This window comes from Mytilus edulis, chromosome 1 (assembly GCF_963676685.1).
Source record: "Mytilus edulis chromosome 1, xbMytEdul2.2, whole genome shotgun sequence".
NCBI lineage: Eukaryota > Metazoa > Mollusca > Bivalvia > Mytilida > Mytilidae > Mytilus > Mytilus edulis.
The window spans coordinates 94,747,199-94,805,099 of NC_092344.1; the positions used below are offsets into that span (position 1 = coordinate 94,747,199).

The 57,901-nt window shown below is 31.7% G+C and overlaps 1 protein-coding gene across 1 annotated transcript; it reads left to right on the forward strand.

Moving 5' to 3' along the window:
• Nucleotides 1-2,427: 2,427 nt before the first annotated feature.
• On the forward strand, nucleotides 2,428-47,199 carry LOC139495619 (protocadherin Fat 4-like). Its single transcript, XM_071283909.1, has 22 exons — nucleotides 2,428-2,625; nucleotides 5,524-5,595; nucleotides 6,639-6,812; nucleotides 9,936-10,011; nucleotides 12,266-12,450; nucleotides 19,805-19,975; nucleotides 21,360-21,475; nucleotides 22,371-22,536; nucleotides 23,774-23,907; nucleotides 25,027-25,198; nucleotides 25,787-25,920; nucleotides 30,717-30,867; nucleotides 32,859-32,995; nucleotides 33,599-33,767; nucleotides 35,208-35,366; nucleotides 36,136-36,276; nucleotides 38,025-38,147; nucleotides 40,481-40,663; nucleotides 41,547-41,734; nucleotides 42,141-42,507; nucleotides 45,151-45,510; nucleotides 47,026-47,199. The coding sequence occupies exons 1-22, from the start codon at nucleotides 2,562-2,564 to the stop codon at nucleotides 47,073-47,075; spliced, it is 3,492 nt and encodes a 1,163-aa protein (XP_071140010.1). The 5' UTR covers nucleotides 2,428-2,561; the 3' UTR covers nucleotides 47,076-47,199.
• The last annotated feature ends 10,702 nt before the right edge of the window (nucleotides 47,200-57,901 follow it).

Genomic DNA, 57,901 nt, shown 5'->3' on the forward strand with positions numbered 1-57,901 from the left:
AGTGAATTAGAAAGAGGCCAGTTGACACTGGTCAAATATTTTCCCAACATCTTCTCATTCTAGTGATAGGTAAATTGTTTTTCATCCAGTTGCATATATATTTTACCTGGTTAATAATTCTATCTCGTCATATGGAAGCGTATAAGGGACATCCTTTGTTATTTTATTTTCAAATTGTCGACTTGTTTTCTTTGAATTATGAACTCTAATCTTGGAATTATGAACTTTAATTTTAGAATTATCAAATTTAAACTTTGGAATAATCAATTTTAATCTTTGAATTACCAATTTTAATCTTGGGATTGTCAACTTTATTCTAGGAAGTTCCAACTATTATCTTTGAATTATCCATTTTAATCTTGGAAATGCCTAATATTTTACTTCTAGTCTAAAAGTTTATTGTGTTTTTAAATATATACTAAATCGACATAATTATTTTCGTTGATTTTATTTTTGATTTTTTTTGTAAAATATTAAAGAAAAAAGACGTTTTTCTAAAGTCTTGTATAGCTCTTATATGTATGTATAATTTGAATCAATCAGGGACTTTATATTTACATAATTTATTTAGATACATTAATATAAAGTTTACATTATAATTTACATAAATATAAAGTTTATATGACAATTTATTTACATATATACAGTTCCTGATTCTATGCATTTGTAAATTAGAATATTGTATATAAGTTAAGGTCATTCTAGATATGCAATCATGTTTAAATATAGGTATCAAATACTACTGAATGTCATGTAAAAACGGGTACATTTGTGTAGTCGTAAATATCATACAATTACCAAACCAATTCGAAGTCGCCCTCTCCCCCTCTTTCTTCGTGCTAATGTCAAACTTTAAATATCCATTTGTAATCATGTATGCATTAAATGCATTTATTATATTATATTGCTGAAAAGGCGGATGTGCATCGATATTTACAATAATAATCATCAACAAAGAGTAAAGTGAAGCACATCAAACTGTGCACTGTTTGGCCGAGACGAGAGTCCAGTGAGCAAAAAGTCACTAGATTTCACTAGGTTAATGAAAGTCGCAAAAATCAGTTTCGCTCTAGTGAGAGTCGGAAGATAAAAGTTGGAATTTCAAAGTTAAAAAGTTGATAATTCCAAAAATTGTGTAGTAATTCCGAGATTAAAGTCGGAAATTCCTAGATTAAAGTTGACAATACTAAGATTAGTTTTGATAATACTTAGATTAATGTTGATAATTTCAAGATTAAAGTTGATAATTACGAGATTAAATTTGAAAATTCAAAGATAAAAGTTTATAATAGCAAGATTGAAGTCAACAATTCGAAAGTAAAATTAAATAAATGATTGCCCTAATACGCTTCCGTACGAACATGAATATGACTTTCTTTTGTACAAATGCAAACAAATTTTTAGTGAGATTTGAAAACAATTGTCAACAACATTCTTCCAATACTAAAAGAGGAGGGAATAGACTACGTACTCATTCCGTTTTTAGTTCGAATATAAGACCACGAAAGTTTGTAAAATATTGAAACTAATTTAGTTGCGACATGGCACAACTTCCGTAACGTTGGAGACCATTAGGTTTTTAAAATTTGAAAAGGAAAGAGATAGTTTATAATGATACTTACATGTAACAGCGATGACGTTTAGATAATTGTTTAACAAAGTCTTCAAATTTGAATCAGATATTATGAATTTTGATAAATGTCCAAAATTTGTGTTTTTATTTTTCGATCTGTATCGAAAGAGATAATATGCTCAAATCTGCTATCTCATTTAAAATCAAAAACATCTGAGTTTTTATATTATAAAAAGACCTGATAGTTTTATTATTCTGCATTGAATGGATTTTGTATTTTATAGTAAAAAAACGTTATATGTAAACTGTTTATATGTTTGTATAATAGATGAGATGTCGATACCATATTTGATTGAATTGAATAGCAAAATGTTTTTTTGTCATTCGGCGAAAGCAATTGCTCGAATAATCAACATTCATAGTGAAAAGGTTTTAAAATAAGTACAGTTATAGTATTATGTGTTAAGTATATTCAAACGCATGAGATGGCCTTGTCTTTAATAAATCAATAATTCTGAGACGAAAATTATTTATACCAGGTAATGGTAAGATTAAACGCCATTAATAAAATGGGAAAAACATATTTATAAGTAATCCATGTTTTTAAAATTTCTATTAATTTAATTTCATGTAATTCATTCTATTACTTAGTTGTTCTTAAAAAAATGGTGTAACTTCGATTTTCATTTAAGTTAAAAAGCTTCAATTTCTAGTTATGAAGTAATCGTAAGGCAGACCAATTTAAATATCTAACGGTGATTGACATTTAACAAACAAACAAAATAAAGATTAATCGATTTGATTGGTACACGGTTTCTCTATATATTTTCTAATTTTGTGAGTTTCAACATTGCAAATTTCCTTTTTTATTTAATTGTACACTCCGATATGAAAGCAAGTGGTCGCTAGAATTGGTCGCCAGCTTGACTTGTCTCTGGAATTAGTTGAAGTCTGTCTGGTTTTTATACACGACTTAAGTGTATGCAACATGACCGGCAAAGTAAATGTTATATCATGTTTGATTTTGATATTTATATGTAAACAAGCCTACGGTAAGAATAAGTTATTTGTTACTTTTAGTAGATAAAATATTCAAATAATTCATTATTTTAAAAACAACCACTTTTCAAAAGCTAATAATTAAGTGAGAAAAACTTCAACATAAAACTAATGTTGTTAAAATATATTCATTTACAATTGATCAAGGATATTTCTGTATATATATAAAACATTTATATTACAAAAAAAGAAAAGACAAATCATATATAAGTTTTTATAGATCTATTTTATAGGAGAAATAACAAGTTAATATGAAATATATAGACCATTATCATTTTTAATCAGAAGCAAATGGTTTCTGGTTATCATCTGGGTTGGGTATCCTCGGTACATCTTGTGGTTCTCAGCATCATCTGATCCTGATCTGAAAAAAGGGATACAGCAGTCAACATTGTGTTATACAACCAATCATTATAGAAACAAACAAATTTGTCAACAAAGATGAACAAACAGGCATAAAGACAAAGCACATAAGCAAACACGAGAGACAAGAATACAAAAATGTTCCATAAAACAATAACACAATGCATTATATAGTACTGAGCCACGTCACACCAGCGATGTAAAAAATGTAATGAGCCACACTGAAAACGTGTAGTCAAACATGAAAACAACACTTTATAATTAGCGTCACTGATGTAGACGAAACGCGCGTCTAGCGTATTAAATTGTAAGCCTGTTACCACCTTTGGTAACTATTTACATTGTTGGTAATTGGGTTTGAGCGTTCCTGTTGGAGGTAGATCCAGTGGAGCACATCGGTCACATGAAATATAGTTAGACAGCCAACCAAGTAAAAAGTTGAAGAGTATTGAAGACCAAATATGGCAAAATGTTGTGCCAAATACAGTTGTCTATGCTTCACAAAAACGGACATGAGAAATGTAGCAAAATCCATCGAAGGTCAACTTTGCTGGAAGGAGTTGAAACCTTTGTTTCTTTATAATTTCTTTATTTACAAACATAATAAAGGCTATGTTGCACATCGTTTTCGACGCAAAAAGACACTAATCAAGTTTTAAAGGGGCATTAGCTGCCTAATTGATGTTCACCGATTTGACTCAAATTCTCATATTCAAATTATAGCGTACTTAAATTTACATCCAAATTAAAAGAAAGTCTAAGATAAACAATTAAAAAAAGCAAGGACTCGATATTCATGTAGCAGCATTTCATGTGTATTTTAAAATATACTCCATCTATATAGCCATTGAAATGACTAAGAAGACTGCCGAGTAATATAACCCTTCGTAAACATAAATATACAAATAAACAAATATTAATTAATGCCTGTACCAAGTCAGAAATATGACAGTTGTTGTCCAGTCGTTTGATGTGTTTTGTCATATCATCTTGCAATTTAAATAGGTACTTTCCGAGTTAAGTATTTTTGTGATTTTACTTTTTACGTGTAATTGGATTTTTTTTTTATGCCTGTTTAATTTCACAATATAGGTTAGAACATACGTAAATCAACGTTTTTACCTTTAAAGGATGACTTTTGTGGATCGAATCAGTAAACCTAATGTTTCACATTGGTAACACTTTCAACTTTGACATTCATTTCCTTTTAATATGTGAACACACCTAAAAACAAATGCGTTATCTATCGGAGGAGTCAAATTAAAGATCACATAGATTAAATGAGAGTTAATCATTGACTTGCAGGTGAATAACACATCTGCGATTTTTTTAAGCTTATATTGATCAATTTTTGCTAAACTGACTTCTTAACGAAATATAATTCAAAGTTCTGCTTTTAGTACTAATTGAAGTATAAAGAACTCTCTTTTGAATTTGGGTCTAAACCGTAGCTTATGTCCCTTTGACTGAAAAGATATTTTACACCAGTAACGTTTTTCAAAAGCATGTCTTTTGGCCAATATATTGGCTCACATATACAATTAATGCAAAGATCTCAAAATGAGTCAATTTTAGCAGTTTTTCTCTGTTGTGTCGTAGTTCTCTTATATTTGATACGTTTCCCTCAGTTTTAGTTTGTAACCCGGATTTGATTTTTTCTCTATCGATTTATGAATTTTGAACAGCGGTATACTACTGTTGCCTTTATTTAGCAGTGCTATACTGAATATATAATGAAGAAATTTAAAGCTTTCATGGAAAACGTCTTAAAAAATAAAAGATCTGACAGAATGATGCATATCTTAAGGATTTTAGATTTACGATACAGTTCAAAGGGCACAAAGGGTACCTTACCTACTTTTTTCTTTAGGTTAGTCTACCAAGCTGTTATTTATTAACTGAAAAGGTTCCATATTTTGACAAAATTCTTTTGGTTCCTATCATATAAATTGAATTCTATAATCCTAAGGATTTGTACTGGTTAATATTTTATTTTTAGATGCACGATTATTTTTATTAGTTGCTATTGGCTTTGAACTAGCTATCAGTAACTGCGAATACTCTGAGATCTGTAATTAGTGGGTTTTGGGGTGGATGTATAAGTACCTTGCCACGCTATTTCTATTGTATTTCTATGTGCAACCATCTGGTGAGTTTAGCCTTTTTCAAATGATTTTAAAGATTGTTTTTATGTTGTACTGTTACACCACAGTACAATGTTAGGGGAGGGTTGGCGACTTCAAACTAGTTTAACCCCGCCCCATCCTGTATGTGATTTCTTTTTCGTTTATCAATTTGGACATAAATTGGGCCGTTTTGGACATAAATGAGACCGTCATTTTCTCGTTGTGTTACATCTGACAATTCGGGTCTTTTATAACTATGCGATATTGGTTTTATTCATTGTTTAAGGCCGTATAGTAACCTATAGTTGTTAATATCGGTGTCACTGGTCTCTTGTGGAGAGTTGCCGCATTAGCAATCATACCACATCTTCTTATTTTTATACCAGATACTTATACTTTCAGCGGCGGCTTGTCAAAATATCGAAACCACAGGAACTATAACAGGAAATTTTGATAAAAGAGATACAGGAACAGGTAACATGAATGTACACTTTGTATTTTAGTATAATTTAGAGTCATTAGAAGTTTCCGATGCTCTAATCTCATTGTTCATTCCAAAAGATTCAAATTTTGACAATAAACAAAAACGTTATGGAATTGCATGTACTCCAAACTGAGCGTGACTGGTAACGTCGACAGGAATAGCGTTCCATGCTGTGTCAACCAACACTCAGTCAAACACCAAAAAAGAAATAACAGGATACAAAACACGACATAAAAAATTAACGACTGAGCAACATGAATTCTACCGAAATTCGGGGATGGTTTCATGTTCTCCGGAAGGGTAGACAGATTCTGCTTCAAACGTGTTGTCCGTCGTGTTGCTCTTGTAAGAAAAAATATTGTTTGTTAATGTACATCGGATTTGGTTGATTTTTTTTTTAAGCTTTCAGAATTCAAGTTTGAGAAAATACAGGTTAATAAAATACCGATTTATTTCAATAGAATCTATAGCAGCTGCAGAAACTTTATACATTTTATCATTCGAGACAAAGAACGTGTTGTTATTTTGAATATTAGGGATGAATAATATGTAAAATGCATGTACATACATCATGTGTATAAATCTACATTATCATGTATATGTCTACAACACGTAAAAGTATATAGTGTTTTCTTTGCCATTATTTCAACCAGTAAATTTAAACTCCATCTCATTACAGATTTAAAAAATCTATAACCGACTGAGTGTATAAATAAATTTTGGAAAAAAACCCAACTTTTAGTAATCATTTAAAACTGACAGAAACATGCATTAAATCCAATTAAACTATTTTGACTAAGCTTGGGTAAAATAATACAAGAAATACGTAGCAAAAGAAAATTGTTTTACGGATACAGAACATCAAATTAATCACATGTTTTTATGAGGCAACTATCCACCAAAGAATAAATATGTAAATATAGCTTAGAATAACCGATTGACAAAGGATAAATATACCTGTATCACAAAATTATAAACACAGTGGACACTAAATTCAAGTCCTCTTAAACTAATATTTGTTTCTTATTTGTAGGTGTGGCAGTTTTGATGGATCATACTGACTTTGATTTTCATTGCTGTGGTTTTGTCAACAGATGGACATTTGACGCCGATGTAGTTGGTAGTGTCGATGCCATGGTTTGGCGGCCAGACCCAAACGCGGGAAATACGTACACATTAGTTGGTTTTGATACAATAACTTCAAGTAGTAAGTTTTTAAATAATGTTTTATACTGCAATCAGCTATTTTACTATACAGATAAAGCTATGCGTATAAATGTCAATGACCTCAACTAACCTATTAGCCCCGCCTACTTACCGGAACTACTGTATATCATCAACAATGTCACGTCACAACCATGACAACGTTTAGTAACAATTGTCAAACTTTTATAAATTTAAACTTGTTATGTCTTCAAATTAGTTATTTGCATGCCATGTTTATTAAATGTTATTAATTAAGTTTATTTTCTCTTTCTTATTCCTTAAAATGTCCATTTCTTACCGCTTACAGGGAAATACCCAAAATGGTACCCCAAGAGGGAAATTCAAAACACTTTTTTTTAACAATAAATTTGTCACATTTTTGTTTTATGTTGGGTTTTTTTTCTAAAGTTTATAAGATGTCTTATAAAGTATATGAGATATCTTATAAACAATTTTTGTATAAGATATCTTATATAGTTTATAAGATATCTTATATAGTTTATAAGATATCTTATATAGTTTATAAGATATCTCATATAGTTTATAAGATATCTTATATAGTTTATGAAATATCTTATAAAAACAATTATATAAGATATCTGATAAACTATATAAGATATCTCATAAACTATATAATATATCTTATAAACTATATAAGATATCTTATAAACTTTAGGAGATATCTTATAAACTTTATGAGATATCTTATAAACTAAATAAGATATTTCCTATAATATATTAGATATCTCCTATAATATATAAGATATCTTATAAAATTTCATTTTTATGAGGTATGTTATATATTATATGAGATATCTTATATATTATATAAGATATCTTTAATGTTATATAAGATATCTCCTAAAATTTATAAGATATCTCCTAAAATTTATAAGATATCTTATAAACTTTATAAGATATCTTCTAAAGAGTATAAGATATCTTATAAAGTATATGAGATATCTTATATAACATTAAAGATATCTTATATAATATATATCTCATATAGTTTATAAGATATCTTATATAGTTTATAAGATATCTCATATAGTTTATAAGATATTTTATATAGTTTATGAGATATCTTATAAAGACAATTATATAAGTTATCTGATAAATTATATGAGATATCTTATAAACTATATAAGATATCTTATAAACTATATAAGATATCTTATAAACTATATGAGCTATCTTATAAACTATATAAGATATCTTATAAACTATATAAGATATCTTATAAACTATATAAGATATCTTATAAACTATATAAGATATCTTATAAAGTTTATGAGATATCTTGAAGTAAGAATAAATAGCAAAACGGCTTGCCATATAATAGATATACATCAAATCTAACGATGCCAAATATAGAACCCACCCTATGACTAAATATATGAGTGCATGAACACTTATGTCAGGACACACCTTGCTCGTTTTTTTTTTGGAGACGAATCAGTAACAAGGAGAAAGATTCCAATCAAAATATCATTTATTAAAAACGACAATCAAAATTATTTACAATAACAGGGGAGATAATCTTACAAAGGGTCACATTTAAATGCCCCTGATTTAACTCCCCTGATAAAAAGCCAGCCTACAAAAAGAGGTGGTGTACAAAAAAGGCCACTTACAAAAGGTGGCTTATCATAAAAAGGTCACTTACAAAAAGTAACATATCATAAAAACCCATGAACAACATAATGGCAAAATCATAAAAATCATAACGAAAATAAATCACAAAACCGACATCATATTTAAAGCTCTTTAAATGTACAAGGTGGCAAGTTATTGGGGTTGGGGTTTGGGTCAACAATTGTCCAGAGAAAATTTACGATCTTTCTTGTCGCAGATAAATTTTTTCGACAGAATATATCTGTTATTTGATTGGTTGGTTAAAATACAGATGAAATAATTATGCCATTTACACTCAGTTCAAATTGACTGTTTAATTCAAACAAAATATGTCCACATAGACATAAATGAATTTATAAAATAAATTAGATTTATTATTGTCGATGCAGTCAGAGTGTGATATTTTATATTATAAATTTATCAACGCAGGAAATGTTAAGTCTATACTCAGTCTGATTAAATAAACCAAATAAGTAATTTTCTGAAACATGACACTTGTATTCCTTATATTTTTCTAAAATAAATTATAATTATCTGTGTTGTAATATTCAGTTCTCTACCGATCAAAGCAAAAAGTAAAATCACAAAAATACTGAACTTAGAGGAAAAATCCAATAGGAAAGTCCATAATCACATGCATATGGCATAATCAAATAACAAAACACATCAAAAACGAATTGACAAGAACTGTCATATTCCTGACTTGGTACAGGCATTTTCAAATATAGAAAATGGTGGATTAAACTTGGTTTTATAGCGCTAACCCTCTCACTTTGATGACAGTCTCATCAAATTCCGTTATATTTACAATGATGCGTGAACTAAACAGACATAATAAATAAAATAGTCAAAATATGGGTACAGCAGTCATCATTGTAACAATTTTAAAAGGAACAATTTAACAGAACACAAAAACATCTATCTACAAACACATTCATTGATTCGCGTGTCTGACGTCAGAAAATTTTATACGTCACAGATATTTGTCGTTCAATGTATATATACAAACAATTTTAAAATTTCTCATAGGCAATGTTAGCATACAGGGTTAAAAAATCAAAAGTATGTAAGAATTAATTTCAGAGATAGACCTAGATTTAAAATCGTCCAAATTTATATAGAATATATAAGAATCCACAAAATAGTTCATTCCACTACGCGATTGAATAATTTTGACGTTTGTGGTTCAACGTATTTTGTATTTTTTAAGGCAGCAACCATTTGATTTTCGGGGGGGGGGGCTATAGATTTTATCCCGGATAAATTATTTTTTTCGAAAACTATCAATTTTTTTGGCAACAAGTCGAAAACAACTTTTTTCTTTCAATTTTCAGCATTACATATAGTGGCAGCTGAGGGTGAAACAAACAAGTTTTTTTTCTTTTCTCCAAAAACTGGAAACAAACTTTTTTTTCCAAAAAAAAACAGGTTTCGGAACTGTTGTTTCATGTAGACTCATTTGTGTCAATGAATTGCTATCTTTTCGTAGATCCTTCAAATCAAGAATGGAAAGATATTGCAAATGGAAATAGAATTCGAGTTGACAATGGCGATCTTATAGGGTTGTAAGTTTGTTTTTAAATGTTTGTCTCTTCTCTAGACAAGGTCAATTACCAGGTTATACTGGACTCATAAAATTATATCAAGAAACTTAAATATATACGACTATTCTTTGCGTTTTATAATGAAAATATCTTTGAAGGGAGTCATATGTCTGTTCCTATACATTCTTGACATTCAAACATTCCCTTTTTTATAGTTCCTGACTAAAACAGACCAACCGCGGGGGTCATATGTCTGTTTTTATACATTTCTTGACTTTCAAACATTCCTTTTTTTATAGTTCTTGACTAAAAATTTAGAATAGCTATTCGGACGCATACAATTCATAATGTTTGTTATTTGCTATAAAAAATTCTACTTCACATACATATACAACTGGTGCCGTTAGTTTTCTCGTTTCTACTTCACATACAAATACAACTGGTGACGTTAGTTTTCTCGATTCTACTTCACAAACATATACAACTGGTGCCGTTAGTTTTCTCGATTCTACTTCACATACAAATACAACTGGTGCCGTTAGTTTTCTCGATTCTACTTCACATACATATACAACTGGTGTCGTTAGTTTTCTCGTTTCTACTTCACATACATATACAACGGTGCCGTTAGTTTTCTCGATTCTACTTCACATACTTATACAACTGGTGCCGTTAGTTTTCTCGATTCTACTTCACATACATATACAACTGGTGCCGTAGTTTTCTCGATTCTACTTCACATACATATACAACTGGTGCCGTTAGTTTTCTCGATTCTACTTCACATACATATACAACTGGTGCCGTTAGTTTTCTCGATTCTACTTCACATACATATACAACTGGTGCCGTTAGTTTTCTCGATTCTACTTCACATACATATACAACTGGTGCCGTTAGTTTTCTCGATTCTACTTCACTACTTCACATATATATACAACTGGTGCCGTTAGGTTTCTCGATTCTACTTCACATACATATACAACTGGTGCCGTTAGTTTTCTCGATTCTACTTCACATACATATACAACTGGTGCCGTTAGTTTTCTCGATTCTACTTCACATACAAATACAACTGGTGCCGTTAGTTTTCTCGATTCTACTTCACATACATATACAACTGGTGCCGTTAGTTTTCTCGATTCTACTTCACATACATATACAACTGGTGCCGTTAGTTTTCTCGATTCTACTTCACATACATATACAACTGGTGCCGTTAGTTTTCTCGTTTGAATTGTTTTACATTTGTCATTTCGGGGCGTTTTAAAACTTAGTATGCGGTATGGGCTTTGTGACCTATAGTTGTTAATGTCTGTGTCATTTAGTCTTCTGTGGAGAGTTGTCTCATTGGAAATCATACCATATCTTCTTCTTTATATCTTCACAGACAGCAGGATTAAAATTGTGAACGTCAAACACGCGTCTCGTCTACAAGAGACTTACATGTTGTATCAGTGGTCGTCTCAAACAAAAACGTTGCAAATAAAAACAAATAAAAGAATTACTGATTACTCATCGTATTTTTTCCTTCAAACAACCCTTAACAATTTGACCTGACTTAAAATAAACCTACAAAAAAGAATGAAATCTAAAAGGATCATTTTCACTTGTTTTTGTTATTGTGTCTTTTGTTTGATTGTTTAAGAAAAGTCATTTTGATATTTTACAGTGTCTTTCTATGTTGTGAATATGCACTATTGTTTTAGGTTGGGTAAAGGTTGGCGCCTATTAAAAAGTTTAATCCGGCTGCATTTGTTTGCACCTGTCCTAGATAAGGAGCCAGATGATCAGTGGTTGTCGTTCGTTTATGTGGTTCATAAATGTTTCTCTTATTTTAAATAGATTAGACCGTTGGTTTTCCATGTTTGAATGGTTTTACACAAGTCAATTTTGGGGCCCTTTATAGCTTGCTATTTGGTGTTAGCAAAATCTCCGTGTTAAATGGTTTACCTTAAAATACGTTATGATTTGGTTGGAGAATTGTCTCATTGGTACTCACACCACATCTTCTTATATATAAAGGCTAATAAACAGGAATATAAATGTATCAAATGGTAAAGCAATTCAATTGTTTTGAATAAAGGCTTTATCAAAAACCTTTTAATTGTTCTGACAATTTTAAATCAATTTGAAAGACAAAAATCCGGTATCACATGCTTATCTTACTGTTATTTTTTTTTATATGTCAAGTTCATAATACTTCTGATGAATACGATGTTTCTGTGTCTTAGTGTATGTGTGTTTCTGACAAACAATTATTTCTATCATTTAGACATACGACCAGCAGTTCGTTCATTATACCATGTTATCTAGAGAACCAAGGAAATGGAAATGATGGCAGTAAAAAGAAAACATTGACCTCTGTTGTATCATCAATGTCATCCCCAAGTCCATATGACTGGTCTCCTGCAATTGAGACTAATTCAGCTTGTGCCATTCAAGCGACGATTACACAAGGTAAGTGTAACCACAGTCGTATCCTATTTTTTTGTTTCATTGATAATGATACATTTTAGTTTTCTGTATAAATCTTTAAAGGATTCACTAGAATACGAAACAACTTTTTTTTAACGACATTTGTATTCACCAAATATGCTTGTTACATTGCAACTTCAAGAAACCAAGCTTTTCTTGATGCATCTTGTTATATTCCACTGATTACACTGGTTAATATTCAGCTGCTTGTATATATGTATTACACATTTCTGGAAATACAATTGTACAACATTTGTATGCATTATGTTTTAATCTATTCAATCGTCTATACTTCTTTTTAGTGACTTCAGTAATGGATTAAATTTCATTGTTCTTTTTTCATTATATTTTTTTATGTATTCTTGAATAAAAATTTGATAAATATTTACATTTGTGAATTTCTGATTAGAAATTTTATATCCGAAGACTAATTGATTAAGGTTGATCATAAGTAAATGGTTTTTTTTTAGAACAGAACTTTCTTATTATTTGCCAAAATATAGATTTTAATATGCTTTTTTTCAAAAATAGAATAAAAAGTATGCATCATCGTGCTATTTTTCAAGCTATAAGTCGTTGAAAATTGCCTAAATTTGGTTGATTTGTTCATGAAAAAACACATAAGAGTGCATACACAAAATCTATGATATAGATTTTTGAAATAAATTGTGAAAAGATAGGTTTCATAATATGTTTTAAGAAAATAAAAAGAAAACATGGTGTCATCGAACTTGTTTTCTTGTCACAAGTAAAAATTAAAAAAATTCCCTATTAGCCTAGTATTAATTTTGTACTAAAAGAGTTGTCTCCCCTGAAATGGCTCATTTGAGAAAATGATCTAAAAAACCAAAAAGGTTGATATTTGTTAAAATATTTTGAATAATACAATAAATTAACAAGTTTTCTTTATATAAATAAACTGTCTAACCATTACATTGCAATCTGTTTCTTAATTTGCTGATTTGAGCAAATAACTAGACCGATTTTGTACTGTGATTGTACAATCCAAGATGGCGGTATACCATAATTCTACTTTAAAAGATACTCTAAAGTTTAAATTCGATTTTATCATTAATTAGAAATTTTTAATTCATGTTTACATTAATGTTTCATGTTCTGTCCGACTCGGCTTCTGTTAAAATCATTATTTATTTAGGTGGACGATACTTATTTTATTACTAGATTTATGATGTCTGTGGTAGAGACGGCAATGTTTTCTTAACCGTCTCATGAACTTGGTGCACGTGTTAATTTTTCAATCTTTGTCAGGTTTATTCAGTCAGTTGCATTAATAAGTTAGTAGCAGTATAGCAGTGCAAAATTCAAATCAAAATTGTTTGGTTATTTCACAACTTTTCACAACTTCCTTATTAAAATGCCGCCAGTTCGTAAAAAGCGTGTTTCCAGTAAGAAAAGTAAGAAAAGTGACACACTAGTTGTACAGAATTCCAGTAATACAGAATTGACATTTGACGAAGTTAAAGAAAAACTAAGGAAGCAAGGCATCAGGGCTCCATCAACTTTCACCAAAGAGCAGTTATTGGAACTATTAAGTGAGAATTCAGGACAGGATAATACAGTTATGCCCGAAATTCCAGCATTAACTCAACTTACCACCAGTTTAAACAACATGGAGCAAACTGTTCAAAATCAAGGAACTTTAATTCAGTCGCTTTTAGTTCGAGAATCAAATATCATTAGTCATCCTGCAGCCGTTAGTGATATAAATAATGGAGTACATCATGATACAGGATCTTATCACACTGCCAAGGTTTCCTCAGGCATGTTTCCGCATGTTCAACCAGTGGCACCGAACGTTCGGAAGCAGATATTAGAAGGCAAGTACATTAATCTGGCTACTCTACTTAACAATCAAGAAAACGTACAAGATTATAAAACTGTTGATGAATCTGACGGGTCCGTTCTGTTAATCAAACATCGCGATCCCCGCCTTCAAAGAAACTTGTCTATTCAAGAATTTCTAGAGCTTTTAATATTTACAAAAATATTATTTGTGAAAAGCAAGACCGACGGATCGAATTCGATATGTATATTCAAGATGTCATTGATATCTCTGCAAGATACAAAGGTCCCGTTTTCTACGAGTATCACAAGGCTTTCGCAGATAAGGTAGCTGCTATCAAACTGACCCACGGTAAAGTTGTAGATTGGGCCATCAGAGACGAAAAACTTTATTCATCCATCTCTAGTGGACAAATTATTAAGGAATGTGAAACATGCGGTATGCTTGGGCATCTCACACCCGTTTGTCAAACGTTACCAAGCTTTGGTCAATCGAACAATCGATCCTAACCAACTAATAATCAAACTCATTTTCAGAAAGTACAAGTTGGGAGTAACGATCGTGGTGATTCCAATACAGATATATGAGGACGCCGTGTTCTTTTCTTTCGTGGTCGGGAAGTGTGTAACAATTTCTTATCAGGAAAATGTTTCAAGGGGACAAAATGTTCATTCGCCCATGTCAATACTAGATCATCTAGTGGTTCTATTCCGAACAGTAGGCCGTCACAAGAACAAACGCAGGCTAAGAATTGACTAGTGTCTACGCCTATTGATATCGATCAACTTGAAGTTGAACTTACACATTATCCGGATAAAAATTTTGTTTTTAATTTAATTAATGGACTTCGATATGGTTTTGACACAGGCATTAACGTACTACCAAGTAAATCTTTGGAATGTAAGAATTTATTGTCCACCAAGAAATTTCCCGATGATGTTACGAAACTGGTAGATAACGAACTTCGTAAAGGATACCTTATTGAACCATTTACAAAACCTCCGTTTGATACTTATAGAATCAGTCCGATAGGTATTGTTGAAGGAAAATATTCAAAAAAGAAACGATTAATTCTAGACCTTTCGGCTTCTAACAACAATGATGAGCATCACAGCATCAATGATTTAATAAATAAGGAAGACTATTCATTAACCTATGTAAGAATTGACGACGCTATAAATATAATTAAGTCATTAGGAATTAAAAGTCAATTATGTAAGTGTGACGTAACCGATTCATTCAAATTAATACCTGTACATAATTCTTTATGGCGATTTTATGGATTAAAATGGAATGACATGTACTATTTTTATACTCGTTCAGCATTTGGTTGCCGTTCAAGTCCCAAGATATTTGATACATTATCAGTTGCAATATGTTGGATCTTACAAAATAATTACGGTTTGCGGCACGTGTTACATTTGTTAGACGATTTTCTCCTGATTAACAATCCTTACGTAGATGCTACAAGGAATATGACCACAATGTTATATGTATTTAATAGTTTAAAGATTCCTCTCAAGGCTCATAAAACAGTTGGTCCATCTACTTCATTAGAATATCTCGGCATAATTCTCGATTCAATGCATATGCTTGCTAAATTACCAGATGAGAAGCTTGTTCGAATTAAGGATATTTTATACAGCTATCTTAATAGACGTTCATGTACTTTGCTTGAAATGTTAAGTTTATTGGGTCATCTCAATTATGCATTGGCTAGAGGTATAGGGGGAGGGTTGAGATCTCACAAACATGTTTAACCCCGCCGCTTTTTTGCGCCTGTCCCAAGTCAGGAGCCTCTGGCCTTTGTTAGTCTTGTATTATTTTAATTTTAGTTTCTTGTGTACAATTTGGAAATTAGTATGGCATTCATTATCACTTAACTAGTATATATTTGTTTAGGGGCCAGCTGAAGGACGCCTCCGGTTGAGGGAATTTCTCGCTTCATTGAAGACCTGTTGGTGACCTTTTGCTGTTGTTTTTTTCTATGGTCGGGTTGTTGTCTCTTTGGCACATTCCCCATTTCCATTCTCAATTTTATGTAAAGTAATTATACCAGGGAGATCGTTTGTGTCGTACTTATTGACATTAGCACACTCCGTTAAAGAACTTTCTCATCACGTTACAATAACAAAGGGATGTAGAGATGACATGGCAATGTGGTTTAAATTCCTTAAAGTCAGTGGAATGGTATATCATTTTTTATCAGAGATAACGTTATTAATGCATCTGATTTTCATTTATTTACGGATGCTTCATCAACAATCGGATACGGAGGTTATTTTAGGAAAAGGTGGTTTCAAGGCATTTGGTCCGACGATTTCATTCGGCCCGATGAGGAGTCTTTCTCAAAGGCTTACTTAGAATTGTATCCGATTGTTATATCTGCTATTTAATGGGGGCATGAATGGTCTACTAAACGCATTCTTTTTCATTGTGATAATATGTCTAGTGTGTACATTATTAATAAGGGTCGTTCAAAGTGTAACGTTATTATGAATCTTGTACGCCGTTTAACTTGGTGTGCAGCTAAATTTAATTTTGTTGTACATGCTGTACATGTACCAGGGAAAGAAAATAACATAGCAGATGCTCTTTCTCGTTACCAGATGAAGCGGTTTCGACAATTGGCTCCGGACGCTTCGCCAAATCCATGCACCTGCCTTCCTCATTCCGAAATTCTGTGGAGTTAGATCAAGCAGATGACAGAATAAAAGTATCAATGTGAATACCCGCAATGTTTATTCAACAGGATATAAATGTTTTATTCAATTTTGTGGCGATCATATCACTGGATTCAACTCATGGAGCTTCAATATGTCTAAAATTTCGGAAGATTTATTGGTCTATTTCGTGGCACATTGCCAATCAGTGTTAAAACTGAAATATTCAACAATGAAATTATATCTCGCTGGAGTTCGTTTTCATAGAGTTAATTTTGAAAATGTGAATCCCCTTTGTGATAAATTTGGTCATACATATCAACGCTTGCAAAATGTGTTAAATGGAGTTAAAAAAATCTGAGAGTAAGCCATTACGACAAAAGTTCCCAATAACGTTTAAAATTTTACAGGAAATAGTAACTTGTTTGCAATGTGGATTTTTCAATCATCATTATATGGATTTAACATTTCAAACAGCGTGTGTTCTGGCATTTTATGGTTTCCTGAGATGCAATGAGTTTACATGTAGAACTGTGTTTGATCCAGATTCAAATTTATGCGTTTCTGAAATAAATTTCGTTTCAGAATGCGAAGTAACTGTAAATTTAAAAGGTACAAAGACAGATATATTCCGACAAGGTATTATAATTTCCTTGTTCAAGATAGAGGGCGTCGTTTGTCCGTATAAATTGCTATCTCAGCTGACGAATGTAAGACTAAACCTAAACGCAAAGCACAATGATTCGTTTTTCGTTGAAGAAACCGAAAAACCACTTTCCCGGAACTATTTTATAAGCAAGCTGAAAACAATACTCATAGCATTATGGTATAGTGAAAAGGATTATAGCGGACATTCTTTTCGATCAGGTGCAGCCACAAGTGCTAGTTCTCAAGGTATTGAGGACAGCATGATACAAACACTGGGACGTTGAAAATCAAATTGTTTTAAACGTTTAAAACATTAGAACTTCTAAATTGGATATTAAATCCGCGCTGGAAAAGATTAAATAACAAGATACAATGCAGAAAAACGTTTTTATTACAATCGGTTATACTTTGTAACTTGTCCTCCATCCTAGCCTTGTGTCTTTTCTTCTCACGTTGATCTCAATATTGTGCTTAAGGAATTTTATATTGACATTAAATTTTTCTCTAGATCAACTTGAATTTTAACAAGACACAAGGCTTCATCAGGCACAACATCTTCAAATTTTGGGGTTACTCAATATGAAACTTGGGCAGGCGACATAACGTTACATATTTCGTTTTGGGCTATGATATTTTATTTTTTGCCGAATATAATATCGTTTCCCCAAAAATTTCTGAGTAGTTAGGGTGCCTACGTACCTTAACGAGGAATAGTCTCATCTTGATTGCTCAACAGCTCTATTTCACGTCGGTCTATGCCCACAAAGATTTACTCTTATACGGTACCACGTGGAAAATCAAGTAAGGCTATACCGCTCGGGAACGGCTTGCTAAAGTACTCTGAGACAAGTAGACTGGTAGTCGTACACACACGTGTATGCAAATACCCCTATGGTGACGCATTTCTGTCAAAAATATGTGGCTAGCTCAGGCACAGTATTTTAACGGCAAATTATCCTTAATTATCTGAGAACACACTATCATTTTATGTACATACTGTGTGTTTTGTGTCAACTGCAGGTAGCATGTAATTTGTTTTGTTCTTGATTTACAATATGACAGAACTGAGTGAATTACATGATACTAGAGAAAAAATATCCTTAAGCATTCACACAGTGTGCCGCACACACTGCTCGGATAGTTAAGTATAATGTTGGCGTCAGTTAGTTTACATTCATCGCTTTTATTCACTAACGCCCAAGAAGTTTTCTGTAACATGACGTGTTGCCCTTAAGCCCAAATATTTGTATAATAAAAATAATTATTTTATCATGTTTTATATTTTTTCAGTACTTCAACAATATCAGACTGGGTATCTTGAAATACTTCCTAATGGACGTAACAGGCTTTATATCAACAATAACTACTTTCGCAATTGTGGTATATTGTCTGTGATCGTTCTTATAAGAGCGGTCATTAAAAGCTATCAATTATCTGCGGTCAAGGTTAATTTATATTTATTTGTATATCTCTAATCATTGTTCACGCTTGTAATTCTCTTATCAAGTGGTTTGTTAAGGTCAACGCATTGAGGTTTTATTAGTTAATTGGCTTTGGTCTACCGTGTCGGTATTACCTTTGGATCATACGCTTGACGTGTATTTATTATGTTTGAAACATGTTGTATAAACTCAGAAATACTTTTCCAAAAAGATTTCTAAAGATCGTCAAGAAATAAAAAAGTGATTATAATCTTCTTCGTCGTTCCATACATTATATAAACCTTCATTCTTCTGTTTCCATTTGAACAATATGAAACATGAAACTTGACATATAGTTGGTTAATACTAAGGTTCTCATTGATTTGAAAATACGCATTCATTTGCTAACACACCAATTGATGGTTCAATTTTATCTTTACAAATTGACTTACATAATATGTTTGTTGAAAAGTTTGAAGCCTCAATGTAATTACCTTTCACGATCAGCTTCTGTCTAGAAATATATACAATACTTTTAATAGAACTTTCAGACTTTAAAAACTTTTAAAACTTTGTTACTACTTGACCTCGAATAATTTTAATCATTATATATTGCACATAAATTCTAAATGACTTTTCACAAAAATCAGAATCATTTTTTTGTAAAAAGAGTCTTTGTTTATCGACTCTTTAACAAGTTTCATATCATATAGTTGTTATGTTTGTCAGCTTTTCATTATTTAAATAATTATTCTGACTTAAAATGTTGAAATCTTGATATTGTACACATTATACTGCAGGTGAAGTTCCATCATTGACAGGGTTAACCGACGTAATAAAGTATAATGACGAATTGTTTGCAGGCGATCTATTATTCACATTTACAGCTACTGATAGCGACTTGGAAGACGCAAATAGCTTGGTGATAACATTTAACAGTGCTGCAATTTATTTCGGACTCCAAAATACCAGTAAGACTTGCTTGATATATTTATCTATACATAGAGACGTTTTGTTTTTACCCACTTGAAATGAATATTTGGAAAAAATATCTTTAAAAGAGGAAATGAATCATATTCACCTACGGAAAGATCATTTCAAAGTTAAGAATAGAAAAAATTGATTATTACAGACTTAGATTTTTCTTAACATTCAAAAATGTCAATGTCTTAATGATCTTATTTTATTTTCAAATTGAAATAAATCACTAATATTCTTATTTAACTGAGAACTAGGTATCAAAAGAGATCATTCGTTCACATTTTTTGTTTGTAATTTCTTTTTTAATTTCTTTTTGGTACTTCTTTGCATTGAAGACATTTTGAAAGACCATGATTCTGCAATTTCACATAGCACTTTCAAAGTATACACTTGCATGGCTCTTATAAATAACTGCTGTACATGAGATATGCGACGTGTATGTTTGTGTCTCATCTCACTTTAGACGTGCTTTCGCGGTCTTAGATTATATAGGTAACAGAATAATTGTCTGTAGCTCTTTTCGCAAAAATTCTTAGGTGTAAAATTAATTTTACGATAAAAATATTTAGTTGAATTGTTAAGAACATTTTAGACTTACGATAAATTATACACTTAAGATTTTTTGTAATTTGTCTTATTCCTGTGGATAGGACATTTTCACTGACTTTTTTTGGCATGAGGATGAATCACGTATATCAGGAGACGCTTATCCCTTGATAATCCGGCCTGGCTCTTTTTGTTATTTTAAAGTTCACGCAATTCCTCCATATTTATTTATTTTTACATTGATTTCTATTTATTGAATGTATTTTTGAGATTAGAAAAATGGGTAAACTACCTTTGCCTTTAATTTAAAATCGTTTGATAGGTAATTCACATATTTATTTATATGTTATGTAGTTTACTGATGTTCTAACCTCATAAACAAGTTAAAAAGATACATGATCAAATTTCATTTATCCGTTATGAAAATATAAATCAGGGATAAAAACTGAGAGAATCGCATACCCTTGGGAACTGTTGCATCGACAAATCACATACCCTTGGTGACATGTTGCATCGACAGAGTGCATAATTTATTTAACTATTTTAGCATTTCGAAAAATTTGCTAAATTCATAATTGTTAATTTCTAAATAAAAAATCTCCACGTTTTTGTCTATTTTTCGAAATCTACATTCAGTTCACAGTTGGAAAGTTTAAACCATCTCTTTGTTGTGTAAGGATTTTGATTCCTTGTGAATATCTTTTTCTTTTTCAATTTTTCTTGGGAAATAGAATTATGCACTTCATATAATGTGCTGAAGTCAACACATTCTTATTGAAATGCTTGACATGTGCATATTATTTTCTATTTTCCATAATGTATTAATAGATGAAATAAGATTAACAACTGTACCACCTATTGGAAGTTATAGTCTAACCGTTACAGTAACAGATCCGTGTGGCAACCTTAACACTAGTACACCAACAATAACAGTTATTAATAGAGTAAGATATATCATCACTATATATATATATGTCTCACATATAACCACATATATGCTTTGATTGACGTAGTCACAGTCCCTTCCATATTGTGACATTATGCAGTCGAATTTATCACTGACTTTGTATATATGTCAGTGTTTTTGTCGGAAGCTCTTCAACTATTGACTTTTGATTGTCCCTATTGTGTCTTAATCCTCTTTTTTCAATCTATTTCAATACTAGCATAAATCCACTTAGCATATTTTAATTGCATCCGAAAAACTGTCAATGTACGTCTTTATCTTTATCACTTCGTATCATTGGTTCAACAGCTTTCTTGTTAGCATCTATCTTCTATCAAGGAAATCATGAATAGAAACGCAATGTCTGGAATATCGTTTTATGTTGGAGATATATAATCCATGGGCAGAAACGACTGAAATGTTGCTAAATACAAAAGGAATATTACCATTGGACAATTTTGTCGTAAAGTTTTGTTCTCAACCGAACCTTATTGTCATGTTCTAGGTACATTGTTACATAGTCACTAAATTTTACTTATATATTGAGCTGACATCATCTTTATATCGATATGTATAAATAATAGAATAATGCTAGATTTTTCGAGAAGCTGCTTTATGAGGTCTGTCTCGTATAGAAGAGGAACACAGTTTGCTTCCAAAGGAATGGTGGTTGTGTGATGACAATCACGAGTCCTCAAAACTTGAGAAATATGATATCATTCAAACAATAAGCATTTTAACTATGTATTAAGAAGACTTTTTGTACGTATAAATACATTTTTAAACCATCTTATTCTTGGCATTAAAAAAAAAACATTTTATCATAAGTTGCAATCAATTAAAACTGTTATCATAATGCACTTTGCTTTATTTGATTGGACATTATATTTCAGCTTCCTGTAATTAACAACCTGCCAAATAGTGTATCAATAATAGAGGATACAACAGATAATACTCTTATATTTACCATTAATGCAACAGACACCGTTACTGACCCAGTAACATGCTTGACAAATGGAGGAGTTGGTATTCCATTTTCTATACCATCACCTTCAACAGGTAAAACAAAAATTACATATTTTTCTTTAAATATAGCATCTTAAATTTGAACTGAAGGACAAATATTTAAAATATGACTACGTTCGAATATTGATATTAATCCGTCTCTATATATTATCACTTTTTACCACATGTATTTGAGACGACCTGGAGACAACATATTTCTTTATATTTGAATTTAGTGTGATCTTGTGTTTTAAAGGCATGTTCAACCGAATTGTAACACTAAAACTGTTTATGATATTTGCTGTCTCAAATTCAGCTATGTGTTACCTTGATGTGAATTATCATTCCACTAGAAATCAAAAGACAATTTTTTTTTCTATGGAATGAAGTTATATTCGCATGGCTCAACATTTATTAGATTCAGATGTTTTACGGAAGATGTAGATGTATAACAGCTACAGGTCCTATAAACGCTCGTAGTATTTATATACGAACATTAAACAATACCCTTAAAAAATGTTCATGCTATTATCAAAAATGTATTATTTATAAACAAACTAGATTTTCTCAAGCTTTAGATTGGGAAAAGCAGTTTCGGTGAGTAGAATGAAAAGTTACAGATATATTAAAAATATATTTAAGAAAATAGCTCTTTCAATGTGCATTCGGAAAACAAAGTAAAAATTTGAGTCACTACACTCGTTTGTCTGGCTACACAACAAAATCAGTAAATTCACCGTAATTCCTTATAAAAAGAGTTATGTACCCTGATAAAACAAATACTGATGATCGATAAAAATAAACGCATCACATAAATCAGGAATAGAATTGCCACTTTTTTCATTTTAAATTCTTAAAAATTATTTTCTTTTTAATATCAAAGTTTAAAAGTTTTATTAAAAAATAGATCAACATTTGGTGCTATTTACAATCAAACAAAAATGATTTATTTTTCCCCACTTTCTGTTCCCCACACAAAAAATCCAACACTCACGTTCGGTGCTACAAATGTGTCATAAATATTCAAGATAAAACAGTTTTACAATTTAATTACCTGAGAAGGTGAAGCAAGGTTAATTAATTGCATAAAGGAACCGGAACATAGACATTAATAATATGGTCTTTTCGTAATTTGCGGTTGTAATGCTCTTTAATTTCGTAACTTATTTGGCTTTTTCTCATCGTTCTGATTCAAACGCCAAGACTGAGTTTTACGCATTTGAACCGGGTGTCTCTTGTACAAAATAATGTGTCTGGTACCTTTCTTTGATTAATTTAATATCATTTTCAGATTATGGCGTATACTTGGACACCGGAACTATTTTAAGTTATGATTCTAATCCTTCATATACTGTAACTGTAAGATGTAACGATGGGAGTGATGATGTTGATGGCGTACTAACTATCATTATCATCCCAAATCAGGTATGTGTGGTCTAAATGATTTCCATTAGTCCTTGTACACATCAGATATGAAATTAAGAAGATGTGGTACGATTGCAAATGAGACAAATTACTACAAGAGATCCAATGACACAGATTATAACAACTATACCGGGTGGCCTTTAATGAGGAAAATCCATACCGCATAGTTAGCTGTAAAAAGCTCCGATATTTCAACCAGACTCAAGCTAGTGAACAAAAAGCCAGCGAACAATAAGATGCATCAAGCTAGCGAACAATAAGGTAACCTGATCATGCCTAAAAACTGAAGACTTGCAAAACACCAAACGAATTTATTAATATGAAGACAAATAAATAAATATGATGACAAATAAATAAATATGATGACAAATACTTTCCAGTAGGAAGATGAAATGTAATACCATTTTAACACAGACAAAATTTAATTATCTATTCGTGTATTAAATACAACTTTTTTTAAAGCCGGGTATCTAAAAAACTTTTTAGCTAAGTAACCCTTTCTCCTTTCTCTCTGATAAGGGATGGGTTATTGTCTGTATAATAATAATTACAATTGATAACAACAGGTTACACTAAACTAGTGTAGCGATACAATTAGATCTTCAAGCTTATAGAAATTAAACAATTGAAAAGTAAAGCTGATAACCATTATATTCACTTTCCGCCTGAGAACTAGCTAGTTCACGTAATTATTCAAAAGTAAATAGTCACTTTAGTAATTTGTTTATTACATTTCGATAAGAAAAGTAGTAAGTGTAAGAATTACACACGTCAAATAGAACGAAGACGATTTGACATAAATATTTTGGTTAATCTAAACAAAAATTTATTTAGATTCAAGCCTATGTAATATAACTGTTTATTACATTTTATATTGAAAGACCGATGACTTATCTTTAAATGAACATTTTTCAAATTTATGGGGTCAAAGTTCTATTTCCATTGTTTCAAGAATTGTGACAGTATATAATACATGTACGAAGTCGAACATCATGATAATAAACATATTATTTTTTTTACAACATGTATATTCATCGTATATAAATATAAGAAAATATGGTATGATGACAATAATATTCATCGTATGTTAAGTTATAATCATGAATTAAAATATTTAAGGCGCCTGTCATCAATAGTTTGCCGGATACTGTTAGTTTCCTGGAAGACGACAACACCAACACTTTGCTGCATAGACTTAATGTCACTGATTTTGAAGGAGATGTTATATCATGTTCTCTAATTCCAACCAGTACTTTATTTGATATTTCATTGGTACAACCCCCAAACAATGGTTTGTATGCGATATTTTATATTGAAAAATAATTGTAACAATTCTAATTAATTTCCTTAATCGTTAGTGAAGCAAATACTTAAAAGATATTATTCGATTTGTATAATTCAAGGATGTAATTCAGTATAAATGTTCATTCCTTATCAAATTATGGCTTCCAAATTGTTTGGTCAAGTTCCTTTTCGCTTTTGTCACTACCGTCAAAGACGATCGACAGAGAAGAATTATACTGGCCAATCATAACGCATGTCTATTGTTGATCTTCCTTAATATCAGAGGCCGGCTTCAGCTGGCCCTTAAACAAAATGTGTACTAGTTGAATGTAAATAATCGTCACAACAAACTCTAAAACATATAATGGACTTTAAAAAAAAACATGCAAATTTAACAAAGACCAGATGCCACTGACTTGAAAAAGACGCAAATATACCGCAGGGTTCCAGAATGATAATTTAATTATGCTTTAACTAAGTTTTAGTAATATTATAGATGTTCGAAAGCGTACAAAAAATAACCCATGATGTTTTAATAATAAATACGAGTAAAATGTTTTTAAAAGAAACATATTACAATTTTAATTTGATATAGAATATGGAATCTACCTGACAGGAGGGACAACTCTAGATTACGATACGACATCCTCTTACTCATTCATTGTCAAATGTGAAGACCAAAGACGAGATGATACAGGCAGTTTTACCATTAATCTAATACGGAATACAGTAAATATTATTCTACATTAAATGCTTGCAAATGATTTCATCTTATATTGTTGTTAATGGTAGTCTTATGAAAAACTGTTTATCTTGTTACTTTAGACTATATGTTTAAAAAATGTTGCAGACTTATATTCGGTCAAAAACAAAAAGATGCACTTTTATGTGCGTCAAACGGGTAAACGTCAACTGATGTACATGCATCACCCGCTATGAAAAACCAAACTGAGTCAAAATGTCAAAATTTGGAAGAAAAGGATGAATTTCAAAAACAAGATATCTAAAATCTGAAATAAAGAAAGGGATATTTTCAACGACAAATTTGATGAAATCCAACAGACTTGTAAAAATATAACTGCACGAGTTCGCTATCATCTATATCTATATTTGTGTTTACTTCGGGCTATGTGAGCGTCGACAGTCTTCGAAGGTCTCATCAATATTTAATTAGATGGCATCTAATCTAAAATACACAAGAAATGCTAATACATAGTATCGATCCCATACATCGTAAAATGTATATTTTATACTTTTTATAATTTAAATATACGTATTGATATGTTAAAAGTCAAATATGAGAATTTGCGACAAATTGCTGAACATAAATTGGACAGCTAAAGCCAATTTAACTTGCTTACGATTTATCACAATAGATACTTTCAATTAAGACGACAGTAGTTTCGCGATGTTTAAACCTCGTAGATCGATTAAGTAGACACAAATCTGGGTACTAAACAAGAATCTGAAGGAATCACAGGAACGAAAGGAGGGATATTTTGTGCTTCAAAGGAGAATGCGCAAACTGATATGCATGCATCACCAGCCACGCCAATCCAGACTTAGTCAAAATGTCACAATCGTGAATAGGATGAAATTTCAAACCAGCATATTTCAAAGCTAAAAAAAAGTCAGAGAAATGTCTATATTCAACGCCGAATGGCGCGTCTAGCGTAAATATAAAATTTTAATCCTGGTATCTATGATGAGTTTATTTACAACCACTGGGTCGATGCCACTGCTGGTGGACATTTATTTCTCCGAGGGTATCACAAGCCCAGTAGTCAGCACTTCTGTGTTGACTAGAGATACCATTTATATGTAAATAAATATGAATTAAATGTTATCAAAACTTTGGATTTTTGAAATACTAATTCTTTTCTACCTCAGGAATAGATTATCTTAGCTGTATTTGGCAAAACTATTAGGAATTTTTGGTCCTCAATGCTCTTTAACTTCATACTTTATTTGGCTTTTCAAAGATTTTTTGATTCATGCGTCATTGATAAGTCTTTAGTAGACAAAACGCGCGTCTGGCGTAAATATAAAATTTTAATCCTGGTACCTATGATGAGTTTATTTTCTACTTAATTTTTGATGATTTTTACATTATAAACAGACAAACGTTTTTCAATATTCTAATGCTTTGTATTTCTTTCTTTTTTTCCTTTTTTTTTTTTTAAACAAGTATGTCTTCGGGCCAGGTGAGCTTTTCCCATCACTTTGCGTCCGTCGTCCGTCGTCGTTACCTTTTACAAAAATCTTCTCCTCTATCTGGCCAAATTAAACCAAACTTGGCCACAATCGTCATTGGGGTATCTAGTTTTAAAAATGTGTCCGGTGACCCGGCCAACTAACCAAGATGGCCTCCATGGCTAAAAATAGAACATAGAGGTAAAATGCAATTTTTGGCTTATAACTCAAAAACCAAAGCATTTATAACAAATCTGACATGGGATAAAACTGTTTATTAGGTCAAGATCTATCTGTCCTGATATTTTCAGATGAATCGGACAACCCGTTGTTGGGTTGCTGCCCCTGAATTGGTAATTTTAAGAAAATTTTGCTGTTTTTTGGTTATTATCTTGAATATTATTATAGATAGAGATAAACTGTACACAGCAATAATGTTCAGCAAAGTAAAAATCTACAAATAAGTCAACATGACCGAAATGGTCAGTTGACCCCTTTAGGCGTTAACGTTATTGCCCTTTATAGTAAATTTTTAACCATTTTTCGTAAATCTTAGTAATCTTTTACAAAAATCTTCTCTGAAACTACTGGGCCAAATTAATCCAAACTTGGCCACAATCATCTTTGGGGTATCTAGTTTAAAAAAAAATGTGTCCAGTGACCCAGCCATCGAATCAAGATGGCCGCCACATCTAAAAATAGAACATAAGGGTAAAATGCAGTTTTTGGCTTATAACTCAAAAACCAAAGCATTTAGAGCAAATCTGAGAGGGGTAAAATTGTTCATCAGGTCAAGATATATCTGCACTGAAATTTTCAGATGAATCGGACAACCCGTTGTTGGGTTGCTGCCCCTGAATTGGTAATTTTAAGGAAAATTTGCTGTTTTTGGTTATTATCTTGAATATTATTATAGATAGAGATAAACTGTAAACAGCAATAATGTTCAGCAAAGTAAGATTTATATGGAACGCCATAGCTGCCTTATGATTACAATAACCATCTCATTAAGGGTAGAGATATATCATGAAGAAAATGTTGTATACTATAACGGCATTTGACTATAATACTCTGTCAATTTGCTATATCACTAAGGTAAATTTATATACTATAACGGCATTTGACTATAATACGCTGTCAATTTGCTATATCACTAAGATAAACTTATATACTATAACGGCTTTTGACTATATTACCCTGTCAATTTGCTATATCACTAAGATAAATTTATATACTATAACGGCATTTGACTATCATACTCTTTCAATTTGTTACATCACTAAGATACATTTATATACTTTAACGGCATTTGACTATAATACTCTGTCAATTTGCTATATCACTAAGATAAACTTATATACTATAACGGCTTTTGACTATAATACTTTGTCAATTTGCTATATCGCTTAGGTAAATTTATATACTATAACGGCATTTGACTATAATACTCTTTCAATATGCTATATCACTAAGATACATTTATATACTATAACGGCATTTGACTGTAATACTCTTTCAATTTGCTATATCACTAAGATAAACTTATATACTATAACGGCATTTGACAATAATACTCTTTCAATTTGCTATATCACCAAGATACATTTATATACTATAACGGCATTTGACTATAATACTCTTTCAATTTGCTATATCACTTAGGTAAACTTATATACTATAACGGCTTATGTATAGAGTATATATTATAGGCATTTAACTATAATACTCTGTCAATTTACTATATCACTAAGATACATTTATATACTTTAACGGCATTTGACTATCATACTATTTCAATTTGCTATATCATTAAGATAAATTTATATACTATAACGGCATTTGACTATAATACTCTTTCAATTTGCTATATCTGTGACAATATGATGGGCTTAAAATTTATATATAAATATATATTATATATATTTATATTTATATTTATGATTATATATTCTCAAAAATGTTTATAAAATTGAATAAATAAAAATACAGGGGAATATCTAGTAAGAAAAACATGACCTTGTAAAAGGTTGTTCAATTGACCTCTAGGTTACATATAACATGTTTACATGCAGACCAGGTGGTGATATATAGCCATTACAATTAGTTAGTGACAATGGACATACGTGCATTCTTTGACCATCAATCTCCTGGTTGGTCAAAACATGTAAAAACATATCAATTAGAGACAACTTAATAGATATTCATCCCTGTATCTTTTGATTTAAGACTATAATGGTCAAATTAATAGAAACCTTGACACCGTTATATTCTGTATATATACTTGTGCATTTTATTGTATGGGACACATCGGCATATGCAGGTTAATAAAATAATAGTAAATTCCATCTTGTTATATATCATTAAGATAAATTTATATACTATAACGGCTTTTGACTATAATACTCTTTCAACTTGCTATATCGCTTACTAGGTAAATTTATATACTTTAACGGCATTTGACTATAATACTCTTTCAATTTGCTATATCATTAAGATAAATTTATATACTATAACGGCATTTGACTATAATACTCTTTCAATTTGCTATATCACTAAGATAAACTTATATACTATAACGGCATTTGACTATCATACTCTGTCAATTTTCTATATCACTAAAATACATTTATATACTTTAACAGCATTTGACTATAATACTCTTTCAATTTGCTATATCATTAAGATAAATTTATATACTATAACGGCATTTGACTATAATACTCTTTCAATTTGCTATATTATTAAGATAAATTTATATACTATAACGGCTTTTGACTATAATACTCTGTCAATTTGTTATATCACTAAGATAAACTTATATATATAGTGATATAGCAAATTGACAGAGTATTATAGTCAATGCCGTTATAGTATAGAACATTTTCTTCGTGATATATCTCTACCCTCAATAATATGGTTATTGTTATTATAAGGCAGCTGAGGCGTTCCATAGATTTACAAATAAGTCGACATGACGGAAACGGTCAATTGACCCCCTAAGAAGTTATTGTCCTTTCTAGTAAATTTTTAACAATTTTCATAAAATTTGTAAATTTTAACTAACATTTTCCACTGAAACTACTGGGCCAAGTTCATTATAGATAGAGATAATTGTAAGCAGCAAGAATGTTCAGTAAAGTAAGATGTACAAACACATCACCATCAACAAAACACAATTTTGTCATGAATCCATCTGCTTCCTTTGTTTAATATTCACATAGACCAAGGTGAGCGACACAGGTTCTTTAGAGCCTCTATTTTATTTCTTTTACTGTCCAATTATGTCAATGATTTCAGATTTTACTTTTAAAGTCAAAATATTTTTATTGTAGCCACCAGTAATAAACAGCTTGCCATATACAGAAAGTATATCAGAAGACTTGATAACAAAGACATTGATACACACATTGAATGTGACGGATGTTAATGCAGCAGATATCATCACTTGTGCATTGAATTCCCATACAACTTTATTTGAAATAGGTAAAACATCTTCAGATTTTCCATTTATATAGTTTTATCCGCGACCTCTTTGAAAATTCAGAACAATTATCGCACACCATACATCGTAGTTATGATTTTGGTAAATATTCATCAAGATTTGTCGAGAACTTAGCCGACAAAAAGTGGCGAAGGAAATAAAGAAAAGTGCAGAATAACAATATAAATATAATTTGACATTCATTTTAGCTTGAAAAAAAGTCAAACTACACAACAAATCATAGTATTAAGACGCAAATACAAATGATCAGTAAACATTAAAAAGGAAACACTGAAGATCGGGGTAAATATCATTTTGAACTGTAAATACAAGAAAAATACAAGAAGTTGGAATTATATTTTCCAAATTTTATAAAAATTCCACAAATATAAGGTAAGTCTGGTTTATTCCTAACATGTATTCGTGGGTCTCGTACTGTTGTCGAAAATAAGTTGGTACACTTATACTATTGATTATTAAATAAATGTCATGTTAATTACTTAATCAAATATATGCGTTATTCTTACAACTCATTCATACATAAAAGAAGTGATTTTGAGTTTGTTGGGACAATATACTTGATAACTTAACTTCGACATAATACAAGTATACTTGATAACTTAACTTCGACATAATACAAGTATATTGATGATGTTTATGACCCCATTTTTCTTTGTTTTAGTTGTTATTCCGTAAACTATAACAAATATTTTGCTACATTTTTTGTTTTTTTGATTTTTTTTCATATATGCCAGTTCTGTTTCTAAACTGAAGGAATAATTTATATCTAAGTCTAATGTACGCGATTACAAACTCCGCTGTATTACAGTGGCAATCAGCAAGACAGACAACAACTTTCTGTACACGACAGCAAAATAAGTAGCATCGAATAGCTATTTCGAGCACACAAATTAAGTTAGTTGGGACAATAAATTCCATACTTGATAACTTAACTTCGACATAATACGAGTATATGGATGATGTTTATGACCCCATTTTTCATTGTTTTAGTTGTTATTCCGCAAACCTATAACAAATATTTTGCTACATTTTTTGTTTTTGGTTGGGTTTTTTTCATATATGCCAGTTCTGTTTCTAAACTGAAGGAATAGTTAAATTTATATATGTATTAAAAATAATTCACCCACAGTTATTTAAACCAAAAAAATCTCAGATTCCTGTTGGTTGATATTTTAAAAAATGCATCGTCAATGAAATAGGAAAGTCCTAGATTTTACATTCATGCTTTTGTCAGTGTTTTGTTGATTGTCCCAACCGTTCCCGGGCACTTAGTAACACACGTGATAGTTATTTACATAAAAGAAAAGAAACGATACTGATACATCCTTTTCAAATGTGTGTATTGCATAAATCGCTTGAAAGAATATTAATAACTTATTTGTGTTAAGGATGTTCGTTACTCTGTTTAAACATAACAAGCTTTTTAAAAGACTGTTATAAATTGAAAGTATATAAATAAATAAAATAAAAAAGCAGAAAAAAATGGAGGGTCCGTGTACTTGTTTTCGAGATATAAGCCGTTGAAAATTTGGCGGGAAATAATTCTCTCTAGATTTTTCTTTCACTTAACATTGGCACCTTTTTTGTGTTAAAAAAACTATGAAAAAATAACAAGGATTTCATAAGATTTTGAAATATAGCTTTTTAAATAATATGTAAAAAAATATGAAAAGAAAAGAAGGGGTTAGTGGGCAATTTTTTTTAATACTAAAACATGGATAAAACCAGAGGATTCCAAAAATCTGGCAAAAATTCAAAAAGTAGAGGAGCAAACATCCTTAATATAACAGTGTGTAGTTCGAAAAAGAAAGGTGCCAAATACTAACCCAGTTTAATGACAAAACTATTGACATCTGTAAGTTATTATCGCATATGACTTAGAGTGTCGTTTATTGCAATTTTATTAATTAATTGATTGGTAATAACAATTTGAAATGAACCATTATTTCTCATTACTTCTGTTTTTCCATAGCGGGTTTCGGAGTTTTCTTGACAGGAGGAACAGCTCTAAATTACGACGTTGCTCCGACTTATTTACTTGATATAGAATGTGGTGATCACAGAAGAAATGTATCTGATGTCCTCACAGTTGATCTCATTCGTAATGAGGTATGGTAAATGTCACGACACATTCCGTATAATCGGATACCGGTGTTGCAGTTGTCATGTAATGCATATCTAAGTATAATGTACGCGATTACAAACTCCGCTGTATTACAGTGGCAATCAGCATGACAGACAACAACTTGCTGTACACGACAGCAAAACAAGTCGTATCGAATAGCTATTTCGAGCCCAAATCATATGTTATCAGAAGTAGTGGTAGATGGTAATATGGTGTGTTGCTGTGTAACGAGTTCAATGAAATATCGTTCATAAAAATAAAAACACTTAAATATGTGACTATAACAAACAGAAATGTTTACCGAAAGACTCTTTATTGCCAAATACATCTCTTTATATGTATTATTCATGATCAATTGATTACTCACATATGTTCAATTACCAGTGTCTTAGAAGACAATTCTTTATGACATAAATAAAATGTTTCCAACATTTGAAAAGAGAACAATCATAATACTGTGTGCATCATTTGACATTTCCAACTCGGGAAAACAAAAACCTTATACTAATAATTATATTTCGCAAAAAAATTCATTAAACGAAAGTATCCGTCCGTTTTTTATTTAGTGCTACATTTATAAATTTTAGCCACCATCAATTGTAAACCTACCAATGAGCTGTGAGATACAAGAAAGCATCACTGCAGAAAGTCTATTGTATACCGTATCTGTTACAGACCCAACTAATGACACAGTAACATGCTCTTTAACAACAGCAACTACTACTTTCTTCCTCCAGTCTGGCTCAAGTCAGTTTGGTATGTAACATGAATGATATAATGTTATAGATGCTAATGTAGTTACATGGAACACACTTTCAGCGAAAGGGTTAAAGTAAAAACAAAATAAAAATGAGTTTATTTATTTTTTTTACATAAAAATCGTCAAATACGTTTCACAATTTTTACAATTTAAAAAAGAGCATCTCACATTTATTTTGTGTTAATTGGCTTTACAAGTATTAAATACATCAAGGATAACTTTGATTACGTACTTTGTATTCTCATAATGCATTTAAATTATTTCATATAAAAAATCCTCTACAATATTAATGTCAAAAAGAGGCATTTGATAACATAAAGATTTACTCATCCACATATAGCAAGGTTCGAATGTTACGCTAGCCAAAAATATAAAGAATACCGTACAATGTATTCTTACGTTAAAAATCTTGGCGTCGTGTAGAAAAAAAATATCTTGTTTGAAACAAAACCATTTATTATATGATTCATTTTTATAACGCGATATATACAAATAATTGTACGTGTAGGCTTTTAATATTTCTAAGAGTATAAGGCAGCTGTGGTGAAAAGTAAGGTGGCATATTTCCTTATATTTTATTCATTGTGGGGCGGTACCCGCTTTGTTTATAATAAAGTCAATGAACATCGATGGAAATCAATCTGCTCTCTGGTGTAGATCTTTGCAAGAGACTCCTGGTTTATATTTTTTGCTGCCTCGACTTTGTTGGTGTTATATGGAATAATTTTTCATAATATCAAAAGCAATATGCTGGAATGTTTGTTTAAAAGGTCAAAGTCGCAATCATATTTGAAAATTTTGAACAGTTATGTGCGGCTCAGACCTTAAGGGTATAATAATTTTGTTACCTCTCAAAACTAAATCTCGAAAATTTATCAAAAATTTTACTTACCCTACAACATATTTTCAATGGAATGAAATAACAAATGTTTAACTGTCCAACACAATCTAAAATACAGACAAAAGATGCCTAAAGCTATGTATAGATTCGCAAACCATTGCCAGTTATACGTATCCTTTCTGTTTTCTGTTTTCTGTATGTTGATATTTATCGAGTTGTATAACTTAGATACAAAGTTAGCTTAACAATGTTCAATTAATTAGTCACAGGTTCATGTAATACATGTAATACAGGTGATAAAAGGGTAAAAGATTCGAAAAAATCATTCACTACAAATGTAATGAGAGTGAGACTGAAAAGGCAGAGTATATCTTACACGAATCATCAGGTTTGAAAATCTTGCACAAAATGGATTTGTTTTACCAAGCAGTATACAATCTTATTTTTTTCTAATTAACACAATACATTCAGGAACTTTTCTAAAAAAAATTATAGTATATGAAAACCTTTATGCTTTTCTATTTTTTTCCTTTGCAGAAATTGTTCTTTACGAAACTAGTTTTATGTTTGATGAACAATAAATTATATTCAACAGAAACTGATATCTATGTTAGAGGGAACCAAGCTTTTGACTATGACGCTTTGAATCGATACACATTAGGCATAAAATGTGCTGACCAGCGAAGAGATGATACATCAGAATTTTATATATACCTGCTTCGTAATATGCCGCCATACTTTACAAATCTTCAAGGTACTTTTTGCTATCACTAAATGTAAAATGATATGTCTTTTATTCAAGGTAAAAAAAAACTTCACTACACAATAGTATTTACCCATTATTATATTTTGAACAGAACGTTATAAATTATGCTCTGTTGACAGGGGGATGATACCAAGGTTACAATCATGCAAAAATAATGTTATAAAAAAGGCAATATAATGACCCAAATTGAGTTCTCAATTAACTCTGATACCAGTAGCCGTGGATGGATCAACAGTTCTGTTGTAATATGAACACCTGCATTATTACTTCTATTTGAGACGGTTAATTTTGAATTTAAAAGGTGTGGAGTTAGACAGTAGTTTATTTTTTTTTAGCAATTACTACAGACATGTTGCATCAGCTTCATGATCTATCCACATACCGAGCAATTCCAAAATTATAACAATAACCTGTCAATTAATTTATACATTTATCAAGATTAACTAGTCGCTAGTTTGCTATACCCTAAACACTTTGACAAAACGAACGACCCAATATTGTATTATCGTTCGAAAGATTACCTTGGTGTCCATTTGCAAATTTCTATGCTCATGTCACCCTTCGGAACCCTATAATTAAGAAATTGGAAAATCAGAAATGAAAAACGAATTTGTAACCTTTGAATCTATAAATGTTTATAAGTTTATTTCAAATCTCAAACAATCAAACATTTGAAACAACACTCACATGTTGACTACTTACTTCAATAAAACATCAGCTGTGTATGTAAATCAGTTGCTTTCTTCTTTGTCTGCAGCTAAAACATCAGTATCGGCACAGACAGTAGTGACTGGTCAGGTTGTATACAGTGTTACAAGTGTAGATCCAGAGAGTGACAATGTACAGTACACAATGACATCCAGCAGTGCGTCGGCGCCATTTTCAATTAACCAGAACAGTAAGTTAAACGTTTATCATCAGTTATTTTTTAGATATCACATCATACTGATTTGCCATGATTTTTATAGCGTGTTCTTAAGATGCGACCTTACACCGCCGCTGTTAAGACAATAACAATAAAAACCAAGAAGTAAACAAAGACTCACAAAACCAAAGGACATTTACATCAACAGTTATGTTTCTTGCACAAATGTTGGAATGACAACGTATATTTTCGTTTCTTGTTTCACTTAATTTGTAGACTATAGACGCTACCGAGTTTTCACCTCCATAATGAAGAGAGTGCATGTGCTCCCATTGGTCAAGCATAATTTATTCGGAATAGACGTAACTTTAATCAACCGATAGATGGCGCAACATTGTTATCACAAATGCAGGCTTAATCTGCCAAGGGTGAAGAGGAGGAAAGGGGGTCGTAACTCTTACCTAGCGAAGGTGGACGACAGTATGAAATGCAACGCAGTTAACTGTGAATAAACATACCATAGTTCTAATCTAACATATGATACAGATCATGAAATTTTAAAGGGTCCTTGCTAAAATAAATTTTTCAATAATTTTCATACAGATGAAAATCACGCTAACAAGGTTTATTTTAATTCTGAATATATAGTTCTTAAAACCCTGGTGTAAATTATTACACCAGGGTTTTCGATATCACAAACTAGTCAAAACATTTACTAAATTTTATCATCGGTATAAAGACATCATTCGTAAATATAGCTCAACATGCAGACTTCTAATACGTTCAGGTATTTCACATCCAATTTTTTATGGTAATATTCTTTATAAAGCACAAAGGTGTCAGTATTCACCTCAGAAACTTACAAAACCTTTGAATAGACTTATTAAGAAGGGATATAATTACGATACTGTTGTCAAGTCATTAAAGATTGCATATTTTGGCGTTAATACTGAGTCACTGATAAGGTCTTTGCATCGGAACTAAACACATTTATTCTAAAATACTGTTGTTGGCATGACACGGGTTATGTTCTTCTCATATATGTTATGATGTTATGATACTAAACCCCTAACGGGAAGGATTGTGCCTGATGTTCATATGATGAAATCATAATCTTTCAGTCAGTTTAATTGAAGTCTGGAGCTGGCATGTCAGTTAACTGCTAGTAGTCTGTTGTTATTTGTGTATTATTGTCATTTTGTTTATTTTCTTTGGTTACATCTTCTGACATCAGACTCGGATTTCTCTTGAACTGGATTTTAATGTGCGTGTTGTTATGCGTTTACTTTACTACATTGGTTAGAGGTGTAGGGGGAGGGTTGAGATCTCACAAACATGTATAACCCCGCCGCATTTTTGCGCCTGCCCCAAGTCAGGAGCCTCTGGCCTTTGTTAGTCTTGTATTATTTTAATTTTAGTTTCTTGTGTACAATTTGGAAATTAGTATGGCGTTCATTATCACTGGACTAGTATATATTTGTTTAGGGGCCAGCTGAAGGACGCCTCCGGGTGCGGGAATTTCTCGCTACATTGAAGACCTGTTGGTGACCCTCTGTTGTTGTTGTTTTTTATTTAGTCGGGTTGTTGTCTCTTTGACACATTCCCCATTTCCATTCTCAATTTTATTCTTACCATAATCATGATATAACATAAAAAAAGAGAATATTGTTTTGTATCAATTAACAAAAATAAGAGGAGAGAACAAAAATAATGACGATTGTATACGACCATCTGTGAAAAAGGAATTCTATACTACAGATATTGTATTAATGTTTTTTCAGCTGGTGAAATATCCTTGAGTCGTTCAATAAACACTGAGTTGTCAGCTGGATATGAGTTATATATAACTGCATCAGATGGCAGAAACAATGCTGCATCTAGAACATTATCAGTAAGAATTACAGGTAACTGATGAAGAGTTTCATCTTTGGTTTTTTTTATCGATTTTTACGCATTAGGAAACAAAAATAAAGATAATTGGTAGGATTCTTAAAGATGGTTTTGAATCAAATAAACTACCATCATGAACCGCTCATCGTTTGCCGCCATTTTGTCAGTAATACGACAAACTGACTAAAACCACATTGAAGACTTTTTTTTAATTTTTGAAAATGTAGGTTTCTTCAAACCTTTTAGAAATTCAAAATGTAATCAGTTGAAATTTAGAACAAATCTTGAATTTAAAATTGATGCTACAATTCAGAAGAGCATTAGTTAAGCACAAAATAAGCTAAAATTGTTGATATATTATGAAACTCCTTTTCAAGGTATTTAATTTTTTTTAAAGGCGAGAAAAGGCTGATCATAACTTTTGCTTTATAGTTAGCATTGGTATTATTTGAGTCTCCAATGGTAAGAATGTTTGCAGATATGGCAATACATATCGTGGTGATTTAATTGAGGCGGAAGATATCAAAGACAAACTGACCACGCTATGGTAAATAAACGACGAACAGGCAAACAACTGTCAACAAAACACTGCCATAGATTACTAAAGACAAAGTAACCAAATATACGACATTTAGTAAACAGATTCCGGCAACATTCCCTTTTACTCTTACGATAAAAACGTTCGTTAGTTACCCGTGGTAAAAAAAAAATAATTTTGTAACCCAATGTCTTTCAATGACTTTTAAAATGTAAATATAATATTTCGAAACGGGCTTTGTGTTAATGAATATGGAAGAAAACTATATTTTTTGGACGATTTATGTGCATGATAAGTATACCTTGATATGCATAACTCCTTTCAAGTTTTATTGCAACTAATCAGTAATTCATTTTAACTAACGATTGGTCATTAATGATTTAATATCAAACCGTACTTCGTTATCGTTCAAATAGAAATAAAGGCAACAAAATTTCTCAGTAATGTTCTCAAAACCAAACCAAATCTGAATGAAATAGGTGAGTCTTTAAAAAAAATGTCTAAAAGATAATAACACAATGTTGACTGATGTACCCCTATTTTTGACATTTTTACCTATTATCGCTCTTTGTTTTGTTCAAACCTTTTTTTCAATAAAATGGAATATTATGCGACTGTCACATAAGTGAGAGGTTTACTTAATTAAGGAAAACCAAGTTTAAACCACACTTGTTTACCTGAGAAAATGTGTGCACAAAGTCAGGAATACGCTTTCCATTCGTTTTATGTGTTTTATATTTTGATTTTCCTATTTGATGAAGGACTTTCTGTTTTGAATTTTCCTTAGAGTTCGCTTTTTTTGTTATTTTACTTTTTGGATTCAAACTTAGTTGAGACTTCCGATTCTTTATTTAATTCCACATATATCCTTACATAATTTGTAGTAAATTACAAAATTCTTTCGCTTTACAACACCACGTTATAAACATCCAGTTTTAAACTAGATACATTAAATTCAAATCCTTATAAAGAACTACATACATCCTAGTTGTCAAAATGTTTGTCTAAAAATCTTTCTTAAGGTCTTAACCCATTCTTTATACAGTAATCGTGGTCGGTCTTTTAATACGTTGAATCACTGGTACAATCAGATTTTACAAATATTAAGATCTACTACCAAAATTCAAAATCCCTACAATATTGCGTTGATATCATAACTTTTCTACGCTTTACTTTTAGAATCTACATACTCAATTCAAGGTTCAAAAACATCAGTCTCACGAAACAGGACTTTCTAAATTTCATAATTAATGATCACTTTGTAAAAGAGGGGAGAAAGATACCAGAGGAACAGTCGAACTCATAAATCGAAAGAAACTGACAACGCCATGGCTAAAAAATAAAAAGTCAAACAGTCAAACTGATTTAAAAAAAAAAAAAAGTACACCGGGGATGATTTTAACAAAATGCTTGTGACTCAATTTACTCGGGACTTGTTTTCGCAGTATTAGATACAAATAAAGTAGCCGTTCTGGTTTGTAAAATTATTCATTTAGTGTGTCATATTCCTAATTTTGTGGATTTTGCATGCCTGTTGATTCATGCATAGCAAAAGATGATTACTCTATCGTTGCACACGGTCAAATTTCATATAGGAGCTCATTAAAATCCCTCAGTTTTATCTTGAATTGTATCTCTTTAAAGGGCGTCGACCGGTAAACTAATATATTGAAATGTTCCTGATGAAGATAAACCCAGTAAAGTGCTTTGAACGCAAGTTTACAAAGTGTTATTTCCACTAAGAATTGAATTCTGGAAAATTGAGGAGTAAACTATTATTCCACATACTTACATACTTGTATTTTTCAGATATCAACAAACCACCTGTATTCTTAAATCCGTCACAGACAGTTACTGTTTTAGAGGGCATCAGCATCGGATCATCTATTCTTCAACCAATATTAACAGACGATGATGTATCTGATACTCATACGTTTTATGCATCGTATTCGCCACCAGAGGGTGTAGTCTACTTTAGGGTGAACGCAACAAGTAAGATTATATATTCTTGTGCTAAGTAAAAAATTTAAGATGCTATTCATGCATACAGTTACTACCAACGATCTGCTCAAATCACGAATTTTAATCAAAACTAGTATTTCAGTTGATGCTTTGTGGACACCAGTACTTTAACAAATGAGATATTGGTATAAGTAGATCATAAATAGTTGTTCATACTTTGGTTTTTATTTCGAACAGTGCTCGTAGCAGGTGCGTTCGACGTCTAACTTAATGAACTAGGAGATTGCTATTTTACAGTCGAAGGTCGGTGGTTGTTCCTGTTACATTTTTTTACTCCATCTTCCTCGATCAATAAAAATCGGTCGACACAAATTATATAGCAAAGAGTGCTGAAAGTGATGCTTAATACTAACCATCTTAAATTATTGCATGATGATAGCTTTTGGAGACTGCACTCTCTCCCAAAGAAAATCATCTATTCTTACGAAATGTCTGACCAACTTTCTACCACTTTGATTTATCTGTGTTGTTACTAAATCATACTTGGATATTTGAGTTCATATTCATATCTGTATTGGTTATTCTTTAGTTTTCTATGTAGTGGTTTGCAGATTGTTGTTAATCTTTTCGCCGTTGGTTTTTTTCGTGTTTTTTTACTTTGACTCTACGACTTAATTGTATTGTCCATTTGTTATCTTCGACCTCGTGTTATATTCATTTTTGTTTTTGATGTGTTATCAAATAAAAATCATAGCTTTTCATGTTTAAATACACTCCAACAATGTTGAGAAATGTGAACTTAATCTACTTACATAATAATTTTGTTGCTAACGATAAAATGAATGGAATACAGGTATAGGTTGGCTATTCACTTGCAGACATTTTGCTTAAGTGCATTCTACTTTTATTTTAGCTGGATTGATAACATCGAAAGTTGCAATTGATTATGAGACTATTCCCTATAAAACCTTTCTGTTAACAAATACTGGGTCAGATTCTCTGATGGTGGACACCACTAATATAACTCTTAATATACAGAATACGAACGAACCTCCAAAGTTTACAAAAACAAAATATGAATTCACAGCTATAGAAAATAGTGTAAGTAAAAAGTATTCTCATTCATTAATTAATTAATTCAAAAATCAGAAGACCAACCAAAACCTAAAAAACAAACAACGATAAGTATGGCTCACACATGTTTTTATAAAAATGGCTATTTACAAAACGCCAATATTAAATTAAAAAAAAAAGAAGCATGACCTTAAAAGAATTTATTTATGTTTAGGTTCTTTTTGTTCATATAGGTCTTTGCGTGTTGATGTCTTTTATATCATTATATTTCAAATCTTTGGTTTTTGTCTTTCCAGTGACGGCAAATTTAGAATAGCTATTCAATAAAATCATCATAGATACCAGGATTAAACACACCAAAATAGTGTTATTTACATTGTTCTTGTAAGTTACAATTGTCTTTTTCTATTTGATATTTTATATTTACGTAAAGGCTGGGACTGTTCTACAAGATCCATACTACCAGTTTTCAGACGAAGATGGTGATACTGTTAAATTCTCCTTTAACTGCGGAACAGATACTGGATTACTAGACATAGATTCAAGTACTGGACTCCTGTCATATGCCATTGATTATGACTTAGATGTAGCTGGTACATCTTCTCTTATAATCTGCGAGATTTATATTACTGACAATGAGTACACCGATACTGCTTATCTCAACATAACGGTACTTGATGACAACGACAATTCTCCAACGTTTCGAAGTGATGAATACACCTTTGTTGTTGTAAATAGCCAGTCCATTGGATCCACGATAGGCAAAGTTGATGCAAATGATAATGATGTCGGAACTAACGGTAAGATAGTACACAATTGAACTTTTTTATTCTATCTTTATTTTTTTATTTTTTTTTTTCGGTGCGATTGTATTTAAGAATCGGTGTGGTTCTTCACAAAGTAAGATTTGTCAAGACCTACAGGAAGAAATAAGAAACCGTGATTCCCATGTTTGTCAAAAAAAAAAGCACTTTTAGATAAGTCAATGTTTTCGAGTTTTAATTATGGGGAAAAATAGATTTTTTAGATTTTATTGTGAATCTACTACTGAATGATATTGTTGGTTTAATTCAATTCAATTAATTTCTGAAAACCATTTAACTGTAGAAAGAATGCTGATAAAACTATATAGGGTGAAAAAATAGAACATACAGAATTTAACCAAAGGTGGTTTTTCTCACAGAATTAAATGAAATTAACTTAAATATGAAGTTTTATAAATATTTCATGAATATTGAGAAAATCCGGGGCCGTAACTAGGATGGCTCATCATAATTCACAGTTTACAGTAGAAATAGTTTACTTAAAGCCCGGAATGCTAAATAAATTCATAATATAAATATTTGTAATTTTAATTGTTTAGAAGAGCTTATATGTTCTCTTCGCAGTCATTGAAACTGATAGATCCTTCCTGAATATTATCAATTGGGTGTTTTGTCCTGTCGATAACACAGTAGTAAGCCGCGACACCAAAATGTGATACTTCGCACTGCGGCATAAAACATCACAAGCTAGAAATACAATAAATCTCAACAAAACTTACAATTGTGTGTTCTATCCTAAATATGTACTAAATATTCCATATTGCTAGAAAGCAGAATAATTTAGGAAATTTGAGGCCTATGAGGCACAAAACAGACAAAAATGCTTACACCCTGGGTCATAAAACATATAATTTAAATTGTAAATGCTATGATTATATTTTTTTAAAGGTTTTTTGTATAGAAAACAACAACTTTGCTTGGAAGTTATGCCAAAATCAGATGTTAGCAGACATTTCTATATCCTGGTACCTTTGAAAATTAGAATTCAAACATCGAACTGGTCTCTGCATACATACAACTATTGCAAATATTGCTTTGTTTTTTAACATTTCTAGTTCATATAGTAGCTAAATTATGTTAGATATATGGTTAGAGATACTACAACATTTCTAAACTGACCATTTGAGGCAAAAATTGTGAACTTTCATTGTGAAATAGGCATACAGTAAGATGGGGACTGGAGACAGAGGCAGGATTAAATACTTGATATAATCTTGAATGTTAGAATGATTGACTGCTAAACATTACATTTAAAGTATTCTGAAATGCTTTTAATTTGTTATCAGAATAGTTTCAAACAGGTTCTAGACATTTCATGTCAGAAAATATGCACATAGGGAAAGCTTAAAGTCTTGTTTTCAAATTCTTTAAAAAAAAAAACTGAAAAAGAGGTGGGGGTATTGTAAAAAAAGACTTAGAGTATATACATTGATGTCTTTAAGGCTATTATTCTGATAAATACGTATTAATGTGAGAAAAAGTGTTTTAGAGAGTTTTCTATTTAAATAAATGTTTGTATAGATTGCACTTTGTAAATACATGTACAACTGTTTCTCAAACCACGCCTCTTTGCGGAGATATATATAGGCTATTATTCTGATAAATACGTATTAATGTGAGAAAAAGTGTTTTAGAGAGTTTTCTATTTAAATAAATGTTTGTATAGATTGCACTTTGTAAATATAACTGTTTCTCAAACCACGCCTCTTTTGCGGAGATATATGATATCCATAGAAAATTAAGTTTGTTTACGTACTGGTTCCTCCCAGTTATGATCTCTATGTTTCATCTCATAGAAACATAACTTGGGAATGTTACTAGTAAATAAACATATGTATATTGTTAATATATAGGTCACCGTATAGCCTTCAAAAATGAATTAAGCCCATACCGCATAGTCAGCTATAAAAGACCCCGAACTGACAATTAAACAATTCAAGAAAACTAACGGCCTTATTCATGTAAATAAAATGAATGCAAAACAATTATATAACACATAAACAAACGACAACCACTGAATTACAGGCTCCTGACTTGGGACAGGCACATACATACAGAAAATTGCGGGGTTAAACATGTTAGCGGGTTTCCAACCTGGGACAGTGGTGTAACAGTACAACATAAGAGCGAACTATAAAAAACAGTTGAAAAAGGCTTAACTGATCAGATGGATAAAAATACAAATACCTGTGGACGTGTCCGGGTACTTGTACATTCCAACAACAAAAAGACACTAAGTACATACCTGAGAGTACTCTCAGTTACTGGCAGCTAGTTCATAGCCACTTACAACTAATAAAACAAATCATGCATCTAAGACTAAACATCTAGTGTGTTAGTATATGCTATGCTAGCCGAACAGTTCTTTCATTTACCTTTATATATTCATCCTGTTTTTTTACCTGAACCAAATGGTTATATTTTGTTAAGCTGTATCAAGAATTTTCTAATTCAGGAACGTTTCTACAAAACATTCAAGAATACTACGTCCTGTAAGGGCAGTGCTTCTTTTTGTGTTATATCTTCAAGAGAAGTATTCAATTGGTTTCAAATTTTAGATTTGTCTTTTACATACTTACACTTAGAGTTTTTAATTTTATTCTTATAACTTTATTGTAGGAAACGTCCTTTATCATCTTGCACAGGAAGATCTAAACAACGGGTTGTTTAGCGTATCGGCTGATGGTTCCATTATAATTCAACAATCTCTTGAAAGTTTTGTTCCGGGTACAAATCTCAACCTTACTGTTTATGCCGTGGATAGCGGGGGTCAACAAGATACTGCCTTGGTCAATGTTATTTTACCTGTTGTAGAATCAAACGGAAATGTTTATGTAGATGTAATATACTACAAGTCCTTCTTCACATATGCTCCGAACATGGCATGGTTTGTTCCATTGATGGTAATCCTCTTTGGAACAGTTATAATTGTGTTCCATACTGTTTTTAAAGGATACTGTAGATGCAAAAAACAGAAAGGTAAATTTATTATATTGTGTGTTGTGTTCTATTATTTGTCTGTTCGTCTTCTTCTTTTTAAGCCATTGCGTTTTCATTTTATTTTCGAAATATGAGTCTGACTGTCCCTCTAGTATCTTTCGACCCTCGTTAATTGAACGCATAAACAACTATAGCTGACAATATAGATGATTACTCTTTATCGCATTTATTCATATCGATGAAATGTACTTATTTTAGAAGCTCTATACATTTTATCTGACTTAAAGGAGATGTGGTGTATATGTCAATGTGACTGCTACCTAACAACAACAAAGCTTAAGACATAGAACTGTTAATTGTTAATTTAAAACATATTGTATTCAACAGCCGAAAAGTGTCATTTGCCAAATTTTAAGTTTACACAATTTTTGATTTTTTTTAAGTTTGTGTGAAAATCTGCAATCAACAACCCTGTCTCTCTTAGGGCATAACCTAAATATAAAATTACAGACCACCACTAATGAGGTGTTCTGACTTTGTGACAGGAACTTTCATGAGATAAGGTTAAACTAATTGTTTTTTTCATACTTAGTCCTGTCCCTTTTTAATCCATAACATATCAGTGCAATTACAAAACAAACATACAAATATATGATAAAGTTTCAGAAATATTTCTTTGTTTTTAATACTAGTATTATGAAGAATGGTTACACTGGTACAAGTCAAACAAATGATAGCGTATTGCATATAACAAAGAAACGAAAGCTACAAAAAAGTATACAAAACTCATAAGATAAAAATAAAAACTTACAACGAATTGACAAAAAAACAAGGAAAACTGAACAAAACGAACCCTACCGAAAACCAGGAGTCCGGCGGCACTTTATGATATACTTTGATAACTTTTAACAAAAATGCCACTAGGCCGTATAGCAGTTTAGGAAAGGAAAGCACTCTTTTTTAGTTAATATTTGCTTTTTTTATTTTTTCTTAAAATATTGATGGTTCCGATAGTTTCAATATAATATAACTGTTACAAATACCAGAAAAATACGATTTAAAATTTAAATTTTCCCAATATTCTTATTCTATCTTTTAAGTCAAGCAATGTTCATTACTGAATCCATGATCTTATATGCAAACACAACACATTTATTGTGAATATTTAAAGAAGAATAAGATCTACCTACATAATCGAAGTTGAAGAGGCTACTTTCAGTCATAAGAAATTTTCATAGTTAGCTGAAAGTTAATGATGTTGTTCTGATAAAGAAAAATCATGTTTAAGCATAAAATGCAAGAATACATATATTTAAACCAAGATCTTCCACGCGCCCTGTCCATGTACACTTGCCGAGTACCTCAGACAAGATTTCCCTCAGATGACTTTGGCTTTTTAATGAACCTTTTGTTAATAAATCTAATTTCTTGTTTCGATAGTTAAAACGTCTTTTAACATTGTTTATCTAAGTTCAGGAAAACTCTTGGACGCACGGGAGCTTTTTTTTTTTTTTTTATTTGACATTCAAATAATTTCAATTGTATTTATTGCAGGAGTTTCCAGCAGAAACGATCGGAACAAAAAGAGGAACGGAGTTTTTTAAATAACCCGTGTTATAAATATATCATGGAAAAAACGAATGCATTTATATGCAAACTGTCAATAGCAGTTCAGTGACTTTTGAACTTAATTCTTGCTGTAAAATCTGAAGAAAATTATTTTTGTTGCCTGTGTTTTTCTTCTTATTTAATTGACTTTTATTAAACGATTGACGCCGGACACCTGAAAAGCGATGCTATTTTCATTCACAACTTTTCGCTATACTTTTATTTGAAAATCAATCAATCTGAAAAAAACGCTTTACAGTACTCACTTTGCATGAGAAAAAACTTAAGAAATATTGTTGTTTGCTTAACCAATACTGAATACTTCAACCTTTCTGTACTATTAAATGTATTTTTGACATGTAGCCTTTTCGTGAAAAGATACATTAATTAATAATTATCAAAGGTACCAGGATTATAATTTAGCACGCCAGACGCGCGTTTCGTCTACATAAGACTCATCAGTGACGCTCATATCATAATATTTATAAAGCCAAACAAGTACAAAGTTGAAGAGCATTGAGGATCCAAAATTCCAAAAATTGTGCCAAATACAGCTAAGGTAATCTATGCCTGGGATAACAAAATCCTTAGTCTTCTTTCAAAAATTCAAAGTTTTGTAAACAGGAAATTTATAAAAAAAAAATGATCACATTATTGATATTCATGTCAACACCGAAATGTTGACTACTGGGCTGGTGATACCCTCGGGGACGAAACGTCCACCAGCAGTGGCATCGACCCAGTGGTATAAATAATTATCAAAGGTACCAGGATTATAATTTAGCACGCCAGACGCGCGTTTCGTCTACATAAGACTCATCAGTGACGCTCATATCATAATATTTATAAAGCCAAACAAGTACAAAGTTGAAGAGCATTGAGGATCCAAAATTCCAAAAATTGTGCCAAATACAGCTAAGGTAATCTATGCCTGGGATAAGAAAATCCTTAGTTTTCTTTCGAAAATTCAAAGTTTTGTAAACAGGAAATTTATAAAAAAAAAATGACCACATTATTGATATTCATGTCAACACCGAAATGTTGACTACTGGGCTGGTGATACCCTCGGGGACGAAACATCCACCAGCAGTGGCATCGACCCATTGGTATGAATAATTATCAAAGGTACCAGGATTATAATTTAGCACGCCAGACGCGCGTTTCGTCTACATAAGACTCATCAGTGACGCTCATATCAAATTATTTATAAAGCCAAACAAGTACAAAGTTGAAGAGCATTGAGGATCCAAAATTCCAAAAATTGTGCCAAATACAGCTAAGGTAATCTATGCCTGGGATAAGAAAATCCTTAGTTTTCTTTCGAAAATTCAAAGTTTTGTAAACAGGAAATTTATTAATAAAAAATGACCACATTATTGATATTCATGTCAACACCGAAATGTTGACTACTGGGCTGGTGATACCCTCGGTGACGAAACGTCCATCAGCAGTGGCATCGACCCAGTGGTATAAATAATTATCAAAGGTACCAGGATTATAATTTAGCACGCCAGAGGCACGTTTCGTCTACATAAGACTCATCAGTGACGCTCATATCAAATTATTTATAAAGCCAATCAAGTACAAAGTTGAAGAGCATTGAGGATCCAAAATTCCAAAAATTGTGCCAAATACAGCTAAGGTAATCTATGCCTGGGATAAGAAAATCCTTAGTTTTTTTTCGAAAATTCAAAGTTTTGTAAACAGGAAATTTATAAAAAAATGACCACATTATTGATATTCATGTCAACACCGAAATGTTGACTACTGGGCTGGTGATACCCTCGGGGACGAAACGTCCAATAGCAGTGGCATCGACCCAGTGGTATAAATAATTATCAAAGGTACCAGGATTATAATTTAGCACGCCAGACGCGCGTTTCGTCTACATAAGACTCATCAGTGACGCTCATATCATAATATTTATAAAGCCAAACAAGTACAAAGTTGAAGAGCATTGAGGATCCAAAATTCCAAAAATTGTGCCAAATACAGCTAAGGTAATCTATGCCTGGGATAAGAAAATCCTTAGTTTTTTTTCGAAAATTCAAAGTTTTGTAAACAGGAAATTTATAAAAAAAATGACCACATTATTGATATTCATGTCAACACCGAAATGTTGACTACTGGGCTGGTGATACCCTCGGGGACGAAACGTCCACCAGCAGTGGCATCGACCCAGTGGTATAAATAATTATCAAAGGTACCAGGATTATAATTTAGCACGCCAGACGCGCGTTTCGTCTACATAAGACTCATCAGTGACGCTCATATCATAATATTTATAAAGCCAAACAAGTACAAAGTTGAAGAGCATTGAGGATCCAAAATTCCAAAAATTGTGCCAAATACAGCTAAGGTAATCTATGCCTGGGATAAGAAAATCCTTAGTTTTTTTTCGAAAATTCAAAGTTTTGTATACAGGAAATTTATAAAAAAAAATGACCACATTATTGATATTCATGTCAACACCGAAATGTTGACTAATGGGCTGGTGATACCCTCGAAGACGAAACATCCATCAGCGAGGCATCGACCCAGTGGTATAAATAATTATCAAAGGTACCAGGATTATAATTTAGCACGCCAGACGCGCGTTTCGTCTACATAAGACTCATCAGTGACGCTCATATCATAATATTTATAAAGCCAAACAAGTACAAAGTTGAAGAGCATTGAGGATCCAAAATTCCAAAAATTGTGCCAAATACAGCTCAGGTAATCTATGCCTGGGATAAGTAAATCCTTAGTTTTTTTTCGAAAATTCAAAGTTTTGTAAACAGGAAATTTATAAAAAAAATGACCACATTATTGATATTCATGTCAACACCGAAATGTTGACTACTGGGCTGGTGATACCCTCGGGGACGAAATGTCCACCAGCAGTGGCATCGACCCAGTGGTATAAATAATTATCAAAGGTACCAGGATTATAATTTAGCACGCCAGACGCACGTTTCGTCTACATAAGACTCATCAGTGACGCTCATATCATAATATTTATAAAGCCAAACAAGTACAAAGTTGAAGAGCATTGAGGATCCAAAATTCCAAAAATTGTGCCAAATACAGCTAAGGTAATCTATGCCTGGGATAAGAAAATCCTTTGTTTTTTTTTCGAAAATTCAAAGTTTTGTATACAGGAAATTTATAAAAAAAAAATGACCACATTATTGATATTCATGTCAACACCAAAATGTTGACTACTGGGCTGGTGATACCCTCGAAGACGAAACGTCCACCAGCAGTGGCATCGACCCAGTGGTATAAATAATTATCAAAGGTACCAGGATTATAATTTAGCACGCCAGACGCGCGTTTCGTCTACATAAGACTTTATAAAGCCAAACAAGTACAAAGTTGAAGAGCATTGAGGATCCAAAATTCCAAAAATTGTGCCAAATACAGCTAAGGTAATCTCTGCCTGGGATAAGTAAATCCTTAGTTTTTTTTTCTCGAAAATTCAAAGTTTTGTAAACAGGATATTTATAAAAAATGACCACATTATTGATATTAATGTAAACACCGAAATGTTGACTACTGGGCTGGTGATACCCTCGAAGACGAAACGTCCACCAGCAGTGGCATCGACCCAGTGGTATAAATAATTATCAAAGGTACCAGGATTATAATTTAGGACGCCAGAGGCGCGTTTCGTCTACATAAGACTCATCAGTGACGCTCATATTGAATTATTTATAAAGCCAAACAAGTACAAAGTTGAAGAGCATTGAGGATCCAAAATTCCCAAAATTGTGCCAAATACAGCAAAGGTCATCTGACTGGGATAAGAAAATCCTTAGTTTTCTCGAAAATTCAAAGTTTTGTAAACAGGAAATTTATAAAAAAAATGACCACATTATTGATATTCATGTCAACACCGAAATGTTGACTACTGGGCTGGTGATACCCTCGGGGACGAAACGTCCACCAGCAGTGGCATCGACCCAGTGGTATAAATAATTATCAAAGGTACCAGGATTATAATTTGGCACGCCAGACGCGCGTTTCGTCTACATAAGACTCATCAGTGACGCTCATATCAATATATTTTAAAGCCAAACAAGTACAAAGTTGAAGAGCATTGAGGATCCAAAATTCCAAAAATTGTGCCAAATACAGCTAAGGTAATCTATGCCTGGGATAAGTAAATCCTTAGTTTTTTTTCGAAAATTCAAAGTTTTGTAAACAGGAAATTTATAAAAAAAAAATGACCACATTATTGATATTAATGTAAACACCGAAATGTTGACTACTGGGCTGGTGATGAAAACATTTCAATGAAGAGGCATTTATTGTCAAAATGCGCATTCTTTGCAGTAAAAATGGGAACGTAAATTGATTTAACATTATATTAAAAATTAATAGCATCAAAGATACATGGCTTATTACCGCGTTAGCCAGAACATAGTAGCGGCGCTCCACTCATATAATCTTTTGTTCTATAACAGTCTAATGTCTATCTAAGTGCACGTTCCTACCAAGTTTTGCGTGTTTTTATTTAATTTTCCCTTTCTCGTGTACGATTTTTTGTTTATTCTTTAAATTGTCTTCTTATCACATTACAAATTAAAGTTGCGTTGGTATTAAAAGTGTAAATGAAAATTGCAATGTCGAAACGAAGAAAAGCAAAATGTAAACTAAAATAGAAATTTTCAGTGTGTCATTATGGTCCTCCTTTAATTTATAAAGGAAGAAGATGTTATTGATATGGGCAAAAGTAGTTTACCTAGGTGTTTTGTCAATTGATGTTGCCATGTAATTAGGGACTTTCCGATTGAATTTTCCTCAGTGTTCAGTATTTTTGTGATTTTACTTTTTACCGATGTTTAAATCTCACAAATCGATTAAGAAGAAAAAAGTAACAAACAAATTAAAACTGATAGAATGCATAATGTCTAAAGGGAGCGAGCACAAATGATTACCATCTCATGCAATATATACAAAAGAAGATGTGGTATGATTGCCAATGAGACAACTGTCCACAAGAGACCAAAATGACAGAGACTGAATTACAGGCTCCTGACTTGGGACAGACACATACATAAATAATGTGGCGGGGTTAAACATGTTAGTATATACGGTGTGTGAAGTCCAGTCAAAATGTCTCAGTTGGGAATAAGACACAATTGGAAAAAATACAAACTAGACGAATAATTTTGTATCTATAGACATTTGACTGTGAAAACATGCCTCTATTAAGTTAGGGTACATTTAAAGAGTATCTATCAACTTTTTAGTGATGATTGCTTTAAAAGTTATTTCGTGTTTACACGAAACGTCGCGTAGTGTAAACAAACTTGTTTGTGTTTTACTTTTGCTTAAAATAATAAAAATCGTGTGTCCCCAGCCCTAAAGAACGTTGAATGGTTGGTGCTTTATAAAACCGTTCTGATGATTTGGAGTACTTTTCTGAGGATGTCACGATTAGGGAAATGATAAGTATAGAAAAGTTCAGCATCGCGAGAGTATTGCTTTTTTATAAACTGTTATGTTCCTGCAAAATGGCTGTTCCTGCAAAAATCGTTAAATTGTTTCAGAATATGATAATGTTGACAACAACTAACTAAACAACGACATTGGCTAGGGTATAAAACACATATTTCTATATAAGAAAACACCAAGTGCCAAGTCAGGAATATGATAGTTATTATCCATTCGTTTGATGTGTTTGAGCTTTTGATTTTTGCCCTGTGATGGGGACTTTTTGTTAATAGTTTTCCTCGGAGTTCGGTATTTTTGTAATTTTACTTTTTGTCAATTCGTTCTCGTCTTGAACATAAATGAAATGTTTGCCACTGGACGTTACGCAAACAACAATTAATCAATCAAACAACCTTCAATTTAGTAATAATTATAAAATTAATTTGGACAGAAAAATTCAAGTTATTAAATGATGTGCATGGTTGTTTCGTTTAGTCAGAAAAGAGACTGGCAAAACTAATGAGACCGGTATAGGTACCCATGAGACAACTATCTACAAAAGTTCAATGTGAGCAATTAAAGGCAACCGTACAACCTTCAACACAGAGAAAATCCATACCATATGTTCGGCTTTAAAAGGCCGAAATATGAACAATATTAAACTAACCAATTGAGAAAACTAACGACCTAATTTATCACAAAACAATTTACGAAAAATATATATGAAAGACATGAACTAATGACAACAACTTAGCTACAGTTACTTGACTTAGAAGTAGGTGGTGTTACATCTTGTAAGGTCTATCTAAATCAATTTGGATTGTTCCTTTGCTTTGTGTGTCTTTTTTCTGTTTTGAACTGATTTTGTTTTTCTATTACATAAAACATGTGACGTGATTAAAACATGTTTGTGAGCGCTCAAGCCTCCCCTAACCTGGGACAGTGGTGTAACAGTAAAACAAAAGACGAACGATAAAATTAGTTGAAAAGAGCCTAACTCATCAGACGGATACAAATAGAAATACATCTTACGAAAACACAGAGTATACGTAGACGGGTACTTACACATCTTTTAAGAATATTGTATCCTGATATTTTAATTAATTGTCAATATTTTGATTTTCTTGCTTAAGAAATAGATATTTAGTTCACATTATCATCATAATCATTTTCTACAATAAAAACCAAAGGGATGTCCTGCTGTAGAAGCCGTACTAGATGAAGGTCGGGGAAATCAAGACTCACAGGAATCTGCGGGTTTATTAGATAGGGACAGAAATGTTGCCCTTCAACAGGCCACCAACGGACCTTCAAATAGTTTTTTCAAAGAATTTGAACGTGCTAGGCAATTTCTTTATACGAGGCATCAAATTTGACGTCCAAATTCTGACTGGACGTGGTTGCGTACGTGCACATCCCGCACAGCCAAACGGACGTCCCACTTTGGCAAGGGCTTTTCTGTCGATCAGCAGAAGACCTATATTTCTTTTCCTAAGTAACCCCTGGGTTTTGATTTTTAAGATTCAAATTGAATGAGTTAAGGATTAATAATGAGATTAATTATATTAACTAGTAAAAGAGAGACGACAGATACCAGAGGGATAGTCAAACTCATAGATTGAACATAAACTGACATCGCCGTGGCTAAAAATAAACAGACAAATAGACTTATAATAGTACAGAAGACACAACATAGAAAACTAAAGACTAAGCAACACAAATCTCGGGTGCTCGGGAAGGATAAGCTGATCATGTTCCACATGTGGCACTCGTCGTGTCGCTTATTTTATTACAAATCCGGTAAATATTCTAATTCGGTAGGTCACATTCGTGAAAAAGGAAGGGTATTGTAGTTACGACATAAGGAACATATGCGATAGCATCTGTGAAACGGTTATTCCATAACGCCCAACCAACTCGTGATGGCATCCGTAAAATGTACGAAGGAATGTAGTAATGTTCCTAAAAAAAATACTATTTGGAAAAAAGTAAAATCACTAAAATACTGAACTCCGAGAAATATTCAAAACGTAAAGTCTCTAATCAAATGGCAAAATCAAAAACTCAAACGCATCAAACGAATGGACAATAACTGTCATATTCCTGACTTGGTACAGGCATTTTCTTATGTAGAAAATGGTAGATTATAGATAGCAAAACCTCTCACTTGTATGAAACTTACAAAAAAATCAATTATATTGACAACGATGTGTGAACAAAACAAACAGACATCATAGTTAAAAATGTCAGGGCAAACAGACAGATCCCATAAAAACGAATGATAAGAATACAGAAAGTATCATAGATCAATAACATAATTACGGGATGTTTAAGAAAAGAGCCCCGTGATATGTAACAAAGAAACACAAAAAGGCATACAAAAAGCATATATGCAAAAATGAAAGACAAGGATACACAAATTATTATATAACAATGTATATGTACAGATCTGAGAGTACTCGCAGTTGCTGACAGCTAGTTCAAAGCCACTTACAACTAATAAAAAAAATCATGCATCTAAGACTAGATTATCAATCAGTACACATACAACATCCAATGGATTTAGTGTAAAGACGTAATAAACAGTCAGAGAAAGATATGACCTTGTGCAATTCCAAGATACATGTATCGACATATTGTAGATCCATGAATGCGTATATGTATATAACAATAATATTTAGTTTGTTTTTAATTAACTGATAACAGAATCAATAGTTTTCTCGTCTGAATTTTCTTACATTTGGTGCTTTGCTCATTGTTGGAGTTGTACGGTGACCTATAGTTGTTAATTTCTGTGTCATTTTGTCTCTTGTGGAAAGTTGTCTCATCGGAAATCATACCACATCTTCTTTTTTTTTAAATAATGTTTAGTCATCACCTTCTTCATGTGCCGTTAAAAAGCTGGAATGCAAATGGCAAGTTTTGGCTGCAAGTATTGGATATAAAGTATAGAGAGATGATCAATATTTTGATGGAAGATCTCAAACGTTACTGAACTCATGGGACTAAATCAAGAAAAAATGTTCACGTAGTTTATTAGAAAAATGATTTATAAATATAACGGAATTTGATGAGACTGTCATCAAAGTGAGAGGTTTAGCGCTTTAAAATCACCATTTTCTACATTTAAAGATGCCTGTACCAAGTCAGAAATATGACAGTTCTTGTCTATTCGTTTTTTGTGTGTTTTGTCATTTGATTTTGCAATGTGATTATGGACTTTCCGATTGGATTTTCCTCTGAGTTCAGTATTTTTGTGATTTTACTTTTTTATACGTGGTCTTATCTTCTTAGACTGACGATAACCAAATAAAATTAGACAAATGTATTTGATATGAAAATATTTTTTAACTCAAAACTTTCCTTATCAAATAAGAAAATGTTTTTTTTTCTTCCTTTCTTAAAAGTACCATTAAAAATGTCAAAGAGGTATAGTAAGAAGTAACCAACGAATTTTACATTTGTGGTTCTATATTCAAAAACAAATGTAGATACAATAAACTTTATATCCTATTATTTACGAGTTAAACTTTGACTTTTTGTTTAGCTCTTCCTTGCTTGGGCAGTTAGTTTAATTGAAAACGGGAATCATCATCCTGTGCAAATTAGGATTTTTGTATAAACAAGTATCTATTGAAATAAAAATATATGTTTCTGAAACATTAAAAAAAACCATTAAACCCTTAATTGAAATTCAACCGTTTGCCACAATCAATATGAGAAGATGTTTTTGGCAGTTACTCTACTATAATCAAATATCATCCTTGGTCCTCAATGTTTTTCAACTTTCGTACTTTATTTGGCTTTTCTAACTTTTTAGGATTCACTGATGAGTCTTTTGTAGACGAAACGCGCGTCTGGCGTAAATATAAAATGTAATCCTGGTATCTATGATGAGTTTATTTAGAACCTCATGGTCGATGCGACTGCTTGTGGAGTCTTAATTAACCGAGGGTAACACCAGCCCAGTAGTCAACACTTCTGTACTGACATGAATTATCATTGATATGGTCATATTTATAAATTAATTGTAAACAAAACTTTAGAATTTTTAAAATACTAAAGCTTTTCTACTTCAGGAATAGATTACCTTACCTGTATTTGGCAAAACCATTAGGTTATTTTGGTCCTCAATGCTTTTCAACTTCGTACTTTATTTGGCCTTTTTAACTGTTTTGGATTCGAGCATCACTGATGTGTCTTTTGTAGACGAAACGCGCGTCTGGCGTAAATGCATACTTTATTATGACCAATAAGAATCTGAAGATTCTCTGTTGGGCGGCTATGTTATACATACGATCAAAACCAAACGTAGAGATATTATATAGTTAATTCAATATATTATTTCTATTAAACTTGACTCAGATAGGCATGTTGGGTGCAGATGAGATAACGAAATTGCAAATTTTCGAACGACGGATTCACGGACAGACGGATAAAACTTTTTGAAACTGTGTTAAGGGTCAAATTAAGTTTATAATTTTACAAAACTTTCTAACACTTCTAGTTTTTTGTATCATTCGTACTAATTATCTCATTGATATTTTAATGTGACGCATTTATAATGCTGAGTTTATTAAGATTGATTTTGCAAAGTCACGGATGAATGCATCTGTAAAAATTTAACTAAGACATAATTTTTCTTTGATGGTGTAAGTCTTTATTTTTTTTGGTTTACTACTGCCAGAATTGATTAAATTATAGATATGTATTCAGGCTTATAGAATTTTAATATACCCTTTACCCTAATCTTCAACCTTAAAATAAACAATTACAATGAATGATTTGACCTTTTTTCAATTCTATTTTGCGAGCATTTAAGTTATCTTTTAATCTTTAATGAAAACTGATTTTCAGATTCTAAAACACGTAATTATACTAATACTTAATTGTTGATAAATAGGCCGAATGAATATCCATAGAGCAGACCTGTTGGCAATCAAATATCAATTCAAAATCAAAGGAAAACTAAAAATACTTACACGTGAACCATTCCATAACAAATAACTGATTATTTACTGACAAGTGCAAGTTCACTAGATTGAGGAAAAGGAAGATAAAACTATATTTTAATAAAATTTAATGTCGGGAAGACAATGTAAGTTGTACCTTGAAGAAAGGGAGTCGTCCTCACTACAAATTGTTGATAGAGAAGTTAACAAAACCCGGAATGCCCTACCCTATTATATGTCGTTGAAGATAGTACTCTACATTTGAACTACAACTATTACCTAGTATACCTATTGACCACTTATAGTACAATTCAATGTATCAAATCATTAAAAGTACAATCTTTGTCTCTTATTATGCTTAAAATAGTTTAAACTCATTTCCATGTGCTAGTCAAATAAATAAAAATAAAGATTTAAAAAAAATATGTGATGAAATATTATCTTTT

Coding starts and splice junctions, on each gene's coding strand:
- LOC139495619 (XM_071283909.1), top strand. CDS start 2,562: ATGACCGGCAAAGTAAATGTTATATCATGTTTGATTTTGATATTTATA. Junction 25,921..30,716: donor TTAATCTAATACGGAATACA/GTAAATATTATT, acceptor TTTTTATTGTAG/CCACCAGTAATAAACAGCTT. Junction 42,508..45,150: donor TAATGATGTCGGAACTAACG/GTAAGATAGTAC, acceptor ACTTTATTGTAG/GAAACGTCCTTTATCATCTT.